Below are 72,089 nucleotides of genomic sequence, written 5' to 3'. Positions count from 1 at the left end.
TTGCTCTCGGGGTCCCCCTACAGTTGCGAAAAAATAATGTCCTTAACTACTGTCGTAAACCCTGTCATCCTACAACAGGGGATGCCATCGCGCATGCATTTGTTGACATGACAACCCTGATAGCCCTGAGCTAGTAATGCGCAGGTCGTCTCATAACCCGCGGACCCCATATGTCTTTTAATGGTCGCGGGTGCGGGGCGGGTTGTAAAAATATATACAGTGGTGCGGGGCGGGCCAAATAACTTCATAAAAGCGGCCCCGCGGGTTGGTGCAGCACTAACAGTTCCCCTGAACACTGCAGGAGGGGTTCACATGCAGGTGTTCTTCTGGGGTCGCGTGTGAAATGTCTTCATTCCAGGTACAGTCAGTGGCATATGTTTCAGCATGTCATATGAATATAATTTCATGGGTTTTATTTTTTTCAGACACCACATAATCACGATGCTCACGTTTACAAGCCAGCGTCATTATAGTACTCTATTGGTTACCGTTTTACAGAATCTATATGATACTTCAATTCAATGTTTGAGTGGTAGGTAAACACCATAACAAGCCTGACAGCATCGGTCGGGCACACCTCCTTCAGCTCACGCCAACGAGCAAACGCTGGTCCAATGTTGATCCTCGTTCTGCCTTTAATCACATCACTTTTTCGTTTCCTCTAATTGCTTTCCTCCAACAAAACCTTTTCTTTCTTATTTGTCTGTGCTGCTTCGGACATGACTATATTATCCAACGAACAAAGTTGGGCTTGCACGTCCGAATTTAAGGAAGTGTGGGTGTTGGTGGAAGTGACCTATATGCCGTAAAGCAGTCGAATTTTGTAGTTCTTTTTGTTCTCGGGTTACTACCCGAAACCCGAAGTTTAAAAGTACGATTAAAAACGATACAGACCCCATCAAGCTATGGCAGACGTGTCATTCAACCTATTGTAAGTCGATGTATCATCACAAGAGTCTTGAAAATATATTATGAAAGTTACCTAGTGCTGATTTAAGATTTTTCTGTGAGGATAAATCCAGAAGATACAACATTATGCACTGTGAAAGTTTGTACGACAGGAGAAATTGTCCCATCATGGGCTGAGTTTGTATTTTAAAGTGTTACCCAGACAGCAAGACAACATTGAATAAACATTGATTTTCCATCTGAATCATCATTATGGTAATGGTGGTGGGTGTTCTCAAATTTGCTTCTGACCATACGAATCTGAACATACCCCATGTCTGACAATATTTATCCCGACTCTGACTGTACTTGACTCTTATTATTTGTTTGTAGATAGTCATGATTATGCAGCAAGAAGCCTGGACCGATATGTTACTAAAGATTGTGACACCACTGACATCCAGTCTGAGGAGCAGAGCCACCATGGCCTAAAAAGAAGGTAATAATGAATGTCCAATTTCTAATTCTCCACGTGTTTATATTTGGCAGATGCCTTTGTCCAAAGAAAACGTATAAGGAGTTTCAACCATTTGCTGTTGACATGTGCAATTTAACAGTTTAACAATTTGTTAACATGTGCAAGTTGACAATTTAATTGCTCTCTTCTTTACTTTTAGACCCAATCCAATTTATCAGTTGGATGAGGAGCCCCGGAATGAGTGCAGATTTGCCCAAGTCCCCAAAGTCTTATTTCCAGGTGTGTGTGTGTGTGTGTGTGTGTGTGTGTGTGTGTGTGTGTGTGTGTGTGTGTGTGTGTGTGTGTGTGTGTGTGTGTGTGTGTGTATGTGTGTGTGTGTGTGTGTGTGTGGACATAAAGTAAGCTTTGGCAGAAAAAAAGAAAATCTAATTTATCATTACACACATCTGCCCCTAACCACCTCCCTCACCACATCTTTTTCTTTTTCTTTAAACAAACCAGCATCATCCCCTCCAAGGATCTATCAGACCCTCCAACACCCTAGTTCCCCCAAAATGTCTTAACCCCAATGTAACAGTATCGTTTCCTGGAGATGAATTGGCCTTCTCTCCAGTGCATCTACTCCAGAGGCCATGTCCTGAAGGTATGTTTTTAAAAAGAAATAATTCATGTCAATTCAAACATTCAAAATTTAAACCAAACCCAGTCAAATGGTTTAATTTCTCTTTTCTTTTTCTTTTCTTTTCTCACACCATGGAGGCCCTGGACCATGCGGAAGAGACGCTGCAGACTAAAATAAACCGTCAGAAAATGGTAGTTCTTTAAAAGTTACATCATTCTTCTGTTAGAAAACTTAATTAATATGCATAACTTGCTTAAACTGCAAGAGATAATTTCTATTGAACCTTAGTCTCAGTCATTCCACATTTTACTCTTCATTAGGCTATGTCAAAAAAACTGCTATTTCAGTACTCCTTTATCAATCCTAGTTATATTCAGACTGAAAAAAATTGTAAACCCTGCCAATTTGTTATATTTTGCCAGACTGCCCGCCTCACAATTATTGAGGGGACTATCCTAGACGCGAGGGTTCGCCAAATGATGGCACAAATGTTGTCAAATGAACTGGCTTCAGGACTGAACTGGGCTGGAAAGAAGCACAAGGAGCCATCCACACATAAACGGCCCTTTAAAGAGATGGCAATCTCCCAGTCTATGTTTGGTAACTCCTGCTTTAAATCATCAGTTTCAATTCTAAGCTGCAAGCCAGAGGGCCTTAATGCACACCCCATCTCACTTCACCCCACACACCACTTAGCATGACGTTAACACAATAATCCAACAGAAACCTCAGCATTCAGTGATTTGTAATAGCCATCTATAATTGTTAACATTTACAACATTAGAAGAAAACTTGTTTTTACATTACTCAGTGTTTTTCTTTCTGAAAAGAATTTGAATATTGAATTCTCAAAGTTTCATTTAGCCCACCTGTGACATCTCTCCTGGTCTGCTAACATCACTAGCTGCATTTATAATTATCCTACTTTATCCTAGCCTATATTAGGGGATTACCCGTAATTCCTCAAATAAAAGCCTGTAGTCAATTAAACGTAGGGCCTCTGATAGTGGCCGGGGGCGTGGTCAGTACGAACAAATAAAGGCCAGTCTCAAATTAAGGCCGGGGGCAATTGTGTGGATAATCTCCTAAATGCCTTTCATTTAATGTGCATTCAAATTCATTGTAATGTTTAGTAGAGTTAGTTGTGCCGTGACGGCTGACCGACATCACGATGGAGTGCAACCATCCTGATACCACGCGCCCCATTCTTGTGAGTGCGACATACACTAATACTGGTCTCTTCTATAGTTAACCTAAAAACTTTGCAGGGATTGCTCTTAAAATGAGAGATGTGACGTCTGTGAAAATACCGTGATCTTCACAATATTAGCCTCTCGTCTTTTTAATGTCTCACTCTGCAGTCACTATTTTATTTTGTAGAAGAAAGCAGCATAGGCTTCAAAATAAACTATGCTATTGAAATATTGTAAAGTGGTATGAACTAGGCTACACAAACAACCATTTAAAAAAACAATATGCAAAATAAAAAATTTAAATCTCCGTAATGGATTGAAAAAAGTGTGCAACCTATTGGAATGAGCAGTGTTGGGAATGTTACTTTAAACGTGCAGTATGCAACTTTTGGCCACTAGGGGTCACTCATTCAAAATAATAACAACTGACGTACTTTGGTGACGTCGGGAAAGTGCGTGGGCTCATGGGAGTTGTTGTCATTATTGCCACTGTCAACCAGCGAATCTGGCATCTCCAGCAGAAAACATGTTCACTGACAAGGTAATTGATTGTTATATTACATCTCTATTATTGTTAAGTTTAGTTACGGCATTTCACTTTATGTAATGTCAATCTAATGAAATAGCAGCAAGCTACCGTTACTTAACAAACTTATCAGTAACGTTAGATAATGTGTGAGACAGAATGTTGTGCGGGCGGTCGCTATGCCAACATACCTATAAGTTGGTAGGCTATGTTGACATATTAACCGTGCATCATAATTTGAGTTACTCAAATTATAGATATATTGACATGGCATCCGCGATTGTCGAACATTCTGTATATCAACTGTTCAATACGGAAATACATTTCAATTTAGTTTATCATTACCAACATAATGCATAGTAAATGAGAGAACCAGCAATACGTTGTTCATTGGAACACGCGCTGTGTCGCTCCCCACGTTCATCAATCATTCTAATAAACATTTATTTTGGAACTCGGAGATATATGAATAAGTAGATCATTATTAAATCAATATTATATGTAGCTAGTATTAACATATGATAAAAGTGACGGTCACCTTATATTAATTGACAAAGATAGTGGCATATTACCTTATGAAGCTAACGTTACTTTCTCCAGCTACATATAAAACCAATAATAGCTAGTCCATCTGCGTTTTACACATGACATCATCGTGTCACCAAATATACGGATAGAAATACTTTTGAATCAGTTTTTAAAAAAATAGCTCTTTCAGTCTCCAAAAACACAGAATCCGCCTGTTTGAAAAGCCGATACAAAATGTATAACATTACGTATTCAGCTAAACGCGTCTCAATGTGGTCAAGATCGCTATGCAATATGCAAACATACAGCATGTTATGATTATTATGTTAGCTGAATGGTTACTTAAATGACCTGTTTATTAAAACACAAGCGAGATCAGCATCTCTCTGCAGTCCGAGCTTGTCACGAAGATTTCGCCATCTTTCAAAGGCTTCTCCAAGGTTTACACGTCTCTTGCTTCTACTGTCCCAAAATCTTCTCGGGTCATTTTTTTCACCCTTACGTTTGCGCTTTGTTGAGCTGACAAAACGTACAGGCAAAGAGTAGTCATGATCCATTATCATACAGACTTTTTTATACGGGGGTTCCCCTTATACTGTCTGTCAGTGTTCCTCTTTGAGTTTGGCGGTTCCGCCCATAGATATCTATGGTTCCGCCGAGTTCCGCAGGAAGCAAGACGCAAACGTGGATATGACGTGAAAGACTGGCGACATAACGGAAATAAAGACACGGTCCGTGTCTTCGAATTAAAATATTAATTTCTCTGGATTTAGAAGTTAATTAGAACTGTCGGGATAATGTAAACACACAACTTTAAAAAATATATAACATAGATATAGTGATCTTTTATATTTTTAATGCTGAAACATTACATATTGTGCCTTTAAAAAAGTAATTAGTTATAGTTACTCACTACTTGTTCCAAAAAGTAACTGAGTTAGAAAACTGAATTACTCCATAATAAAAGTAACTCGTTACCAGGGAAAGTAGCTATTTGCGTTACTGTAAAAGAAAAAAAGAAAAAAGTAGCTATAAGTCATATAATTTTGATTTTCACAAGTCAGTTGAAATGAGTAGAACAGACAAGTGTTTATAACTTTTTTAAATGTTCAAATATGTAAAATAACTTTGATGCCCCCAATATTAAATGTTAAATGAATGAAATGGACACTAAATAGAATAAATTATTATTACACAATATTGTACACTAATCTACACTATTTTAATGTTGCTGTGGGACAATGTGAGAGACACGTGAATCAAATTCAACACATTATTGTAAATATCAGTAATATAGTAGAACAATAAAACTAAATAGATTGTTTAGAACTGTAATATTTATTGCACAGACCCCAACTGGCCATCAAATAAATCTAAAAGTAAATGATGCTCCTTAAAAAAACTCTACCCAAAATAAAAAATAATAAAAAATATATTAGCCCAACTTACATAGCCTAGAGTCTTTGTAGTGCACATTAAAATTCTAAAACTGTCACACAACTGCTAGACATAGCCTGCTTGAAGTATTTTCTTCCTCACAAAAGTAAACAGTTTAAGGGGGGGGTGAAATGCTGTTTCATGCATACTGAGCTTTTTACACTGTTAAAGACTTGGATTCCCATCCTAAACATACCCTGCGTCCCAATTCGCATACTATCCATCCTAAATAGTACTCGAAAATAGAATTAGTATGTCCCAAATCGTAGTATGTTGAAAAGAGTATTCCAAAGATTCCCGGATGGTTTACTATTTCCGGTCCGAATTCACAGTATGGATCGATGTGCACTCTAACGGCTGATATTGCCCACAACCCATTGCGAGTTGGACGAGGATTCGATTAGAACTACAAACGCGGATAAAAAGCGTTATAAACTACAAACATGACGGATGTGCGAGTTCGACGGTTAAGTAGTGAAGTTTAGATAAAGGGGTTTGAGTGACCAACTATCAATATTTAACCTGACAAAAATATATTTATTCAGTGTTGTCCACATTATATTTCACCTGCTGCAGCATTGTGAACTTTTGCAATGACACGTTTGGCCATTAACTTTTAAATGCATCATTATATTTAAACTGCAAACACACGAGGAGAGTCTCTGCATTAAAGATCCACAAATGGCAGATCAACAAGCAGCTACATTTCTCTCCGATAAGGTAGGAGATTAAACTGAATGTGAAGGATTTGAACTGTGACGAATCTGACGACGATTGACAGGGCAGATAAACGGTGACGGGATGCACGTAACTAAGCGACAGAGTCCGTTAAAGATGGCGAAGTAGTATGTCCCGAAGCTTGCATACTTTTCTCCTACACACTCAAAAGTATATACTTTTTCTTCACAAAAAGAGTACATACTTTTAGGACGTAGTATAAGTAGGCGAATTGGGACGCAGCAATAGACAAAGTTTCAAAAACTAATGTTGGACGTTTGATGGAGTATTTCTGTGTTAAAAATACTCCTTCCAGTTTCTCACAAGTTTCGGAGAGTTTTTTTTGAGTATGGCTCGGGTTGACGTTAGTAAGAGCGGAAGGTCCTTGTATGGGCCGTACGGGCTCTTCTCCCGGAAGGATGCGCGCGCTAGAGGATGGATACCCGACCCGAGCCCGACGGGTTCCGACGGTACCCGACGGGTCGGGCCGGGTTCGGACAGATATTTAGATATGACGTTCGGGTTCGGGTCGGGCTCGGTCACGTCAGCGCGATAAGGCATTGAACCTTTTAAATTTAAAACTGCTTATTATGCAAGTAGCCAATGGGCCTGTTTAACTTGATGCAATGGTTTGTTTTTGTGATTAAAATAAATTTAAAATATTACCCTGACATCCGTCTTTGTTTATGTCGCCGTGACAACAACGCTCAACACGTGCGTGCATATTGCCCGCGGCATCCTTGTCATTCCAGTGAGCGCAACTTCAGCGCTGCTGGCAGCAGGACAGCCTTGAAGCCACCCACAGTTGATGCAATCTTTTTCTGCATAAAACCTCGATTAGCCTAAACTTTGATGGATAGATTGTGTAAATAGATCCCATGTGGCAGTTTAGGCACCATACAGTTTGAGAAAATTGGTAAGATGACTTTCATTTCAATAAGCATTTCAATTGTGTTACGTTAATGTTTTGGGGGGGTCGGGCTCGGACAGAAAAATGCGGCCCGATCCGCACTCTAGCGCGCGCGCGTGACTAGAGCGAGAGAGGAAATGCACGCCCATAAACACTCTTTCAAGGTGCAGATCCAGTCATCCGTGAACACTTCTGACGCGCCCTATGGTTGCGCCGCGCTCCACTTTATTCCTATGAGTAACATGGAGCGACTTCAACGCTTCAGCACAGCATTCCGGGAAGGCAGCGCTGCATTTGAACCGATTTGAACGCAGAAATGACGGGAAGCTTCACAACATCGCTGTGGATTTTAGCTGTGCATAGTGCAGAATTTCATTGAAGTTGTAGCCTAATAGATAAAATATTTTTTGTTTGTGTAAAGGTAGTCACTGTACAAGTAAACCTCACTCCTCTGTCCTCAAGAGACGCACTAGCAACTGATGCTAGAGGTTGTAGGCTTTAACCTCCTTGTTAGAGCATCCGACTCTCATGCCGGCAGTCCTGGGTTCGAGTCCCGCTTGGATTGGGTGGTTTGAACAAGAGGGGTTACATTGGTGCTGTGACCTAGCCTGACAAGCCAGACCCACATCAAGATGTTTGGTCTGGAAACTCACCATAGACAGGGCTCAATCCGAGGGGCGGGATAAACGGGTGTCTTTCAAACTCCCTCTGCACGCGATAGGATAGCGGTACACCAACCAGAGCAACGACGGTGAAGGGGAGCTCGCTGACTGATTAAACATTCGCCGTATCCGGTCGGCTAAACTCCGAACACATCTTCCCTTTTTAAGAATGACTTCAGTGCCGCTCTTTGTTCTTTTCTCAGAGGAAAGCTTAACTCCAAGTCTTCCGGAGGCGCGGGCAGAGCTGATTCGAAAGACCGCCGCCGTTCGCCAGTTTCTGTGTTTACTAGAAGACTGTGTTACTGTGTTGCACGCAAACGCAACTCGGCCGTCGTCATTATGGCCCCGCCCGCCGACTCTATAGCCTACCTACACGATGTGATTGGGCCGTCCAGATTCTGAGGAATACAGCTCAGATAGGAATTGAGAGTTGCTAGACCACACTTGCGGGCAAATTAAATTTGCTGCTGCTAGGGTGCGTCTAGATTTCTAGGCTAGCTGTGACCCGGATGGGAGTAAGGTTTAAGGGGGTTAGTGTAACGGTAGTCACTGTGCAGGTAAACCTCTCCTCTGTCCTCAAGAGACGCTCTAGCGACTGACACTAGAGGTTGTAACCTAGGGGGTTGACGTTTTGGTTTTTTCGTGTGCTTACTATAAATAACTTTTGTTTATAAAAATATATTCAATGAACCATCACAAACTATGTATTATTTGAAAGCTAAAACACTCAAGATTCATGTTTTGAACTCGGTTTTGCAATAAACACACCAGAGAGGAAAGGGTTAAATGAAATGCTGAAGCATTAGCAATTTAATCATTAACATAATAAAGACAGTACTCATCTTCCATCTCTTGTCGTTTAGATCAGGGGCCCGTTCTTTGTACGACGCTAAAGCCCCTTTCACACTGCACGTCGGACCCGCAATATTCCCGGAACATTGCCGGTTCGCCTTCTGTGTGAAAGCAACCACGTCCCGGCATTGATTACCGAATTTGACCCGGGTTGGGGACCTAGTAACATTGCGGGATTCGACCCGGGACGAGCGCTGTGTAAACAAAAGCCGAAACTAATGCCGCAATGTGTACGTAGTTATCGTGCGACTGCTAGAGCTTGTTTTTTCAATAATACAACCCTGCAGTGCCAGGAGAGCTAGTCTGTGTTTTAAATGCAGAGAGTGTTCGTATACAAAAGAAACTAAAATTAAACAAGCAGAAATGTGCGCAAACTGGACACAAGTCGAGACCACGGAGCTCCTTACTATCCGCGCTGAAGCTGAGATCGCTCGCCATTATACGTCACATCAGGATGTCACGTGTCAACTCGACCCGGGACCGTTACGGGTTGTGTGTGAAAGCGCACATATTACGGTATTTCGCTGGCAGTGTGAATGGGCCAAATCTAGTGTATTATTATCCGTGTATTTGCCGGAATCGCAGTGTGAAAGGGGCTTAACTCAGTTAGCTGGATTTGATTGTTGATCTCGGATTGTTTGGTTCTTCAGCGCTTATCCTGGACTTGCTGTCATAGCAACAGGTCCATTAGCTTAAACCTATTCAGGACACTATAGACACAGTCACTTGATTGAGAGATTTATTTGTATAATTCGTAAAATTACTTTATAGTTGAATTGGAGGTTGACACACATTGTGCATTTATCTTCTTTGTGCATTAATTTGAGTTATGACGGATATTATGGGAGTGGCTTTAAGCAGCGCAAGAGATGCAGATAATTTGATCTTGACTGTTAAGCAACTTAATCACATAATGTAACAAATCTAGTCACGTAACAAATCTGCTTCAAATTTAATTAAAAATGTAATTACAACGTTGAAATAAAAATCTAAAGGGTGTACAAATTCTATAAAATCATGAATAGCCTATACATAATTGGGAATCATGTTCATCAAAATAGTGCAGATTTAACTTTAACTTTTATTTTGGTTTGGTGGTTTCCTTATAAAGGTCCAGAAAGTTTTTTTTTTTTTTTTTTCACAAGAAAATCACAGTTTTTTTGCCGGGTGGCTTTTTTAAATTATGATGTCATTACGTTGACATCTTGACGCCAGCCAATCGCTGCATTTCAAGTGCAACGCTGCACGCGCAGTGACCTTAAATAAATTAATCCAGATATTTTAATCCAATACGCAAATTCGTTGAAGAACCAAATTAGCCAGAGATTAGTTATCAGGATTGACAGATCTGGGATCTGTCAATTAATCTCGGATGTATTAAGAACGGGCCCCAGATCGGCCTTGAATCAATGTTGGTCGATATATTTATCTTAAGGGGTTAGTTCACCCAAAAATTTAAAATCTGTCATCATTTACTCACCTTCAAGTTGTTCCAAACCTGTGTGTGTGTGTGTGTGTGTGTGTGTGTGTGTGTGTGTGTGTGTGTGTGTGTGTGTGAATTAATATAACAATGTAGTGATGGGGAGTCGACTCCAAAAGAGTCGATTCCTCGACTCTGAATAGCCCCAGAGTCGGGGTCGACTCCAGTACAGGAATCGACTCTTGGTGTCGACTCCGTTGCAGTGTCCGAAATTGCTCGTTTACTGATTGTTTACTGAATCTCTCATCTAAAGTACATGGCAGTTGCGTGCACTAGAAGCAAGGAGTGAATGAAATGAAGCGAGCGGCGGCCCGCAAGGTAATAGAGTGCCGTAATACACCGCGTCAGAGATCTGCCACAGAAACTTTGTCACACACATTTATTTGAGTGCTTACTTTAGAAATAGAAAACAATCACAGCGACTTTAGTTTGTAATTATAGGCTTCCTCCATGCTAGCTTTAGTTTAATTGATTGTATATATTATTGCAATAAATATAGATTTGGTTTCCCATAGTTAACGTCAATAAACTAAACATAAATCATAAAAATTCTGACATCAAGAAGAAACGCATTAATAGTGTGCATTTTTTTATGTATAGGCTAGTATATTTAACTCACCTTTTAAGACAATGATCATGTGCGTTTAGCGCCATCACTCGACAATCACATTTTTTTTCGTGACTTTTCCTATATAAAATTTTTGGCAATACAGAAACATGACAGCCACTAAAGTCATCGCTAAATTGGACTAATTTGGACGGCCACGCTAAAAGTGTGCGGTTTTAATAAGAGGATTTTAGGACTTTGTGTCAGCAGGAAATAATTTAAATATGTAACAACAGCTATTTTTTTCTGATTTATTAACCTGTTTTGATGTGAAGTAAATGGAGTCGAGGAGTCGATTCCATAGACTCCCATAGTGGGAGTCGGGAATCGGAGTCGACTCCAAAAAACCTGGAATCGAACACCCCTATAACAATGATGTAAGGAAAGAATTACAAGAAGTCAGGTGAAGATCTGTGGAGAAAAAAAGTATAATTCTTACTATTAATAATTAGCGTTTACAATTATCAGAATTATAAGCATAAGGTTTATATGGTAAACATGCATTTATAATTATAATTTGAAGGAATTGCAGTTGTATGTCTCTCTGATTGAAATCCTATTTTTCTTTTTTGTGTTTTTTTCTGTGCTGTAAAAAAGGTCTTCAACAGACACCGATGAGGAATGGAATCCAGAGTCCAGTCCTGAGTGACAGAAGAGAACACGGCAGTCATCGTCATCTCCATCTCCATCTAGTTCAGCTAAAAGTGGTAGAGGTAAAGGTAGAGGGAGGGGGAGCCAGTCAGTGCCTGCTGTGTCCCTTAGCAATTCACAGGAAAGATGGCACATGTGGATGATGAAGATATTGGACCTCCACAGCCAATGTTTAGGCCAGCACGTACACCTGGGCCACAGTTGGTGACACCTGCATCGTACACCGCTCTGGGGTGCATTTCCCGTACAACGATGCAACTCGCTGGTTTAACTACCATAGTATGACGCATCTTTAAACAAATCAACTAGCTAGTCACTACTGTTTCCCAAAACCATGGTACCTGTGTCGCAAAACCATGGTTTGAACCACATTGGTTGGAGCTGTCTATGACGTTCTTCTTCTTCTTCGATCTAATGGTGGACTGGTGCTATGAGCACATATCGCCACCTGCTGTAAATTTGGTTATTTTCTCTTTTCGACTGCGCTTTCTTAGTGACGATGTGGAGTAATTACGTTAACAACTCAACATTCATTCTTTGCACAATAAAATATACACATATATAAACACAATGTTGTCTTCTCTGATCCCTAAAATCTATAACTATTAACTTCACAATTTCATATTTATTAATTTCGTATTGAATATTGATAGATCAGCACAATTAAAATGAAAATAAATGATGGGTTTTACTGTTGATCAATGATCACTGTGATTGTTATACTATTGTGTACACCTGTTGCATATTTTGCTTAAGATCATTAGCCTACCTTTTTAAGTCCCCTTGCCATTCAGCGATGTGTTCATATGACCTATATGAAAATGACGCGAAAACCACAATTTTCAAAAAATGAAGTTACAGTTCTTTTGGAGGAGGTGAAGAATAAAAAAATACAGCTATTATCAAAGCTGAAAAATTGTGTAACAACTGCTGATAAAAAAAAATCCTGGTCAGAAATCACCCAAAAAATAAATGCTGCTGGCTATGGTTATGAGCGAACCCCAGAAGAAGTTAGAAAAAAGTGGACGGACTTCGCAAGTGTGACAAAAAGTAGGGCTGCAGCATGTAGAAGGGAAGCAAAAAAGACTGGTGGTGGTATCAACTCCGTTCCTCCTCTGACTGCAGAGGAAGAGAGAGTTTTGGCCATCCTGGGACCTGAGGCCTTGGAAGGGATCCCTGGAGGCATAAATGCATGTGCGTCAACCAGGCCTTTGAATTCATTTGCTATTGCTTCCTTCTTCTGACTTCCCTCAATCTGAGGCCTCCTCATGTGCTGAGCAACGTCGTTCTGGCATTCCAGAAAACCAGCCATTAATCTCCCACCAAAGGAGAAACAGGGGACGTTGTGGCTGCAGTGAGAAGCTGCTTCAGTCAGAGAAGAAGACATTATCTGAACTCCAGGGATTCAGGAAAGAACTGAGGGCCCTGAAGGAGCAGATATGCCAACATCATCAGGAGGTTATAGCCTATAGGAGGGCTAAATTGGAACTCCAAGCCCTCTTTAACCATGTTTCTACCAACTGACAGTAAGTGAAAATTGTGTTATTTACTCAGTATGGAAAGTCAAATCCTGTGTGGCTTACAGCCATGTAATCTTTTTTTCTTTTTTTTTCAGATCCACAGATGTAACCCTCTTTTTTGGGGGCTACATTGTTGGCCATCATTCCTCACTTCTGGCAAATGGGGCCCTGGTGAAGCTGTGTGAGGCGACTGAGAAGTCAATCAGTTTATATAAATGCCCACATAAGGACAAATTTGACCCCTCTTGACTCACTATCTGATGATGCAATTTTAAGAAAATTCAGTCTTCCAAGGACCAAGAACCTTGAATTATTTCCTTGATAGTAAAACCACACCTTCAGAGGGCAACAAGAAGAAACTATGCCTTAAGTCCAGAGGTGCAGTTGTTAGGTACACTGCGTTATTTTGCTGTTGGAAGTTTTATGGAGGTGGTGGCCTGGGACTCAGCAAGACTTCAGTCAGCAAAACTGTGACAACAGTAACACATTTGCTTTTACAGCAGATGAAGAGCATCCTAGTTTTCCCCAAAACTCCCGAGGAAATACAGCTGACCAATCAACAATTCTATGAGCTTGACAACATCCCCAGAGTGATTGGCATCATTGATGGCACCCTAATCCCAGTATTAAGCTCTAAGGTAAATGAGTCCTTGTACATTTGCAGGAAGGGCTATCCAGCCATTAATGTTCAGGTAGTGTGTGATCACCAGGGAATTTTCACTTGACATTCTGGCAAAATGGCCTGGAAGCACACATGACTCTTTTGCATGGGCAAATTAGGCAATTTGCCAGATGGCTGAAGAAGGTGGCTTTGGTGATAGCTGGCTTCTGGGAGACAGTGGATATCCTCTTCGCCCCTACCTCTTGACACCTGTGCAGCATTCAGCCACAATTGCAGAGGAAAGGTTTAATCAGGCCCATGGAAGGACACGCTCTATAGTGGAGAGGACTATAGGACTGTGGAAACAACGTTTTCACTGCATCAGCAAGTCCAGTGGTGGCCTGAAGCTAAACCCTATTAAAAGCTGTTCTGTTATTATGGTTACTGCAATTCTCCACAACATTGCAGTCAGGGAAAATGTCCAGCTTCCTGAGGAGGAAGTTGATGCCGTTGGAGCCGATGGTGAGGAAGATGCTGTTTCTGATGATGATGACGATGATCCTTTGAACCCACATCAAGGCAGAGAACTTTTAATTTAGAATATGTTTGGATGGTAGGCTAATATAGTATTTTACAGTTTGGATACTGTGTTTTCTATTGTTTGTTTAATTTAATCTGACATAACTTGTGTTAATAAATAATGTTGTTTATTTGCCTATGTTTCCCCCCAGCAGACTTGACTTAAATACTTTTGCAAACAATAAATATGTATTTGTTTCTTATAACACCATGAGAATATTATATTCTACTACACAAAACTGCTTATTTATAAAAAAAATCTTCATTCATTGACAAACAATATTGTGGTTTGAGTGTGTAATATTTTAAATAGCCTGTTAACATATGTAAATTAGCCTATAGGCTAATTTAGGATAGAGGCAATAAGCTTTTGCTTCTGCCTATTCCTTTTCAGACTTCATGTTGATTTATGTCATCATTTGTTAAATGTTTAAATGTCAGAATAAAATAAATCTGAATCTGCCTACATTTCCTTAGTACTAAGCACTGCATGTGTTGCGTAATGTGTAATGCTACAGTACAGATACAATTTAATATTTAAGGGTAAACCCCTTTTTGTAAAATATTGTTATTTGACAATTTGTCTTTGGGAATTTAACAAAGCTACTCACTTGCACACTCACCATTTCTTCGCACAAATGAAACCAAGACTGCGTCCCAACCAGCATAAATAATCCTTTCGGAGGGCACTTCGAAGGGAGAATAATTGCGAAGTCACGCTATTATATCGTTTCAAATAATTTGTAATGAAGAAAGCAAATTGTGTAAAACCTAGGCACCTCGACTTTAAGACATCCAAATTACTTAAAGTGTATGGTGAAACCTTCGAAAGAAATATGCTATAGGGTCGATAGCTCTGAATAGAACGCATCCCAGCTGCTGCGAAATCAGTGACGTCGACATGACAAACTAACAAAGAACTATACTTCTAACCACAGGTCAAGAGCTGTCGTTCCAACCACACAAGTTTGCGATGCAGTTTGCGAACGTTCGTTGGAACGATGATTTCGGGAAACACCAAATCTACTATGCTGATAACGACGGAACTTGCGACCATAGTTGGCCAACAATGCTTTTGGGAAAAACACCCCTGCAGTTGTTTCAGCTGTTCTTTTCAATGTCTGTGCTGTAGACCATCGTTCAGCACACAAATGCTTATGGGGCCAGAAATCAGTAGGGCAAGCCATGGAATAACATCTCCGTGGAAAATTTAAAATCTTACCTGGCGCTTGTTGTTTACATGGGTATCATGAAGGTCTCTGCCTTGACTGATTATTGGAGGAGGTCCTAAGTCTACACTGTTCCCCTTCCTGCAGAGATCATGTCTTGTAGGAAGTTCACTACCATCACAAACGCTTTTCATCTCAGCGATTCTCAGAATGATGTAGAAAACAAAAAGAAGAAGGGAACAGCAGCCTATGACCGCTTGGGGAAGATCAAGCCTCTCTATGATGACATTAGTGATGCCTGCAGGACATTTTTTCATCAATCAGAACATTTCCATAGATGAGAGGATGGTGGCATCTAAGGCAAGGTCTGGACTCAAGCAGTACATGAATAACAAACCAACTAAATGGGGCTACAAGCTGTTTGTCTTGGCAGACTCCTTAGCTACACCTGTGAGTTCTTTGTGTACGAGGGTAAATGGATGACATCTCCGAATGGGCTGAGCTATGAGTATGTCAATTCACTTGTAAATGAAAAGATGTTGGGCACTGGTTACAAGCTGTACGTTGACAACTTTTTCACCAGTCCCAAGCTTTTCAGAGACCTTCTCCATGAGAAGATTTGGGCATGTGGCACCATTCGTTCGAACAGGATCGGATTCCAAAAGTCAATTACCAACAGACTACCACGGAATGCTCCACGAGGGTCCATGCGATGGTTCAGAGAGGATAAGCTGCTGTTTGTGGAATGGAAAGATACCCGGGAAGTGCTGATGTCCTCCACATTCCACAAAGCATATGAAGGCAACACAGTGCAAAGGAGGGTGAAGGACAATGATGAGCAGTGGTCTCAAGTACATGTGCCTATTCCTGGTGCTGTACTGGACTACAACATGTTCATGGGTGGAGTGGACCTGTCCGATGCCCACTTTGGATACTACAATGTGCTCCACAAGACACGGAAGTGGTACCGAACCTTCTTTTACCACTTTGTGGATATTGCAGTTGTCAATGCCTTCATTTTGCACCAGGAACGAAATACCACTGACCCAGAGAGCATTCAGGGAAACGCTTGTTCTGGAACTTGCAGGCTTCGACTCAAGAACAGCTGCTCCTCAGGCTTCAAAGGCTGATCACCACAACCCAAAGTACATCACAGAAGACAGCACAGCTGGACGGTGAAATTGCAGGCTCTGCCACAAGAAGACACCGGTCATGTGTGCAACGTGTGATGTGCCTAAACGGGACTGCTACAAAGACTGGCATAAGCAGGGTGGGAAATATTAATCATGTTTATAATGTTCTTATTTCCATGTTCAAAGCATTCAGTTCAAATAGTTGTTCCAGAAATGTTTCCAAGTTTAGGTGGATTTTGTAGTTCCGAGGAGGGAGATGAAGGGAGCAGCTATAGAGCAGCCATCACTGTTATTGGTAACACTTACCAATAAGTTTTCATTCTGTTTCTCCCTGTTATTGTGTTCCATCATATGCACACACATTTTATAGACTTGAAACCCTTAGTTTAAATTTAGTTTATTTGGACTTTGTGTTTGTTCTGCTTGGTTTTGTTCTGCTTATTTGCTCTCTCTCTCTCCCTCCCTCCCAATATTGTAAAAATCAATTTTCGAATTTCTATTCATACAGTGAAACTGTTTCGCTATTATATTATTGTTCAAAATAAAGATAATTTAATAAAATTATCTTTATTTTGAAAAAAATAATTTAATATAAAAAAATTTAAATGTTGTGCTGAAATATGTTTTTCTTATGTAGTTTGATGGGCAGAGCAGTTCTGAGCTGAAATATGTTTTTCTTGTGTAGTTTGATGGGCAGAGCAGTTCTGAATTGATATACATATATGTAGTGTGTAGTTTTTACTTGTAGTTTCATTTGGTTACCAGGGTTCAATTTGGAGTCTCCAAATGGCCTTTTGGAAAGGACGCCTAGACTTGAATAAAAGCTTACAGAAACTACATTTTGGGGAGTATCATCTCAAATTTGAATCAAAACTTGATCAGACATTCAGGTTTATATTTATGGTATTTTCAGGCCCTTAACATCAAATTCTCATCCATTTTACCCTAAATGAATCTCATTCAAAGAAATAATTTGTCACTTTCATGTATATTTTACCTTGTTTTACTCTGTCTAGTTTAAAATAAGACCAGAATTATTAATATAGACCATAGGGTTTAAGAGCTACAAACATTTGAAGTTGGGTATTATCTTATCTTGTAGGTCAAGTAGGTGTTTTTTTATGTTTGTTTTGGCTAGGGATATTTTGCAGTACTCACCTATAGCTAGAAGCCTTAGTCTGTGGCCAAAGCATGGTGAGTGCAGTTGTTGAGCTTCAAGGCCATCACCATATTTGTACCACTGTCTGTTCTCATGCAGGAAATTTGTTCTTCAATTAGGCTCCAAGACTCTATGTATCCTTCAGGTTGTGAGAAATTAGCTCCCCTGTGTGGTCTTCAGGGCAGTATTTGAAGACATGCACTCTTTCATAAAATGGATGGTTAAACCACAAGTCACCCGTTGTTGCCAACAATTCTCAAGCTTTATTTGTGCAGCAAATATACTTCCTATGAACACACACACACTCGGTCATCACTTCCGGTGTGAGAACGCGAGGCGCACCTGTGCTGCTGCTTCACGCTGGTACCTGTTTGTCTGCTTTTTTTGAATATGTTTTTTTGCATCAACCTTTTTGGATTATTTCACTGGACTATTTTACTCCAACTCCTAGACTACTAACATGCTTAAAAAAGTTTTCTAAATAACTGACCTGGCTGTTTTCGTGATCCTGTCACACAGATCGGCTACGAGCCCTCTCCATTTCTATTATATCCCCCACGACATCTGAGTCTCCCCTCTCTCTGTCATTTTGTCATTCACTCTACCAACACCCATGCATTGGGAGTAAAAAAGCTGGAAAATCGACTACTTTGGAAATCATTGTGTTGTGATCCTGACCTCTGATATGGCAGAGGTTCATCTTCAGACCTGCAATGTTCACTGCTGAACACTCGCTCTTTGACTACTAAAGCTTCTGTGTTGCACGACATAATCACTGACACAAACCTGGACATGCTACTTCTGACTGAAACCTGGCAGATGCCTAATGACCTTCTCAACCTGAATCTCTTAACTCCTCCTAGGTACATCTACTTCGCTCAGCCACATCTTCATCGTCGAGGTGGTGGGCTGGCTGTAGTTTGCCGTGAGACTATAAAGATTTCAAAGATAGAGTTGCATGACGTTACAGCATTTGAATATCTTGGTCTGAAAATGTCTGGCAAATTGTCACTGGCTGTAATCTTGATTTACCAACCTCCAAAATGTCATGCTGATTTGTTGTCTGATTTCTTCTCTGAGATCAGTGTGTTACTAACTCTTGTCTGTGGTACTTATTAATCTTTTATTCTGCTTGGTGATTTTAATAGTTTATCACCGAGTGACTATCATCGCCGAAGTTAACATTACTGTTAGCATGACACTGAACTGTGTGTGTGTGTGTGTGTTTGTGCGTGCAAGGGCTAATAACGTCGGCACTTCCATGTCATGCAGGGAGCGGTATATACTCTGCACACACATTTTGATATGCACCTAATAATAGCATTTATTAATTAAAACATTTATCTACATTTATTTAGGGGTGACCCCGAATAGTCGAAGATTCAATGCATCGATATGCGGAGCCTGATTCGACCACCGATCTCACGGTCGAATCTTCGCGGGTGTTATGAAACGAGGATCATACCATTTTGGCAATATGGGGGTGCTCAATATTTTAAAGACGTGTCGCGGCGCTGAGCTGAGCTGAGCATCGGTGTGCAACCCCTTTAAGGGTGCTGAGCTTCGCACTGCGCCTTTAAAATTAGAACACGTTCAATGAGTGTACACACACCGGCGGCAGCATTCAGCGCCTGTCCGCGGTCACTCTGGTTTTGTTATTTAAAATCCTGCTGCACCACAGAGCGCTTTCGTGCAGCTCATCTGTCAGTCAATTCAAAATTGAGCTTGCGTGTATATAATGTGCGCGTCAGGTGGCAGTGTGAGATCCTGAGGCGCGCGTGGCTGAGCTTCGCGTACGTCTTCACCCGCTTTAGGCACAATCGGCTTCAGAACGTGCATGTAAACGCACTCAAAGTTCTCTGAAAAAACTCTCTACCCAGCTAACAGGGAACGTTCTCAGAGCATTGCCTAACGTTCTCTGAAAGTTCTCTCAAAGTTATCAAAAAACGTTGTTGCAGTAACTTTATTAGAACGTTGTGCCAACGTTATTTGCTATTGAGAAACGTTCTCAAAACGTTAGCTATAAAACGGTATTCTTACATTGTTAGTGGAACGTTTTAAAAACGTTACTACATTAAAAAAAGTATTAGTCATTACAAATTAGTCATACAGCTTTTTTCTCAAACTTCAGATACATAATTTGTATGTCCAGAGACAACTTAATGACACTTAAATGCTATTTTCGTGTATATATTTATTTTTTTACAATCAGAAGAAAAATCTAATAAACTAATTATGTATTAAATATAAATGAATATAAATGTTGTGTAAACGTGTAATATAAATGTCAATTATAAAAGTGGTTTTAGCTTTTTTTTAAGAAATAATAAGATGTCAATAAACAAAAGCTTTAACATATTATGAGAAAACGGTTTATGAATGTTTATCCACCACATTACCTCTTAGGCTATTTAAACCTAAATAAGAAAGCCATTGTAAGTTCGTCTGTCAGTTGACAGGCAGTTTTGGTCGCTTTATTAAAAGTTGTTGCTGTGTGCAGTGTGTAAAGGAAAATAAAAATAGTTTTATCTTTCTGCTTACAAGTGTCGTGCCCTTCCCAACCCATTCACACACACATGGATGATTCGACTATCAGTCGACCATAGAGAGATTCGATTGTCTAAATCCTTAGTCGAGGACAGCCCTACATTTATTGCATGCCCTATTGCGGCTTTTATTTATTGCCTGCCCTCTGAGGCATAGGACACGGAGATACAAAAGTGAAATACAAATCAATTATAGTTTATATTTTTATTTTTGGGAGGTTTTCTGTACTGTGGAGTATGGGGATTTTTTTATTATGTATTTTTCCTCTCTTTTGCTCTTAGATCTGTGAAGATTGGGTTGCCACCTGCACTGCAGTAAATATTCCATTCTCCAAAAGTGACCATCCAGGCTTAAGAAAATTCCTCAGAGAAAAAGTTGTTAATGGTGGAGCTATAACTGGATTTCACCAGCTTCAGGAACATTATCTGGGGCAGTGTACCTGAACGAAAAGGAACAACTCAAGACACATTTAGCTAAAAAACCTGAAACTCCAGACATAGAGGGCAGATGTGTACTAAACATTCTAATTGCACCGATGGAGAAGGATGATTCTGGAAGAATATTGGCAGACCTTGCAGACACAGTGTTCCTTGAGGATTGTAACCATTCCACTGTGTCTATGGCTGTTGTCAAGTGTCTACAAGAATACAACATAGACAATGATGATGTTGTGGTGTTCAACACTGGAAAAACGCGGCCTATATGAAAAAGGGCGCATTTGCGCATTCGTCATTCTTTAGCTCCGCCCACACGATACGCCTCCAGGCGCTCGTTTTTTTCCTGAAAGACACGGTACAGCCCATATTTCTTTTACAATTATAATAAAACTAAAGACTTTTCGGAGATATGAAGGATGCAATACTACTCTATAGGTACTCAAGATTGACATGAGATTGACTGAAACTGAGTGTTTCACCCCCCCTTAATAAGGGTGTTGCATGCTAGCAGCTAAGCAAGCATTATAATGTGTGTTACAAATTGAGCACATTTTGTCTCTGAAGTAAAGGCTGGACTACAATAGAGCAGATGGTGAACAGTGTTTTCTGTGGGACATGGTAACTCTCTTTGGGATGCACTTTGGGCTTTTTCACTTTGTAAACCTATAATATGCACAAAAAAGAGATATTATAACACAATAAAGTACAGGGAAAAGCATGATATGAGCACTTTAAGTAAAAATCTATTTACCTTTACCGTTTTAACCAAGAAAAAAAATACAGATGCAACTTTCATCGCAACTTTTAAGAAATGCAGCCGCAACATCAGGGATTTTAGGCCGCAACAATCACAAAAAAGGCCCGCGAAATCCTGGAGGGACTGATAAACATCTTGCTGCTTCTTGATTTAAGGGCTGCTTTGGACACAGTCTGCCATGAATTAATGATCTCTCTAGGCTTTCTGACATTGGCATCACTGGCTCTGCACTTTCTTGAATCATTTCCTACATTAGTGACAGAAAGTATTATATCACTATACAAGGGTTTAGATCTACTACTGCTTCACTTACACAGTGTGTTCCTCAAGGTTCGGTTCTTGGCCCACTATTTTTCATCATCTACATATATCCACACGGTGACATCATACGCAAGCATGGACTTCAGTTCCACTGCTATGCAGATGATATGCAAATCTACCCTCACTACCAGCTCTGATAGGCCATCTCTGCCTGACTCATCACTCACTGCATGTATCAGGGACATCAAGTATTGGATGTCCCAGAATTTCCTTAAATTGAATAATAAAAAAATGAGATATTATTGATTGGTTCTACTGCCACAGTCAAAAGGATGAACCAGTCTTTTGATGTTCATGGAACTCACATTAAGCCTTCGTCATTGATACGTAACCTTGGTGTTTTATTCGATTCTGGCCCTCACATTTCTTTTCTAGTTAAAAACTCTTTTTTCCATCTTCTTAATATTGCTCGTCTCCGATCTTCTCGCATCATAGCTGATACTGAAACCTTAATTCACACATTAATAATCACTTCACGTCTGGACTATTGTAATGCCTTGTTTCTTGGTCTTCCCAAAAAACTTATCGCAAGATTAACATATGTTCAAAACTCAGCAGCAAGAGTTCTCACCTCCACTAGGTGCTCTTGCTTACACTATTCCTCTGCTTTATGAACTTCACTGGCTACCTGTAGCATCACGTATACACTTTAAGGCATTGCTTCTAACGTTCAAAGCATTAAATGGTCTTGCTCCCCAATATCTGAATTACTTTCCCCTTACCACCCAGTCCGGTCCCTTAGATCAGCTGAACTTGGTTTGTTGTCCGTCGCTTGTTTCCGTTTGTCTACTGTTGGTGGAAGATCATTTAGTATAAATGCTCCTCAATTATGGAATTCGCTGCCTCTTATACTACGAAATATCTCATCTGTGGGTGCATTTAAGTCCCGGTTAAAAACATATCTATTCAACAAGCATTTCAGATATTGTAATTAAATGTATTGTGATGCGTATATATAGATGTATATGTAGGTGTCTGAATGTACTGTAATTGTGCAATGTAACGCGACCTTGAGGTATGTAAAGGCGCTATATAAATAAAACTTCTTCTTCTTCAGCAATCCTCTGTCAGCACTCATTATACATAGGGGGAAAAGGCAGTATTAGAAATATATTTGTGGCTTGGCAAATCATACTGTGCGTCTAAAGTGTGGATCAGATTTTTAAATTCCACGTTTTCCAAAGATTTGAATGGCACCATATCCTTAGCGAAGTAAAATGCAATCACCTTAGTCACATCTTTCCATCATTTGCTGCTTTTGTCGTATTTTATCAACTGTTCTGATGTTTCGGTCAGCGATAGCCGTTTATGTTTTTGGACCTTGTGAGATGCAGACACTGTAAGTAGGCTTTTACCAACCTGAGTGAAACGCTCTCAGCATGTTCTTTTGGATACTTCCTTTTACCTCCAGTAGATCTGACTGTTATCCAACTAATTTTACAGATATAATTTTGTGCAAAGCTAATCCACTGCCACACAACTGATGTAAAGTCTTTTTTTTTTTTGGCATCAGCTCCTTTGCCATCTTCTTTCTTTTCTTTATTTATAAAGCATATTTAAAAACAACCATGGGTCGACCAAAGTGTTGTACATAAAATAAATTAAACATTTACAAACAAAAAGAGAAGGTGCTGTTCGAACTGGGAGGTTGTTCCAGAGTGTTAGTCCAGCAATAGAAATTGATTAATTACCACAATGCTTCAGTTTCGGTTTCTAGGAATGGACAGCATTGTTAAATGTCCCGATCTGGCTGGTGGTAAAGATTTGTGTGAATGCACCAACTCAGATAGACTGACTGGTGCAAGTTTATGTAATGATTTGTGAAAAATGAATGAAAAATCAGGGTTAAATCAGGGTTTGTATTCCACTAAATTTTATTGCCAACCACTGCAAAGACATCAAGATGGGGGGTGATGTGCTGAAACTTACACGAGTCAGTCTATTCCTATTGAAGGGGATTCTGGAAATCCACTGCTGCTTCAATATACCTGTATATATTTATATCCTAATTACCTTCATAATCAAAACCTTAATCAATATTTACCTTCCTATATTATTAAAATGATTCTATCCATTTATGATTTTGCTTTTTGTTTCTTGTTTTCTAAAGTGTGTATTTGGTCTCTGAGGAGTGACTGAGGGTCTGGCCTAGAGATGTGTGACATGTCACTAAACACTGGCAACAAGGTCATGTGTTTGGATTTTGGAGGTATCACACACCCCTAACATGTCAGGAGTGCAGGAACAGGGTTTGCTCACTTAGCCCGGCTTCCAGAGATGAAATATGGATTTGTCTTTCATTTAATTTATTATGTTTTATTCCTTTTATCATTTTATGTTTTGTTTATAATTAGTTAAGATGTTCTCAACCTTGGAGGAAACCAGTATTCTTTGGAGTTTGTGTGTGTGTGTACCAGATCTGTGCAGGCCTAATGTTAGAGATGGACATTTCTGCAGAAAACGCCAGACTTGAAGATGCTTTTCGGTGGCCTATGAGGTCACTGTGATGTAATTCTGGTTATGGGGCGACGACTTGTCTACCTAGCTTGACGATATGTGCTCCTATCTGAAAGTTGCTTACATTGCATTTTATCTGAGCAAATCAGAATGTTGTAGATAGACCTTGAAAATGGTATAACTGGTGAGACAATTGTATGTACGATAGAGCGAGGCAACGAGACGTGAGAGAGGGAGCACGGCCTACGAACTCCTTGTGAGACCTGAAGCTGGCTTCTGCTTTTGAAACTGCAAACTATTCTAAGTAAATTTTCTTTTAATTAATTGTTTTGTCTTAATTTCTTCACTGGTCATGGGTCATAAGCTGTTAACCCCTAACACTATAATAGAGCAAATTGCAAAAGTCTAAGTAGGAAGTGATGAATGCATGGATTTCTTTTTCAAAGTTTTTTAAAGATAAAAACAATTTGAACTTAGCTAGGCGACGGAGATGGAAAAACACAAATTATTACCACATTTATCTGCTTATCAAACTAAAGACCAGAATCAAATCGAAGGCCTAAGTTTTTGGGTTAGATAACCACGGTCATAAATACTGCCATTAAACATTTTGCACATACAATCACACTGGTGTGATTAGAACGTTAAGTTTATCACGTGATCAACTGCTAAACTCAAATGTGCTTTTGTGGCAATTTGGCTGGTGCTGAGTCAGAGGCCGGGCTCAGTGCTTGTCATATACAACAACTATTCAGTGTTTTAAACCACATAATGTTTATTTTAGGTGTCAGACATTTAAATATACATAAGTACCAGCAAAACCATCATTTAGAGTTTGTAAAATACACATTCGTTATTTTATATTATTTGAATAATAATTAATTGTTAATAATAATTATATTAATTGTAAATAATAACTGGTTATATTATAATTATATTATATTAACCTTTCTAAATTGGAAAAAGGTTTTTTGTATTTTTAACTATTACTATATAAACAATTATCTCTAATGTTCAAGAATCCTGATGTGCAAGCTAAATCCAGCAGTGTACAATCATCATTAATTGACAACGCTATGAAGTGACACTAAAGGGAGTGAGGATATATCATTTTACTTGAATCAATCCCTTTGCACCTGAAGAAAGGAAGCTAGGAAAGGAAAACAAGGATGCACAAATAAGAATTAAAAACATAAGAACTGTCCATATAAACTTCCCTTGTCCACGAAGTGTAATGCATTTCAAAATGATGGTGGCGTTTCCCCCAAGGTGAAGTGAATAGGGAAGTTTGCAAGTGCGTGTCTAAAAGTGGAGTGGAACGCATCCCTGGTTTTTATATATGGTGGCTGCTGAGGGTTCAATATTTTGGTGATGCTCCTTGTGGCAAGTGAGGGGTATGACCGGGGTTGCTACAAGTATTACGATATTTGTCTGTTTAAAATATGTTTCTTACAGAAAGCAGGCAGATCTATTGTCAAATCAGATCAATTTTTTGTAAATATATACACAAGTGCTACAAAATACAAAAATATTGAGTGCGACATGCAGTGCAATGTTGAATACAATATACACAATACCCAGAATTCTAGGCACAGTATAAAAAGAAAATGCACAACATTTACCATAAAATAATACACAATATGCAAATTGTAGCAGTACATGCAATATTTTAATATGGAATGTTTTAAAATAGAGCCTAGAAAAGGTAGCCCAAGTTGATTGTACATTGATGCCGTCAGTTAACCACATATAATACCTAGGTGAAAGAATAAAAAAAGTTAAATAGCAGAACCATAAAACATGCTCTTTTGGTAAGTGAGGAAGTTCCACTATTATGGATTTTTGAAAATTACCTTTCATGTAGTGTGTAACAGTTCTAAGTGAATGAAAACATAATGCAACATTTTAAATCTGAAAGTACACTGTATATAACGTTATTGTCTCTCAAAAGTAAGAGTTGACTCGAGAGTTAACTCTTTTTTTTTTAACAAATCCCAAGTTATTTCGCTATGACGTCAAAACTTGAACCACCTCAAAAACTGTAGCTGATACCTGTGGATACTGGATAGCATGATGTGGAGAAGACGCTGTGCTCTACAATGCGTTTATTGTGTCTCTGGCTAACCGGCTAACTTACGTTATTACTGTCTTACTGAAATACTACTGTAAATCAGCTGTGGGCTGTATTACCTAAAACTGTGTTTATTATCTCACTACTTTGAGTAATGATAAAGGATGGAGCAAGAATTGTTTTGCAAACTTTAATGTTACATCAGTCATTCATGTTAACACTCGACTAACGTGCTGTTATTGATACAGTTCCTGTATGTGCACAGCAATAAATTAGAAACACATACATAGGTTTGTTGATGGACCACACTTGTTAATGCCAATGGTGAGGAATTAGAGTTGAAACATCTCATGTTGCACCTCAAACTGACTGTTATCACCGAGAAATGGCCTGTTCAAGGTTGAATAACTCAACATGACATCATGACTTTGCATAAACATACACGGCACTTTATAAAGCCAAGTGCTGTGTTATTTGTATGCATTTTGAGCTATCCGTGTGTATATCTACGCTGAAACAAACCATCATCTCCAAGTGTATGTCTACGCCATATGATTCCACCAACCTAATTAATATTTATAGCCTAATTTTATATTTTGGAGCAACTAACTCAACTCCTACCCTAAGCCTACCCACTTTCAACAATACAAAACACCTAACAGGCAAATAACTGTACAGTCACATGTATTTATTGCAAAAACTGAACAAAAAACAGTATGAAAGTATTAACTCATGTTACATTCCAAGTCTTCTGAAGTCATACGATATCTTCTTGTGAAGAACAGAGTTGATCTTAAAAGAGTTGAACTCAAAGTTCAATGCCAAGCGAGATATTTTATTTAACAGAAGTTCCCTTTCAAAGCCTACAGCGAACGGCCGGTTTGGACTACACCCCTGCACTTCCAGGTTTAATGACGCAACTAAAAACGTTTGTTGACGAACCCTCCGCCCACAAGAACACGCATATTCGGGGCCGTTGTCCTTTTGCTCTCGCAGGTCGAGAATATTTTTCGTTCTTCGAAAATGTACTTCGCGTTTTTTGTAGAGTGTGTTTGTCGATATGCCATTGAAACGCTGTTATTTTCATCCCGGAGTCAAATCACCTTTGTTTGGCCTTCCCACGGACGATGTACGTAGAGATCAATGAAACTATGTGCAGCACATTTTGCTGAGGACTGCTTCCTCAAACTCAATCAGTTTAATGCCGGATTCGCAGAAAGATTATTCTTAAAAGATGACGCAGTTACCTCTTTGTCTGGAGAAGGCGTTGTTAATGAGCCACAACCGGTAAGTGTATTTTATTATTTAAGTTGGTCCTTTTAACAGTTTATGTAACTCATGACACAAAGTGCAACGCTGTTTAGCTTTGTTAACTAACGTTAGATGGTAATGGAAACTACTCCAAAAAACTTAGGATATAAAAGTGTAGTAATTCATTCAGACACCATCGATTGTTGGTGTTTGTAATGATCAGTTTAAACTACTGAATAGACAGCTTACCATTCTGAAACATCCAGCAAAAGTCTTTCCTGAGCAGGTTGTAATCGATCCTCTTCGATATTCTCCGGGTCTGATTCCGGCTCAAATTGATAAGGCAATATAGAAATTTTTGCAATAACATTGAGCGCGTTATGGTAAGAGGCGGGACCTTTCCGGGCAAAGTGTGCTAAGCTGCTGTCCAATCACAGCGCGGGAAGCGCTGGCCTAATCAGAACTCGTTACGTATTTCTGAAGGAGGGACTTCATAGAACAAGGAAATCATCAGGCCGTTTTTAGGACAGAGGAATCAGCGGTATACAGATAAGTAAATTGTGTGAAAAATACTGTTTTTTTACACGCGAAACATGAACTCATGTTATATTGCACACTATAAACATAATCAAAGCTTCGAAAACATGCGAAGAATGGGACCTTTAATCTTTGGCGGATTGACTCAACGTTACTGAACCCTTTTGGGGATTTTCTTCACACAAATCAATCGTTTGGCCTCGGAACACTTGGGATATTTGTACTTTCTGAATAAATTGTACCTGCAGTCGTATCTGCCTGTTATATTCTGTTTTTTATAATACACAAATGGGAAGGTTTAGTGAAGAGTTTGAGTAACTCAAAATGTGTCTGAATATGTGTCTGTCTACAAGGTAAATTGATTTATAAACATACTAAAAAAAAATTGTTTTGAAAATGTAAAAATGCAGAATGTTTCTTGTGATGGGTATAGCCTAGTTCAGACTCGTCAGGTCACTGCTCTTTTCACACTGCATGAACCCTCCCGCTGCCCTGTATCTCACTCTTTTATTGGCTGTCGGTCATCTCCGATGTAATTTTCAGTCAGAATGCAGTTCACACAGCAGGAGTTTGAATCGCCAACAGGTCCAGATATTTAGCATGCCAAATATCTCACCGGCGTCGGCGACGCGTCTTTGATCATTCACACTGCGTGATTGTCACTCGTGTGCACGAGCACCGTTTTGCCGATGATCTCGGGCATTTATCGGCGATTTCGCAAAACCTGTCGGCGACTCAAAATCGGGCAGTGTGATTTAGGCTTGAGTTTAGGGGCTGTGTGTGTGTGTGTGAGATGGGTAGGTTTCGGGATAGGGGCAGTGTAGGTGGATAGAAAGAAACGTTGTTGATAAACACGGTAAAAAACGATTATGCGTCTTGATAGCACGGCAAAATTAGATACAAATCGGCGTGTCATACATACGCTATTTCATGAGATCAGTCTGAACTAGTTCTTCCAATCTTTCATCGATTGGTACTCACACTGGGATTGGTATCGTTGAACATTGTGGTGTCATGTGCAATGCGTAATATGAGAAAATGAAAGTGTTTTATGACCTTTGATGCATGAAAACCTGTTGTTGGAGAAATCCAAAACTAAATTAGGAAACTTTAAAAAAATCATAGTGTCACTTTAATAAAATATGGTGTTACAGTACACTTTGATTAGTGTAATTCAATTTCTGAATGACTTGTCATATGCCTTCTTATGTTACTTAGGTGTTTGTAGCTCTTTCCACACTCAGTGCATATGTAAGGGTTCTCTTCGGTGTGAATCCTTGTGTGAGTTTTAAGATGTTCTTTACGAGTAAAACTCTTTTGACACTGGTGACAACTGAAAGGCCTCTCTCCAGTGTGAATTCTTCTGTGTCTTATAAGGTCACCTTTATGTGTGAAACTATTTCCACACTGAGAACATGTGAAAGGACTCTCTCCCGTGTGAATTCCCATGTGATCATTAAGGCTTCTTTTATGTGTGAAACTCATTCCACACTGATGGCACGTGAAAGGCTTCTCTCCGGTGTGAATTCGTACGTGATCCTTAAGGTTTCCTTTTTGTGTGAAACTCTTTCCACAATGCTGGCAGGTAAACGGCTTCTCTCCAGTGTGAATTCTTATGTGAGCCAAAAGGTGACTTTTTTGTGTGAAACTCTTTTCACATTGAGGGCAGGTAAAACTATTTGTAGATCTCTTTTGTGACAAATTCTTTTCCGTCTGTGATCCATTAAACGATTCTTGTCCAGTTTTGAAACTATGAGTTCGTTGATACTGATGTTTATCCTCAACTTCATTCAGATCTTGATTTTCCACTTTTACTTCCATCACCTCTGAAATGAAAATGTAATTGTCAAATATTAAACAAAAGGTAAAAAAAACAATTATACAACAGTTAATTCAGAGCGATTTTAGCTGTCAGCAGAGCTTTTTCTTGATGATGAACTGATCAACAACAAATTTATCTTAGCATTTACCCAATGGCACATGTGAATTTTGTTAGGGTATATTTCGTGCACATGTTATGTGTATGTGGATAATCAACAACAGGTAAACTTTGTTGTGGAAGCTCGGGCTGGGTTGACAAAATACATGTCCAAATTTGTATTGATTTTGATTAAACAATGCAGCTTTTTTTTAAATTCCAAGATCAATTTTTTAGTTAGTGAGACACAATATATCAGCAACACAACATTTTGAACAAAAAGCTGAAAAAAATCCAGTTTTTGTCAAAGACTACATATAGATCAGATTCAGAGCGATGATCAAACACAGATGGCGTAAGATCAGGGCAGAGTTTAGCTCCAACCCTGATCAAACACACCCACTTGTGATTTTTTAATGATTCTGAAGACATTGATTAGCATGTTCAGGTGTGTTTGATTATAGTTGGAGCTAAACTCTGCAGCGCATTCGCCCTCCAGGGCAAGATTAGATTTGAGATCTGATTCTGCGGAAAAAATGGCGTTTTGTGAGTAAAATGTGTTATTTTGGCAAGATTGCCGAATAAAATCCGCATTCCTGGGTGTATATATCACATAATTGAGGTCGCTTCAACCTGCAGATATGGAAAACAACCCGCGGGGAAAAACGCGGACTCGGCAACACAGTGCAGTTGAGTTCTGCTGACATTTGACAACTAACATTATGCGTCGCTTCGTTACTCTGATTGGTTGTAGGTCTATCCAATTGATGTCTTTCCTGGTTTGGTGTAAACAAACCCCATAATTACAGCCCAATGGAGCAGTATCAAACTCATATTCTGACTAGAATTGAGTATGACCATGTCAGGCTAAGCGCTCCCTGGCGTATAACATGGAAAATTCAGTGTTTGGCGGGGAAAGAGTTGGGTTTATTTTCTGTCCAATTTTAGTGTCTTTCCATAAAAATATGGTTATTTTTTACTGGCTTATATTTTTCTAAATTCAGTATCATTAAAATTATTGAATTCCATAAAAGTCTAAAAATAAAGGTAGATTATGTCTAATTTTTTTAAACTTTCTTTATATGTCAATACATAATTAAAATGTAAGTACTCTGAAAAAGAGAGTATAAAAATTGAGTGACTCTAGACTTTTTAATCTGCAATAAACACCGTTCATTATTTTCGTTCGGGACGAAACAAGTGATTGGCTTGGGCGATTGTCACGCTCTCTCGCTATCACGGCTACCACCCCTTTTGCTACAGGATCTGCCCACAAGCACGCACCCCTAGGAAGAGCAAAAGCATTTAAAATTCACAGTGCCGGGTTTTGCAGTCAGTGAAGGCAAACAATGCAAAAAAAGGAAGACAGTACAAGAAAAGGCAATGCACAAAACTTCTTTGGATAAACAAAGAAATCAAACGCGAATAAATATCGGCGAGGCTTTCCAACGATGGCGAGAACTGAGGGACCTAAAGGGGCTGAAAAATGACTCCTTGATTGCTGTATTTCTGCTGGACAGGTAATCTTTCAATTTGATTAAAAAAAAATTGGTTTATGTTTTCATGAAGCATGTATCACTAGCACATGTAGCTGCCTAATATAGCTAACACAATATCACATAGCATAAAGTTACATTGCTATACACTTAGCCATAAGTAGAGATGCTAAATATGCTTAGCTCAAGTTGATCGCTGTCGGGTTGAATATTTGAAAAAATTTAGATAACAAAATGCATGTGTAAAAGCTAGTACACCGCATCCAGGAACTTTTTTTAGAACTAAGTTAGCTTTAGCTACTACTAGTCAACAATGCTTTCATCATGGAAACTCTTACATGCAAAACACAGTATATGGTATGAATCTTACACGAAATTCATCTTCATCACAGTATAACTGATGTTATTGTAGTATCAATGCTACCCGTTTTTAGCTTTGCCATATAAATATAAATAGCTTGTTACAGAATCAGACAAAAACACATTTTAAACTTTACCATTATCAGTATTCTAGCTTGATAGTGAGCACTAAAAGACATCTTATTTGTTTATATTCATAGTGATAAAGTATTTTTTTTTTAATTACATGTGATTCTGACATGATGTCACTACATGCACTCCGCTCGTCTCAGTAAATAATGCGTCTTCCAGCTGAGCACCCGGTGAGGCGCGTTCATGTATTTTGGGGTTGTGGCTTTGGAAAGAGCCCAGAAGGGAGAAGGTGGAGTGAATAGAAATAATGAGCTGTCTTTAAAACAGTCATGAGAGGTCTACATACACTCAATTTTTATATTTTCTTTTTCAGAGTACTTACATTTTAATTATGTATTGATATATAAAGAAAGTTTAAACAAATTTGGAAGAAAGTTTTTTAACCAATTCTTACCTACCCTACCTTTAAAGAAACTTTGAATACTTGATTGATGAATACTTAATTGAAAAATGTATTTAGCTGAATCATAAAAAAATGAATATGAAACTTCAGAGATGTAGTGCTTCATAACATGTAAATCGGAATTTATTCATTGGTTTATAAAGGTAACTTCTGGGGAAAGTTATTTAATCATTATAGGTTTTCACTGAGTTCCCTGTTTGCATTTACTGTGTTTTGATGCACAGCGTTTTCTCTGAAAGTGCCCTTTATATATATTTTTATTTCTATATACATTTATGTCTTTATAAATACAAATAAGGGTATTTATCAATAGGGTCTATCAATACAGGCAGCAGGGGCGTAGCACCAAATTTTGGGCCCTGGTAGGGCTGGACAATAATTCAATATCAATATATATCGCGATATAATTTTTTTCAATAACGGTGATATGATTTTTAAACACATTTCCGATATTTCGATATGACTGACGTTCAGGGCGCATGCCATCAGAAAGAGCAGAACACGATTGGCTTCTTGCGTGATGACGTACACCACGGACACGCAGCCAGCCAGTGCTCAGCAGTAGTAGGCTGATAGATCCAACGCGGCACGTTTTAGCTACAAAGAGTTTCCCTGACCGCAACACAAATGTGACTGAACGAGCTTCCACAAGTAAGGAGAAATAAATAGTTGATAAGAGAAGAAAGACTAACTTTCTTTAGTGGCGTGGAAGTGGTTCGTCTATCTACAGCACTATTCGCACGGGATTAGTATTATCTAGGGACCTCTGTGATTGAGAAATGACTCCTCCACATCTGAGTTTTGCGTGGCGCATTCGCACGGGATAAGCAAAGCCTGTGATTTTACTCGAATTTACTGACTTCTCCCGGATATGATGTTCGTTATAGATAGCTGTATGAAATCATAAACAGGCATCGATATCGTTTTGATTATTTTACAGTAGCCTAATAAATAAATATAATTTCGTTCAGTTAGCGAACAGACGCCATGAACTGAGCTCAGACCAGCGGCAGGAATCAGATTTCATTTATCACGAGTAGGAAGCTGACAATATAGCCTACGGCGGAAGATTCAGTTTCAAAACTAAATGTAAAAGCGCCTATTTAAACAAGATTGTCATTGTACTATACTATACTGTTCTGTTATGTTTTTCATTCAGAACAGTATTGATGTTAATGTTAAACACACCATTCAATCAGATTACTCTCAAATTGATACTCATTCTAAAGTGAAAGTATAATCCGTGTGGGCGCGGCTGCACGGGAATTAACGGTGCGCATTATGAATGCAGACTTTATTCTTCGTGAAAGATAAAGATAGAAATGCTCACAGGGAGAAAAAAAGCTTGCAAAAAGTATATACAATCCGCCTAATCCTGGCCAAATCACAGAGATGTCGATTCGCACGGGACTAATGTTATCACAGGACCTCGGTGTTCGGCAAAATATATAGGCTAATTTGCGGGGGAATTTTTACTTTACAAATTACAGACATGGCCGATTCGCACGGGATTAAGATCACAGACATTCTCTGCAATTATTACAAATCACCAGAGGTCCCCAGATAATACGAATCCCGTGCGAATGGGGCTGATATTAAACTTGTGCCGGAGAGGTGCCGACTAGGGGTGTAACAATACATCGACATAGATGCATCAATCTAATGTCTAATAATACGATGCCAAGCGTTAAAAATAATCCATGTACATATTTGGGTAAGAGGCAAGTGGCACATTTGTTTTAATACTTTCCACATTTGCACACAATGTCATGTATTAACACCAATGCGTTCATTCTCGTTTAAATTACCTTTCAAAGCTTGTGAAAGACGGTCAGACATGGCTTCACGAAAATGTATCATTTTCTCCTGTTTAAAGCCTTGCAAAAAGCAGCGTGCACTCATCTCAAACAGAGCACAAATAGGCCACTGAATTGAGTCTTATTTTATTAATTTTTTTGTGCATCAGTAGATAAAGGTATAGTTTTGCATAAAAGGAGAATATAGCGCTATGAATCGTTCTTCAGTGAAATTTAAAACTTAAAAGAAAATGCTCAATAAACTGCGTCTGCGAAGTGAGAGTCTTGTTTATTTGATGGTGATTTCTTGTTCGTATAAAGGCTAAATACAAATAAAAGGTGAACATTAATTTATTTGTACCGTTTTTATTTCTAAAATTTTATATAGTTTTATAGGAGGAGGTTTCATAGACTTGGCAAATTAATTTGTCAGAAGTTTGTAGGTACAGAAATCCTTTGTGGCAGTTCTTGGTAGTTTTTCTAAAGCTTTTATATAGTTCATATCGATATCGAAATTATATCGTATCGACCAAAATTAAGAAATATATCGTGATATAAATTTTGGCCATATCGTCCAGCCCTAGGCCCTGGGTACAAACCATCTTGCTGGGCCCCCGTACCATGTATGTGTATGTATAGAAAACTGACTTCTAAGGCCCCCCCCTGCCTCGGGCCCTGGTTACTCAGTACCCTTTATCCCCCCCAGTCCCACGCCCCTGACAGGCAGCCTTGAAAAGGTCTGTAAACATAAGTCAAAAACTTTCTAGAACAAACTTCACCAGGAAATAATGCATAACCAGGAGACACAAAGCAATTCCAGCAGATTTTAACAATTGAGGCATGAAGCTTTATTACTTTTTTGTTCAACAAAATTATTTAATGAAGCATCACAAATGGACACCAACCTCTTTGTTCCTCAGTATCTTCATTTTTTATTTTACATGGTTGTGGATCGCTCATGTCTTCATTCTCTTCTCTAATAAACTCCATATTTTCAGTATTACTCCATGAAGAATTTGATGTTTCGACAGAAGTTATTCCTGGCCTTTCTACCTGTTGGACGATGGGAATATTTGTGAGTTCCTTCATAAAGCAGAAGCAGTATTAGATGCAGTGGCTGCGCTCAAAACTAAATGCATACAAATAAAAACTCATCAGTCTCATCCCTGGTTGAATGATGAGGTCTGGTGCTGTAGACAGACAAGCTTGCAGACAGGCGGAAAGAATATGGAAAAAGGGTAAACTTCAAATCTCTAATTATATCTTTATTACGTTTCAGAGAATTGTAAAATTGGCTAAATCGGAATATTCCGTAGAATTTATAGAGAACATTTTGAATAATCCAAAAACAATATTTTTGATATAATTAATATTGTAGTAAATACTAAAGCTATTTATATCTAAGATTATATCTAAGGCAATTCGATTTTTCTAGACTGGGCAACTCCAGCCCATTCTGGAATTAGTCAGTCAACTATTTTTCAAACTGAACTCTGCTGCTAGTCTTTTAATGGGTATAAAAAAAAACATGACCACATTACTCCTACCCTGAATTCCCTGCATTGGCTTCCAGTCTATAGAATTGTTTTTATTGGTGTTATTGGCCTACCTCTCAGATCTCTAAAAGTGCCCCTATTATGTTTTTTCAAATATTCCCTTACATGCAGTGTGTAATATTGCTATCTGTGAATGTAAACGTTCTGCAAATGTGTAAAGTCGAAAGTGCAAAATAAATAAAGTTATTGTGTCCCAAAATATCTTTTTTTACTTTAATTTAATTTTTTGGCGTGACTCTTCTAACGTTTACTTGACACGGCCACAAACGTTATTTTACCGATGACAGCTTCTCAAATCTCGGAATTCATTGCGGGTTTCACAAATGCTTGCTCTTGAAAGATGGGTCATTACTACACTTGTTTGGACCAGCTTGCTCCTCAGAAACCCAATCACACTCTTGCAATGGAGGTTCTGGTTAGTTCTTCCAATGTTTCGTCATCTATTCTGACTTGTTTTTTTGACCTTTGATGCATTTAAGCCTGTTGTTGGAGACTCCAAAACTATATTAGGTAACTTTAAAATAGTAGGCAATTTAATGGAACATCAAACTGGACGAACCTTGAAATCAGCGACTGAGAATTTACTTAAAATTCCTAGGACACATCGGAGTCAAAAAGCAGATTCCGCCTTTGCTGTTAGCAGTGCCTGGGCGTTGGAACAGTTTGCCCAAACACATTAGAGATGCTGCTACTGCACATGATTTTAAAGTACAACACAAAACACATGTTTTCAATAGTTTTCAATCAGTGACCATTTTACTGTGTTGCTTGTGTGACATTCTGTATTGTGTGACATTGTAAAACTCATTGGTCAACTTGTCGTGTATGTGTAAACTGTACTGTAAAATGTATTTGACTGTATTATGTTATAATATTTTTTATTTAATGTTCATGTGTTATAGTACACAGTATTGACAGCTATTTGATCTGTCTTCAATCATTAAATTCAAAACAAACATTTAAACGTGCAGTATGCAACTTTTGGCCACTAGGGGTCACTCATTCAAAATAATAACAACAGACGTACTTTAATGACGTCGGGAAAGTGCGTGTGCTCATGGGAGTTGTTGTCATTATTGCCACTGTCAACCAGCGAATCTGGCATCTCTAGCAGAAAACATGTTCACTGACAAGGTAATTGTTATATTACATCTCTATTATTGTTAAGTTTAGTTACGGCTTTTCACGTTATGTAATGCCAATCTAATGAAATAGCAGCGAGCTACCGTTACTTAACAAACTTATCAGTAACGTTAGATAATGTGTGAGTCAGAATGTTGTGCGGGCGGTCGCTATGTCAACACACCTATAAGTTGGTAGGCTATGTTGACATATTAACCGTGCATCATAATTTGAGTTACTCAAATTATAGATATGTTGACATGGCATCCGCGATTGTCGAACATTCTGTATATCAACTGTTCAATAAGGAAATACATTTCAATTTAGTTTATCATTACCAACATAAAACAGTAAATGAGAGAACCAGCACTAGCAATACGTTGTTCATTGGAACACGCGGTGTGTCGCTCCCCACATTCATCAATCTAATAAACATTTATTTTGGAACTCAGAGATATATGAATAAGTAGATCATTATTAAATCGATATTATATGTAGCTAGTATTAATATGATAAAAGTGACGGTCACCTTATATTAATTGACCAAGATAGTGGCATATTACCTTATGAAGCTAACGTTACTTTCTCCAGCTACATATAAAACCAATAATAGCTCGTCCATCTGCGTTTTACACATGACATCATCGTGTCACCAAATATACGGATAGAAATACTTTTGAATCAGTTTTTAAAAAAATAGCTCTTTCAGTCTCCAAAAACACAGAATCCGCCTGTTTGAAAAGCCGATACAAAATGTATAACGTTACGCATTCAGCTAAACGCGTCTCAATGTGGTCAAGATCGCTATGCAATATGCAAACATACAGCATGTTATGATTATATGATTATTATGTTAGCTGAATGGTTACTTAAATTACCTGTTTATTAAAACGAAAGCGAGATCAGCATATCTCTCTGCAGTCCGAGCTTGTCACGAAGATTTCGCCATCTTTCAAAGGCTTCTCCAAGGTTTACACGTCTCTTGCTTCTTCTACTGTCCCAAAATCTTCTCGGGTCATTTTTTTTCACTCGTACGTTTGCGCTTTGTTGAGCTGGCAAAGAGTAGTCATGATCCATTATCATACAGACTTTTTTATACGGGTGTTCCCCTTATACTGTCAGTGATCCTCTTTGAGTTTGGCGGTTCCGCCGAGTTCCGCAGGAAGCAAGACGCAAACGTGGATATGACGTGAAAGACTGGCGACATAACGGAAATAAAGACACGGTCCGTGTCTTCGAATTAAAATATTAATTTCTCTGGATTTAGAAGTTAATTGGAACTGTCGGGATAATGTAAACACACAACTTTAAAAAATATATAACATAGATATAGTGATCTTTTATATTTTTAATGCTGAAACATTACATATTGTGCCTTTAATGCAAAGCCTCTAAATAAAAACCTATAAAACATTTAACAACAGAACAAGTATGAAGGAGAATAGGTAATATTTCTGACATGTGGTAAAATAATTTATATATTAAGTGTTTATCTGCTAAAAAAAAATATTGAATCTCATTTTATTATTAAAGCTTTCTTTATAGAATTTTTTTTTCCTGTGGTCAGTTCAATTACTTTTCAGTGTTACAAATGGGCTTTGAAGTGAAGTTAATGTATGCGCTGTGTTTTTCATTAAAGAATATAAATTATGAGCGCTCATATTTTTTTGTTAAAGTAAATATATTATTAATATTAATTTGGTTTTCTGTTAAGACTGGGGTCTTTCGTCATAAATGACGTATGTTTTTTTTTTTTTTTTTTAGTTAACTTAAGCCATACGTTATTAAATAAATGTTATATCACTTCTAATATAGAGAAATTCACGTTTCAAGTTTGCATTAAATGTTTACTTTGAATTCCATATAATTACTGTGCACAATATTAAATATGACATGCGGTCATCATAGTTTGATTTGTTAAACAAAATTGAAAGAAAACACAAGTCAACAATATATAGTGTTTTTGGGATATTTTAATCAAAATATCTTGCCTATCATATATTGTGCCTTTAATATAGCATACACATACCTCATTTGGCTGAAACAGCACTGGCACAGCTGATGATTTAAGAAGTCGTCTTGGCTTTCCCTTTTCTGGTTCGTAATCGTCGGAGGTAAAATGTTCGCTGCACAGCCTGGATTTCTCGATTTTTTCCTTTGTTGTATTGACATTCCAGCGAATAGCGAGCAGCCACCGCTTCAGTCGCTCAGGATCATTCACAGGGAATCGGTGAAACGTTAATATTCCATCTCCCGTTGATGACAGCTCACGTAATCTTAAGACTTTATGTTTTCTGAAGCAACCTGGATAAACGCACGAACTCACCATTTTAAGACCAATACAATTATCAAGCTTAGCTAAAACAACTCGCTTCGTGTCGCCGTTTTCACCGGAGCTTACGCTACGCCTAACGTTACGTCCTACGTTTTTGGGGCTTGAAAATCTAGGGTGAGTAGGGTCCCATTCACTCCCATTATAAAGCTGGGAAGAGCCAGGCTATATTTTAATATAACTCTGATTGTGTTTGGCTAAAATAATTCATTACACCAAGGATGGCTTGAGTGAGAGTAAATTATGGGATACTTATCTTTTTGGGGTGAACTAACCATTTAGATACTGAATTAAAAAAAAAAAAACACAAACACAAACCTCTCCTCAGCCGAGTAGACAGACACTAGTCTGGTGCAGCATTATAACACCACAACACAAATCAAAATAAAAGTCTCCTTTAAATGCGTCAAAGGATATTTTTAATTTGGTGAAATGCATATTTATTATTTATATTAAATTAAACTGACATAAATTTCACTGGTGGGCCATACATATTCACGGCATAAAGCAGAAACACAATTTGCATAATAATACTACATCATAAGGACGTAAATGAACAAATTATTAATGTCAATACCACAAAACGCATTTTTATTTATACTTAAATAGTGTAATGACATTCTGTGTGGCCCCTCATTTGGGTGGGGTGTATTTTCACCTCAATGACGACATGTATTTAAATATAAATTTCAGCAAATAAAATGATCTTGTGACAAAAATTACATTTTTGAATGTACAATATGGAAACAGCGCATGAAGGAGACTTTTATTTTGATATGTTTTGTGTCGTCATAATTCTGCACCAGACTAGTGTGTTTGCTGAGATTCTGCCATAGACCGTAAAACATATTCTGCTGAGAGATTTGTGGTTTGAACCGTTCGATTTTGGGGTGTTTAACGATTCCGAACTGTTTTTCTCTACGAAGTATCGTAATAACGCAATTTAGCAATAACGATACATGATTGGTGCAACATTGAGTGTATAAATTACGTTTAAAGCGCATCCACACGAGTTGCAGTTTCTTCAGTAAATAATTCTCATAATTTTAAAAATGACAGCGTGAAAACCAGTTCAGGCGAAACAACTGAAGAGCTGCGTGACATGGAGTTTATTAAAGAAGAAAGTGAAGATATAAGAATTTCAGAACCGTGCGGAGTGAAAGATGAAGATGCTGAGGTCCAAATAGGTTGGTTTCCAACGTTTTAAGATGTTAATCAAACTGAAACGGTTAATGCAGGACTGAATGTAATTGATAAATAAGCATTTATCGAGTTAATAATTTATCATCACTGCTATACCCCCCCCCCCCCCAAAAAAAAAGCATGAAGTATATATAATTTAAATGTACGTTTTATTGATATTGACAACCAAGTTCTCACGGTGCAGGCATGTCTGTCATCATGGCGATAATGAAAATATTTGAATTAAAACAAAAATATATGACAAGTTGTAACATTACAACTTGTATCTGTAGAAAAGGACGCGACCAAACTTGAACTAGTTATATGCTAGCGACAAAGTGTTATTAAATGCTTTGGAAAAGAAAAAATTGGCATTTAATAAACCTTTTTTTTTTTTTTTTAAATGAAGATAGCGTTTGGAGTGAGTGCATGCAAAATAATTAGTTCCCCGAGTCAACAAATAAAGTAGATAATTTATAGTTATGTCTTGAACTTATCTGTATAGCTAAAAATGAATAGTATTGTGAATTGTTTCCACTGTCTTAAAGGAAGAAGAAAAAAATGGGAAACCGTCAACAATTTTATCTGCCGTGGATTAAAGAAAACAGCCTAACTATGAAACTGAATAGGCTACGTTTAGGCCTAAACATTAGCCTGTAATATTATTATTTTAATTTATATGTTGATTATTAAAAGTGAGCAGCATGAGTAAGATATAAGAATCGCAATATGTTTGAGACCTGGGGAGTCACATGATTTTGATCACTTCGAGTTTTATTTTCTAGAAAGTCTTTCTTAAATTATTTAGTTTTGTATAAATTGTATTTTTATTTTGATCGATATTTCATCAATGAATTGCCTACATATTAAATAAGAAGCAAAGCAAGATCGTCTGGAATGGATTGACCTGCGTAACTTGCCTGTTTCCTCTGCCTTTGAGTAAGGCTAAATCTATAGTGTCTTTCTGTTTTAATACATTTCTTGAATATATGTCTTAATTACAGTAGGCTAATATATAGTTATAATATTTGTGGCTGCACCGAGGTCCATCATTACTAGGTTAAAGTTACGCCACTGTCCTTATTAGGAGAAAATATATGTCCTTTAACTACATTATATCTTATTACGACACAATTGAGTGGAAAATATAATATATAGGCCCTAAGTTGCAACAATGCGTCACCGCACCAGGTGACCTGTAAATACGGAAAAAACGTTTCCATTGCAGTTTTGCAAAAACGTCCTTTTTCGAATTGCCTGAAAAACCACCTCATGAGAGCGTAAAAACGTTTTTGCAATATATGGGAGTTTTTGCGAAATTGCCGCGTTTCCATTGGGCGTGTTTTCAATTCGCAATTACAATTTGAAGGGTAATGGAAACGCGGCTATTCACACCTGCGTTTGCACTGCTGCTGATCCATAGAGAGCAGCTGTCATGTATAAAGCAGCTTCACAAACAACAGTTTTTTTTCAACCACACATTATCTATGTGTTACAAACATTAAAATAACGGGGAATAAAATAATTTTGGTTTAAATACGGTATTGATCGAAATAGGAGTAAATCATCTTAAAATAGTATGTTGACACTTGTAGGTTATGTATTGTATTGATCATCGTTACGCTAGAAGGTGGCGACAAGTGAGTGATTAATGCTGCCTTCATGTTCTATCAGAATTATCATAAATATGAGTTTCCGAGGTAAAAATTGCACATGAATGCCCTCTGATGTTGTGTTTACCACTGAGAAGTTCGGAAATAATTTTGATACCCAAGATGGGCATGGCATAACCATTAAAAATGGCAGATGGGAGATGAATTTCTGCTGTGGCAGGTGTTTTATTAGTTTCTTTTCCGCAAACAATTTCATTGTCTTGTCTTGTCTTGTTGATAAACATATTTAAATAAATTAATAATCATTTCAAGCATATTGTGTATTTAAAGTGCATCGAAAATCACATGTAGTCATCATTCCAGAATAGTGAGCAAGCTATCTAGATAGTGTGGTAAAAGTAGCTTTACAATAGGATCATGTATGGCTGAAAACTATTACCATTTTATTCTTTAAGCAGCCTTATCTTGTCTACATTATCCCTTTATTGTGAATGTGATTATAAACAATATGCTTTCGTGTTGTGCTGCTATGTTTGCCAGCGAGTCTAGGATTTTCTGGGACCGGGAAATGAAATGCTTATAGTGCATTTTCCCAAGACGCACAAAAGTATGAACCTTGCGTCCTCCATTTTTTCCGACAACAAAGCACCTGAACACAACATGCTCGAAATCACGACTTCTGAAGTGGGAAGTAGGAAACTTCCGATAGCAAGTAAAGGCAGCATAAAAAAATATTTATTCACAACCGTCTATGCATCCAATAGTGAAACAAGTCGCAATAAATGAGACGTTGACTCAATTCAAATTATTTCTTCTTTTGTTTAAATTAATATATCTTTCAAATAGACTTAAGCAATGGCCTTTTTTCCAGAATCATGGAAATCACAATCTCCATTAAACCGTGATTCTCAATTTATCCAGAATCATTCAGCTCTAGTCCAGACAAAAGATGACCAATGATGGTGATTTCTGTCATAGCTCCTAAACGGCGGTCTTACATCTTACAGTGAGAGAGTTTCAAAAACTGCCATCATCACGGTCTTGAGACCAAAGATAGCCTGCGATAATTTTCAGACAGTTTTCGATGTTTAATGATCTCAAAGTGTGTTTGCTGCTATGACCTGCATCTACTGACTAGCAAATAAAAATACAACATGAAATACAGTGACGTATTGATCAGGACATGACACTGAAATTTTTAACTACTTGCCTCAAGCGCCATTTGTAAAGTTGGCATTCCAAGGTGGCCTCTTTTTCACCATTATTTTCTTCTGAAATTTTGCCATTCTATACTAAATTGTGTTGTAGCCTAGGATTCAATAGGTGTCATCATCATACAGGCTACATACATGGCATACCCAAGTTTATTAGGTCCATGTTACACATTTGTGTGATTTGTAACGATTTGTAGCAGGCATTACTCCCTTCCTGTAACAACAAACGCGGCAACTAAAGCACAAAGGATTCACAACATTATCTAACATTCAGATTATAAAGTGATTACAGACATCCTGAAATTTTCAAAACTGACGTGATTTTAATAAGCATACTGCTGAACAAAATATGATGTGAAAAAATAACTACTAGATTATCAATAATATCATCAATGTTTGTGAAAAAGACATCTAAAAGGAATATGACTTTCTGAAATAACCCAGTCATAGTATATAATGTCGGGCATTGCCATTTGAACTGATACTGAATAGTGAGTGAACAGTGGTAAACTGAATCACTGTGCTAGCAGGTTAATAAACTCAACCAAACACTTCCTATATGAGATTAATCAGCTATATAAAACATAAAAATCGTATTACAACTTACATCTGCACAAAAGGATGATTATGCCCACATGAACTTGACTGTGTTGTTCTTGTCTGAATGTGTAACTCTTGTTTTCAGTGCCGGCCCAAGCCTTTTAGGGCCCAAAGCAGTCTTTTATTTGGAGGCCCCTCTGTGCCGCCAATAGGATTGACTATTTTAAATGCGTGATTATTCGCACACCATTAATCTAACACACCCATTATCAATTTTAGTTGTAGCTGTGTTGCTTGCATCATACCAATGTCTGCCTGGCATTTTTTTTTAACCTTCCCTGGTTTTTAATTGTAACAGTAGCAAACACACAAGACTGGTTAGGTGTGCTTTATAAAGTATAATTTTATAAAAACTTTTTTAAAGTATAATATCTAGCTTCCAGCGAACCACCTTCTGTATTACAACTGTCTGAAAAAAGGCAGCTAGCATGTCATGCAAGCATGTTTAAGGTGCCATTTAAATATTTATATGTGAATAAAAATGTATATCTAGTTTACCATGGGTGTGAATACATGATCATAACATAACTACAGCAACTATTTATATTTGAATTACATCAGAGTAATCATTTTTTCAGAATTAGGGACACATTTACTAAACTGCAAATTACCCAACAAGCAATTTTGTGGTAGAAAGACATCTAATAGCCATCCAAACACAGCTTTAACATCTAGGCTAAAACAAGGCTACATTTGGACTGTCAGTGCAAATTGAATAGAAACCATAGCCTAAGAATAGACCAGTCATATAGAACCATAACATGTCAAAAAAATTCAACCAAACATCTTGTAATCACTAGCTGCATTTACCCTTATAATCCGATTGTAATCGGAATGAAAAAAGTCACATGTAACCATATCAATTTGAATTAATGGGCCAGATCTGATTGAACTTTCATTCGGATTGCACGGAGTGATTTATTCCTTTTGCCATCGAATCGAGAGGACATAAACACTTGACCGGAAACCGAAACGTGCAGTGACGTAAAAATGTTCTTCCAGTTGAATAAAGTGTCATAAATTAGTGTCCTGTCATTCTGAAATTCTCATTCCACTCATCTTCTGTGAAGTGAAGCAGGAAAATGTCCCACCAGTTTGTGGTATTTGTTCAAGTGCATTTTTTGGAAACAGACTCAGAATCCATTGCTTTTATTGTTTTTGGTTGTTTTGTTCATTTATTGTGGACAGGGTGGGAAATTAACTTTTTTGCCCACTAGCCACAGTGGCTGGTGGATGTCCAATTTTACCAGCCACTTATATTTTTTACCAGCCACATTTTACAGAATTCAAATTTAAAAGAAAGTGCATTAGTATAGTATGGGGTTAATTTGGGTTGATTGGGACATTTTTCCCCAGTCATTTCAATGGCCGAAACGGTCAGAATCATGAAATGAGTTACTAGACAAAGGTGCATTATTGTTACTAGCAACATCATTCTTTGACAAAAGCTTTCCAATCCGTTACAATGAATGTTTTAAGTAGTAACCAGTAAAAATATGTTTTACAATTCACCCGCCACTGTGGTTGGTATACACAACAAAGTCACCCGCCACTTTGAAAAATGCTAATTTGCTAATTTCCCACCCTGATTGTGGATATTTAAAATGTTTTCATTTTCAGTGTTAAATAGTCTTTAGAAATAAAAGTTTATTGATCTTTGAAAAGTTGTACCTGCATTATTATGCCATTATCATTATTTTAGATGAAAATGGTCTCAGAACGACAATATTATTGTTTATCGCAATAATTTCTTGGCCAATTTATCGTCCAGCAAAATTTGTTATCGCGACAGGCCTATTTACACAGGGTTTGCGCTGATGCAAGCTGTTGGTAAATCTTGCCCCTAGTCTTTAGTTATTTGATATCTGCAACTTTGTGCAGTTATCACTTCTATTTCTTATTTCACATTTCTTTCTTGAATTGATTTCTGATCATGTATTATGTTCATTTTAGACCTCAAGCTGCTGAAAGAGGAAAATCAAGAACTGAATGAAGTGGAGGAAAAACACCATGATTACTCAAGTGAAGAAAAATATTTTAGTGGAACAGAGACTGAAAAGAGTTCCTCTCATAAAATAGCTCAGAAAACGGTATCGAAAAGTTGTTTCACCTGCTGTCAATGTGGAAAGAGTTTCATGCGTGAAGGACACCTTCATAGCCACTTAAGAATTCACAGCGGAGAGAACCCTTTCACTTGCCAACAGTGTGGGAAGTGTTTCAATCAAAAAGGAAACCTTAAAAGCCACATGAGAATTCACACTGGCGAGAGTCCCTTCACCTGCCAACACTGTGGAAAAAAGTTCACTCAAAAAGGAAACCTTCAAAGCCATATGAGAATTCACAATGGCGAGTGCCCTTTCTACTGCAAACTTTGTGGGAAGAGCTTCGCACAAAAAGGAAACATTAGGCACCACATGAGAATTCACACTGGAGAGAAGCCTTTCAAATGTAATCAGTGTGGAAAGAGTTTCACACAAAAAGTAACCCTCAGTGGCCACATGAAAATACACACAAGGGTGAACTGTTTCATATGCCATCAGTGTGGAATGAGTTTCACAGACATGGAACATCTTAACAGACACGTGATAACTCACACCGGTGAAAAGCCTTTCAAATGCCCTCAGTGTGGAATGAGCTTCCGGTTAAATAAAAACCTTAAGAGTCACATGAAAATCCACACTGGAGAGAAGCCTTACATGTGCCAATTCTGTGAAAAGACTTACGCACACAAAGTAAACCTTGAGGTTCACGTGAGGCTTCACACTGGAGAGCGGCCCTTTATTTGCCCTCAGTGTGGAAAAGGTTTCACACATAAAGGAAATCTTAAGGGTCACATAAGACTTCACACCGGAGAGAGACCGTACACATGTCCTCAGTGTGGAATGAGTTTTACTTATCAAAGAGACCTAAAAAGTCATTTGCGGATTCATTCCGATGAGAAACTGCAATGTTCTGAGTGTAGAAAGACGTTCAAAGAGAGGATCAACTTCATAAATCATCTTCGCATTCACTCTGGAGGAAGCCTGTTTAATTGTGATCAATGTAGTAAAAAATTCCTTTTGCCATCTCACTTAGAGATACACCGAAAAAGTCATGCTGATGAGAGACCCTATTTGTGTTCTTTGTGTGGAAAGGGTTTTAAATGGCTTGGCAATTTAAAATCGCACCAGAAAATGCATAGCGGTGTGTATACCTGTTCCAGAGCAAGCTACTTTAAACGTCACCAACAAATCCTTCCTGGAGAAAAAACAGACAAGGTTCCACATAGTGGAAAGCTTTTCACAGCTCCAGAGACTTTAACAAAAGTACAAGTAGGGGTGCATGCTGGAGAGAAATTGTACAACTGCTCTTCATGTGGGATGAATTTTAGCACATCCATTTATTTTTTGGCTCATAAAAAGAAGCACTGTCAGAAGTAGACTTAAAGAGCAAAGCTCATTTTCAGGTAAATGGTGCGAATTGAGATCAAATTGGTTGATGAAGTTTTCTATAGGAAGCTTATAAGAGGTAAAAATGTTTGTCCAATAAACTGGCTAAGCAATGCCACAATATTTGAAGGGATGATTTTTGTTTATGTTGGATTGTTCACTAGCATTAGTATGAAATTAAGCAGGACAAATTATGTAGCACATCTCATACACAATGGTAATCGTACATAGGTAAGAATGGGTATTGTTAAGATTTTAACGGTATTACTACGTTATCCGATACTGCTTATCGATCCGGTATTTCAACAGTATTCTTATCGTTTCTTTTTGTTATACTTTTTTATAATAAACAGAAAAATTGAGAGCATTATTAACATCGCTTTATAATCTGAAAATGTAAAATATCTATAGTAAAATAAACAGCAGTGTTTGAACAAAACAAATATAAAACATTTATTTTGTGTGTTTTATATGCATACGATAAGAACAAAGTACAAAACAAATGGTCAAATAAATACAATAAAACAGAAACAAATGAAATTCAGTGCTTTAATCTCAGGAAGGTCTAACATTACTGTTCAGGTAATGTCCTGCAAAAGACATCTAATAAAGTAATCAAATATAAAATAACACTGTATAGTTTTCACTGTACAAATTAATAGATTCATGCTTTTTACAGCTGCAAGTATCTTTCTTTTCAACTTTTGTTGTTTGAGTCACTTTAATGGCACGATCATCAGGGTTTATAAGACGATGCCTCTTTAAGACCGAATGCAGATCTTATAATATGCATAATATTTTCTCCCAACTATTAACGCCCATTTAAGAAATAAACTGTGTTTAAGTAAATAATATCCAAGTGGTAATTTTGACATAGGCTATTTGTTGTGTGTATTTGATGGTTTAGACACGCGCACAAAGCCTAAAGTACTATAATGTACAAGTTGTGGTCAGTTTCAAAGCCCATACGCATAAGCCGCCTTGTAGTTGGAAACTCTTGCATGGAATATTGTGATTTTAATAGCTTTATCTATTTATTAAAAAACAGGATTAGGCCTTAGTTCAATTAGGACATTTAAAGCTGCAGTCTGGAACTTATTTTGGTTATAAATTATCCAAAATAAATTTTGAGCAAGTACACAACAATCCATTATTCTAAACTATCTCCTTATCTTAGCCCTATTCACAACGGTAAGTTTGTAATAATGTGTTATAACTGTAATGGTATGGTGGATTTCAGTGGGAAATTCGAGCATGTCTTTGCGTCACGTCTGTATACATAAAAAAAATAGTACTAGTAGTAATAACGCACATGAGTAGCATGTTTTTCAGCAGATCATTTATAGACTTTTCTTACAGCAGCTGGAGTAATTAAACTAATCATTTTGATGGTGGATTGTAATCCAGAAAGGCCCAAATGACAATGATCAATGGGTGCGTTTACATGCATCTTATTGAAATAATCCTTTTTCCCCGTTTACATGCAAACCAGTAGTTTCCATGTGGATGTCAGAAAAACGTGTAAACTGACAATGCAAGTAAACCGCGTTTACATGACTTTATTAATAAACCGGGTTATTTCCTTGTAGTGACGTCAAAAATAATAATGTCCGTATATCTGAATCTCAAATGTTGCGTCAGTTGTGATGTTAAATAAAGCGTGTGCCGTGTCAGCGGGAGATTTACGGTTCATATTATCCCTCATGCAGTTACAGATGCAGTGTTTTGACTGAACCTCTTCTACTTCTGCTGCATGAGAAGAAAACACATCTTTACAATTTTCTGGGACTTAAAAGAGTGCGTTTGTGATATATGTCCTTATTTCATGCGAAACGCTAGCTTGCTCTGTCTGGATGCGTTTAAATCTTCTCTAAGTTTGTGTTTGTGTCACTTATCACACATGCGCACTTCAATAAGCCGACAGAAATCAAGTTAATGTGTTTGCATGGAGCGAGAAATCGAGGTAAAAGGCAAAAAACTACCTGTCCCGACCAGTTTATGCTTATGCCGTTTATGACCTTACTCCGATAAAAGAAAACGGGTTACTGCATTTACATGACCATGTTCTGGCTTATTAGGCATAATCGGCTTAAGAATGTGCATGTAAATGCACCCAATGAACTCTGTCAAAACCAAAACATTAGACTGTAAAGAAATGTAAATCTACAGGTAATGCTAATAAACACTAAATGCATGTAGTCACGCAATACTAATGCTGTTAACATTAACATTCATTTGAGAACAAAGTATAACAATAATAATAAGTTGCAGTTTGATCTTATATGAGCAATTGATAGATTTAGGGTGCTTTCACACCTACCTTCTTTGGTTCGGATTTTCTGACTTTTCAGTTTGGTCCGAACCAAAATTACAGGTGAGAAACCTCCCTCGGACCAAACAGACGAAATTTGGTTCGACGAAAAGAGGTAGTCTCGGTCCGGATCAAACTGAACAAAGGTTAGGTTCGTTTCTTGTGAGAAAGCATTTTCTGTATAGTTCGAACTTTCAGACCATTTACAGGAAGTTCTGGTGGTAGGATTAGTAAAAAAGACACAGATTAACTCATAGCACATGCAGTGATGGACCGTGCAGCATTTTCTCATGTCTGTGAGACAAGTAGCCTATATGCTGAGTTTCAGTTTATTTATGAGACCGCTCTCATGTGCACCGCAAATGATTGCGAAATGTGAAATGATTGGGTGCTATATAATTTATTAAAGCTTATTTATTAAATTCAGGCAAATGATGAAACATTTATTAAAATTAAGATACAATTTATACAAAGCTTTCTACAAAACAAAATTTAATGAAGTGGTCAAAATCATTTCTGACCCGATGTCTTTAATACTGCACATCTGTGCACGTTTCATAATCAATATAGCCTAGATGAAATTTAAAAATAACATTTAAACATAACTATAAAACAAAATACATTGTTTGGCTAAAAAAGTCCTTTCCTGTCGGCACCGATAAAATATTTGCACAACGAGGACGTTCATTTCGTGAATTTGCCTCGAGTATAATTGGTGCTGCAGATAGTAATGCCATAATATTAACAGGTATGCATCTGTTCGTTCATTCATTCTTGTCAAAGTTACATGCTGAATTGCCAACACACTGACGTCAGACGCATGTCTGCTAACAAACCAATCAATGTTAAGATGCAGCCCACATAGATTATGATGACAGAATGCCAGTGCGTCATGTAAAGTTATTTAGTGTGCTTGCATAACTGCAATGTGAAAGCAAACCAAAACGAACCAAATAAATACAATGTATCAAAACACAAACTTTGGTTCGGATCTTGGTGCAGACTTTCAGGTGTGAAAACGCCCTTAATCTCCGTTGGTAGCGCAATCGTTGCAATTTGTTGTTCCCAAAAGTGGCAGACATATTTCTTGTTCCGATGACATTTTCTGGTGAAATTGTTTATTTAACTTATACTTATATGTAGAATCTGTGATTCTGAAGTACAGTGTCCACGCCGGTGTGGTGATGAATTAGAGCTGCACAAACTCCTCAAAACATTAGATTCATCTGCACTGAGGAGCTGCGCCGATGCACAACTCGAATACAGACTTTAGCCCTATTCGGACTGGATTAGATTAACATGGGGACGTGGGAGTAAAGTAATTATTACCAGAGGTTCTCAATGATTTTAGTCCCGTCCGAATGTGCCATCTCAGTAGTCATTACGGACAATGTCAGTAAAGATTACCAAGACTTTTACCTTCTGTAAAAAGGTCCGGATAAATGACCTGGGGTAATACTAATCCCATTCGAATAGACCCGCTGTAAAAATGTGAGGTAAAATTCCATCATTTCCTTTTTAAACGTTTTTTTTTTTAAACGCACTTTGCGAGTTTTGAGGCGCTTGAAGCATTCGGTTTGCATTGTAGGTGGAGGGACAACTCTGTGGCAAACCTCCAGTATTTTCCGCATATCATTTCAAACAAAAAGAAGATCAAAAGCACTTATTAGAGGCACAACACTTATTTTAGCTCTAGGAAAGTGTCTATTACCAACACAATCCAATCAGAATCGTTAGACTGGATCTAACTGTTTATTAAAACAAGCATTATATTGTAGACAGAGTTCAGACTGGCGCTCGTGTGTTTGCTCACGTGATAACAGCAACGTCATACGCACATGATGACACAGAGGTTACAGTGGTGTGTAAAGCGAGGTACTCCTCCCACTTCTGCTAGTTTTATTGAGATGTCTTAATCCCGTGCAAATTGACCATTAATATTACAGACGTCCTGAGGTAAAATGACTTTACCCCGACGTCCCCATGTTAATCTAATCCCGTCCGAATAGGGTTTATGACTCCGTAAATAACTGCAATTGAAGGTTTCAAAGGCAAACTTGGAGGCAAAACTTACAGACTGGAGCTTTAAGTAGTTATACACATGCTTTAGAAAAAAACATTACTGGTGTGTGCATCTTAAGACAAAACAATGGCATATTTTAAGATATGTCATTGCACGTTTTTTTTTCTTTAGTTAAAACAGCTCAAACATGGATTTTAGTCCTGGACTAGCTTAAGCCTCGTCTGTGAAACCGGGGGTTAATGTCTTAAATTGGCAAGTTACTAAACCTAACAACAACAAAAAAATGACTAAACCTAATTTTATTACATTGATATGTATGCTTTAATTTCTACAAGCTTAGTAGAAATGAATTTTACTAATATAGAATTCACCTTTTTTTAATAATTGCCTGAACTAACTTTTTCATGTAGAAATTACTTTTTTTTTGTAGTATTTACATTTACCATAGAATCATTTTGAATGCTTTCCCATGATTCATTTTAGGTTTCATACAACCTTTTTGAGATTGAAATTCAAGCACTTTTAAAGGATTTGCAAGTGCTACACTTTTTCCATCCTTTCAAAACTCTAAATATTGTCCAGTTTAAATGTTATTTTTATTGTAATGACCCAAACAAAATTGTTCATCTATTAAAGATTGTCCCCTTTTGTAAAACAAGTTTCAAGATGTAGTTAAACTAACGTGGCAAATTATTTTATTTAAAAATAATAAGATATTAACTCACTAGCCTGACTTCATCATACTCAGATTCTAGTCAGAATGAGTCTGATACTGCTCCATTGAGCTGTGATTATGGGACGTGTTTTAACCAAACCAGGAAAGAAAATGCCTCTGCACTCAATTGGATCAACCTACAACCAATCAGAGCAATGGAGAAAGTGACGAGCCTGCACGCACACTTGGAAGAAGTAGAAGAAGAAAATGAGTGTAAACTATCTCTACTACTGATCTACATAGAGATTAGTGGTGTAAACGATATTTGCTGGTAAAAAGAATTCAAGGATACATGGTAGGGTCTCCCGAGGCAAACAGGTCCTTGGTGATGGGCCAGATTAAGAGCAGTTCAAAAAGGCCATAATGAAAAATTTAAAAACTAGGGCCGAGACATCGCCCGGCATGGTGCAGCCGGGGCCCCACCCTGGAGCCAGGCCTGGGGTTTGGGGCTTGTATGCAAGCGCCTGGTTGCCAGGCCTGCCCCTAGGGGCCGGACTCAGGCCGAGTGAGTGACATGGGGCCACCGTCCCATTGGCTCATCACCTGCAAAATGGGTCATAAGGGACCATGGATTGAACGGCAGTCAAGGGGCCCCGGCGACCCGATCTCTGGACATGGAAACTGGCTCTAGGGACATAGAACGTACTGACTAGAGATAGTCAGGCTCAGCTCCACGCACAGCTTGGGCTCTACACTTCTTGAGAGAGGCTGAACTCGCTACCATTCTGGAGTTGCCCATGGTGAAAGGCGGTGGGCTGGTGTGGATTTGCTTGTACGTAGTCCCCTAGCTCAACCGCCATGTCTTGGAATTCACCCCAGTGAACGAGAGGGTTGCTACCATGCGCCTTCGGGTCGGGAACAAGTCTGCAGAAGACCTGGCCCTCTTGGAGTCTCTGGGAGCGGTGCTGGAAAGTGTTCAGACTGGAGACTGTCATTCTGCTGGGGGATGCCCAGGTGGCACCAGTGACACCTGGAGGGGCCAGGGGATTGGGAAGAATGCCCCCACTGATCTGAACCCGAACGGTATTCTGTAATGGGATTTCTGTGCTAGTCACGGCTTGTCCATAACAGACATCATGTTCAGGCATAAGGGTGTCCATCAGTGCACGTGGCAGCAGGTTTAAAGCAACATGACATCATGACTTTCTACAGGCAAGTGGCGTGTTATCTGTACGCATTTTGAGCTATCCGCGTGTATGTCTAAGCCTAAACGAATCATCATCTCCGCGTGTATGTCTACGCCGTGTGATTCCGCCAACCTGATCTGACAGAATTAATATTTATAGCCTAATTTTATATTTTGGAGCAACTCACTCCACTCCTACACTAAACCTACCCACTCTCAACAATATAAAACATGTAACAGGCAAAAATGTACAGTCACATGTACTTATTGCAAAAATGAACCAAAAAAACAGTATAAAAGTATTAACTCATGTTGCATTCCAAGTCTTCTGAAGTCATACGATATCTTCATGTGAAGAACAGAGTTGATATTAATGTTTTAGTCGTTGAAATGATGATCGCGCCCCTTTGTGAACAGAACACACGTTAATATTTCTGATTCAAATGATACACGAGACGACAATGATGAGATTGACGCAATCGGTCACGAGACACGAGAGCCAATGGCATTTTACAATCAAAGCGGACGTAATGACGCAATTGGTCACGAGACACACGACAGCCAATGTTGTCAAAGCTGACCTGACGTTTCTTACGGCGGCAATATTTGACATTTATTATTAATCTTTGGCGGATGGACACAACGTTCTGACCGCTTTTGGGGATTTTCTTCACACAAATCAATCGTTTGGCCTCGGAACACTTGGAGTATTTGTACCTTCTGAATAAATTGTGCCTGCAGTCGTATCTGCCTGTTATCCTGTTTTTTGTAATACACAAATGGGAAGGTTTAGGGAAGAGTTTTGAGTTACGCGTTCAAAATGTGTCTGAATATGTGTGTGTCCACAAGGTAAATGGATTTATAAACATACTAAATTATGTTTTTTTTTTTTTTGAAAATGTAAAAATGCAGAATGTTTCTTGTGATGGGTAGGTTTCTCTTGTGTAAGCTAATATTTCTTGAAACGAGGAAGAAGAAAAAATATCAGATTGGGAAAGCTCTGGCTTGGTGTGGACGGGGCCTCAGTCTGGACATAAAGCATCCTTCAGTTTGCAGTTTACATACATGTACCCTTCTTATTACATCACATCTCATTCATTTCTTTCTCAAACACGTTCATAACATCACTATTCCCTGATTTTTACTCAAGAACCTTCTTGTTAAACCCATTTTCACATAATTTCCACATGCTCAAGAACCTTTTTGACAAACTTGCTATTTCCATCAAACCCTGTTTTTACTCATTTAACTCAAATGAACATATAAAATAACAATAACCAAAGATAAGACAAAGGTCAACTAAAAGAGTTTAAAAAATATAAAAAAAAGATGATGCACAGATAAGATAAGCTATGGGCAAGGGGTATGCACACATATCTCTCTCTCTCAGACATATTGTTGATATTCATTGCTTGAAGTTTGAAGGACGATTAGCTGTGGGTATACCATTGTTCTGCTAGCATGTTTTACAAAATAACAAGGTGATTCAACAAAACCTTTATTTTGTCAAAAACACCATGATCAAAATTAGAGAACAATCACCAATGCAGCACAAAAAAAAAATACAACTAAAATGTGATGCTTACAGCAGTCAAAAATTAGTAGGAAGTATAGAGGCCCTTACTTTGAATGAGCTCAGCACATCTGCGGCCACAGGACATCACTAGATACACTGCTCCGGTGTGATCTTGGTCCACTTTTCTACACTGCTCCGGTGTGATCTTGGTCCACTTTTCTACACTGCTCCGGTGTGATCTTGGTCCACTTTTCTTCCAGTCTCTTCCACAGTTCGGTAACTACTGTTGCCAATGATTTTACATAGATTTTCAATGGGGTTTAGATCAGAATCTGGGCTGGCCATTTCATTATTTCAATGTTCACACTTTCAAGAAACTGCTTTACCCGTTTTGCTTGCTGATTGGGAGATGCTTGCAGCGAAGGAACCACATGTTGCCGAAGGAGGTTCTAATAAACAGGTTCTCCCATGTAGTTGTATAATAGGCCCAACTCCTGCTGCAGAAACATCCCCAAAACAATGCCACTTCCTCCTCCATCTTTCACTGACTACTTTGGGTTCAATCTTTCCCCAGTTTGATGCCAAACATAATATTTCCCATCAGACATAAATAAATGAAACTTGCATTCATCACTAAAATGAACTTTGGACCAGTTCTCCTCTCTTCACACAGCATGCTCCACAGCAAAGGTTAGTCTAGCCTTTTGATTCATTCTGCTGATGAGAGGCTTGGTCACTGCAGAGTGAGCTTTCAGTCTGAATTCTGTATTCTGTAAGACACTGTATGGCAAAAAAGATCCTCACTGTGTTACTCGCGAGTAATTCCAGCTGCAGTGTTGAACCGAATCCACATTGAAAGTCTCCGCATTGTCCTGTCCTCTCATGCATTGGTCTTATGTACCTTTTGAGGTACTTGAATGAATTAGTGTCTTTGTAAAGCTTCAATATTCTAGAAATTACAAATTTGGAAGGACCAACCTCTTTTGCAATAGCTGAAAGGGTCATCCCTTTGGCCTTCATCTGGACAATCTGCTGTCGTAGGGTTGCAGTAACCTTAGAGTGGCTTGCCATCTTGCAAAGTCAGTGAAAATTGGAAAGTTTGCTTCAAATTAAATAGGGTTTGCCAGATTATTATGGAAATTAGCACCATGTGCCAGATTAACACCCAAAGCTTAAAGGTATCTGAAAGTGTTGTCTAATTTTGACCAGCGTTATTTTTTTTTTATTACAGCGTCTTATTTAAGTTGTATATACTGTACTTCAGGATATATTTAACTTGTGAAATAGGCTTAAAGAACTGCCCTTCTGCTACTGTTAGGATCATTTCAATATATAAGTATATTTATATAGATACTAGGTGACCCCTAATAGTCGAAGATTCGATGCATCGATATGCAGGACCGGATTCGACCACTGATCTCATGGTCGAATCTTCGCGGTTGTTATGAAACGAGGATCATACCATTTTGGCAATATGGGGGTGCTCAATATTAGTGTTATAAAGACGTGTCGCGGCGCTGAGTGATCGCCCCTTTAAGGGGACTGATTTTCGCACCTGACGCGCCTTTAAAATTCGAACACATATACACCGACGGCGGCATTCAACGCCTGTCCGCGGCGATTAAATGTATAATTCCCTCAAATCGTGAATGTACTGATTTCACCCTGTGCTACAAGATACACTCACCGTGCAGCTCTTCTGTCAGAAGTCGATTCAAAATTGAGCTTGCGCGTATATAATGTTCACGTCTGCCTGAAGTGAGATATTAGGGACTTTAAGCAACAGCCACTGATGGAACAGTAACAGCGACCGGAAGTAAACGTTTAACTGCCGTAGCCAAAGAACGCAAAAATCACTAAGCAACAATAAAGAGACGGTGTAATGGTTAATTTAATGGTTCATTTAACATAATTTGACCAAATATAAAGAAACATGTAATTTAAAAAGCAAGGAAATGGTTGCTTTTGGCATTAAATTATAAACAGATAGAATTAAAATGCCACATAACTATATTTACTTATCTAATCTGTCACGTATTAATGACTACGGCAAATCAGCTGTTCTCCTGTAGTAGACGGTTACAGTAGAACGTCACGAAGTAGCAGTTAAAGTCGCGCATGCGCAATAGAACGCCGTTGCTGTTCCATCAGTGGCTGTTGCTTAATGTCCCTAACGTTACCTGAGACACGGCGCTGAGCTTCAGTCCGGTGTGAGACCCCCTTCAGGCACAATCGGCTTAAGAACGTGCATATAAACGCACTCAAAGTGTTCTTTTCCTCTCTAGGTAGGTATTTTTTTAGGTGTATTTATCAAAATGTTCTTTTAAATATTTGTGTGATGTTCTCTGTTTCGATCGCGGCTTTTAAATGTTATGAGAGAACGGTTAATTCACGAATGTGTAGTGTATAGTTTTGATCACTTTATTTAAAGTGGTGGCTGTGTGCCGTGTGTAAAGTAAAATAAAAATAGTCTTAGCCTCCTGCTGACTAGTGTCCTGCCTTTCCCAACCCGTTTATACTGGGGGTTTTTTTTCAGTCTATGGTTTACACACACAGATGATTCGACTTTTGGTCCACCATAGAGAGATTCGAAAATTCTGATTTGAATGTGTAAATCCTTAGTCGGGGACACCCCTAATACATACATACATTTTGTGATGTACAGTGACACAGTTTTCATTCAGTAAATGCACAGCTAAACAGATGTGTTTTGAGTCTGGATTTGAATGTGGCTACTATTGGAGCACATCTTATCTGTTCAGGAAGCTGATATCAACTGTGGCTGGCATAATAGCTAAAAGCTAAGTGATCTGTTGGGTTTTATTTAATCAGCATATCTGCAATGTACTGAGGTCACAGGTCATTGAGAGATTTATAAACAAGTAATAGTACTTTAAAATGTATGTAACTGGAAGCCAGTGTAAAGCCCTGAGGACTGGTGTGATATGGTCATATTTTCTGGATCTGCTCAGAATCTTGGCAGCAGCGTTCTGTATGAGATGCAGCTGTCTAGTGGTCTTTTTGGGAAGGCCGAAAGAGAAGACCATTACAATAGTCCACCCTACTGGTTATGAAAGCATGAACAAGTTTTTCTAAGTCTTGCCTGGAGACAAAGCATCTGATTCTTGCAATATTTTTCAGATGATGGTATGCTGATTCAGTTATTGCTTTGACATGACTACTGAAACTCAGGTCTGACTCCAAAACCACTGACTTGATTTTTTGTTATCAGACCTTTTAGCCTCAAGATATGCATTCACCTTGAGAATCTTTGTTTCCAAATGTAGTGATTTCAGTTTTGTCTTTGTTTAACTGAATATAGTTTAGCACATCAAGTCACTAAGACCAAATCACAAACAATCCTAATGGCTTTTGCTGCAATCCACCCAGAGACACTACACCACGCTGAGGCAATATTGATAATTAATGTATCTTTAATAAAAAAATAATTAATTAATGTTAGATTACCTGTGGTAATTGTCTTTACGAGTTCACACTTACAAATGATTGAAAGCATCTCCATATGTAGTGCATGACATGAAAAAAGTCATCCCTAGCCTATATACTGCACCATTAACTTTGACCCATGAGGGGATATAAACCTCACTGGAATCAGGAAAATCTTCTAAGCTTCCAGTAATATCTTGAACTCCCTTGACTGGCCTGAACCAATCTCAGTATCCTTCTTGAGCAACTTGCCTGTTAACAGCTGAAATCACAGCATCAATTGATGCCTATGCCATGGTCTTTGTGAAATTTTTACAAGTGAAAAAACCTATGTTTAGCTTCAAATCGCATGGTCCAGAAGTTGACGAGAGGGTCTATCTTTCTAAAAGCAGATGGATAGGACCCATCTCCGTTTTAAGCCATTTTTTATAGGATCGTTAGTCTGTAAATCCTGACTATAATTCAGTGTATTGCAACGCAAATTTGGATCCTCTGCTGCCTGGCTTTGGAGAACTTGTTTGTTTATTTTGCACAAATGACAGTCACCATTTGCTGCAAAACTCTCTGAAAAACCAAGAAGAGAATTCAGGGCCAGATACATTTGTGCAACACCAACCTTTATTGTACCATTTGATCACTGTCAAAATCAGTCTCAATTTGAATTCCATTTTGTTCTAAATCCCTCAAATCTTCAACTATGCATTCAATAACTGTATCCATGCTATATGTCTTGATACCTTCTGACTTTTACAAAGCTAACAGAAAGCATGCTGATGATAAAGACTGCTGCTCAGGTGGTAAACATTGAATTTGGAAATAAATTAGCCCCAGTTTGTGTATTGAAGTTCAGGAGCCGATGGGATTTTGAATTTCACAATCGTCATTATACAGGGACAGCAGAATCGAGATAACTTTCGAAAACAGGTGCCTTGTTTTGTACTGCTCACCATCAATGTTATCAAGCATCTTTATTTTGCTTCTGAGAAAGGCTTTTTCCATAGTAACTGGACTTTCTGGTATTTTTTTAAGGACAGGCTGCAAAGAAACATATTGAAAGGTGTCCCGGACTGCTGTCTGTCTCATATGAACATATGAAATGCCAAGGAAATGCTTAGTCTCTAGCTTAATGAAAAACCCTTTTTGAGAAAAATACTTAATCTGTTTAAAGTCTGAATCCAAATCCAACAATGGTTCAGTAGCTCTCTCAAAGTGATTCTTAAAAGCACTGACATCAGGGTGATCTGAGTGACCAAGTCAATGCAAAAGAGGCATCGTCTTGGTCTGCAAGTTTCCTACAATATCAGTGATCAAAGATGTTTGTTTCACCATGTAATTGATTGCAGAATAGGTCTTATTTGATTGGGATTTAAGCTTTGTAAGGAAGCATTCCACTCTGTATGTTATATTTTCCTCTACAAAATCATCACAATCCTCTATTTCCTTATCACCCCCAGAGTCATCAAGTGTTGTCGATATAGTCATGTTTTCTGTTGGTGACTGTGTTGGAATAGGCGAACTGAGTCGAAAGTTGCAACGTTTCATTTTAAGACACGAGCAGATTATGTCAAATACTCCTCGCTGCAGACTGTAGCGCGGTGACGTCACGAATATTGCGTCACGAATGTGTTAGCGCGCATGCGCAAAGTGACGTTTCGTCGGTATTTAATACGCATGCGCGCCGATGATGTCACTTTTGTGTATTCGCGCATGCGCGTACATTCATTTTCAACTTCAATCACCTGAGGATGATGTTAGCGTTCGCTCGAAAGGTATGGATTCCATGGCAGTAAGTCAATAAGCAGTGTATTTATGTTGTTTTTAACAATTGTGTGTTTGTGTTAACAGCTTTTAATTGTTAGGGATGCTATATAGAGCGTCATAAATGTTTAATTTATTAATGTTTAACATGTGTGCCTCTAAACAAATTAATGCTTTGAAGATGTCTTAAAATAGAGCAGAAAGACTTAAATTAAGGAAGTCATGTAATTGATTGTTGCATGCATTGCAAAAATAAAATAAAATAAAAATCCTAATTTTTGTCTTGTTTTTCCAAATAGATATTTAAACATCTTTAAACAGAGATGCATTTACATGGAATGCAAATGTAAATTGGAGTCTCAAAAGAATTAATAAAATTATGGGAATTTATGTTGAAAACAAATCAAATATCTGTCTGTCTGTCTGCATGTCATGCCAATCTGTAATGTGTCTGTCTGTTTGTCTGCATGTCTGTCTGTAATGTGTCTGTCTGCATGTCATGCCAGTCTGTAATGTGTCTGTCTGCCTGCATGTCATGCCAGTCTGTAATGTGTCTGTCTGCCTGCATGTCATGCCAGTCTGTAATGTGTCTGTCTGCCTGCATGTCATGCCAGTCTGTAATGTGTCTGTCTGTCTGCATGTCATGCCAGTCTGTAATGTGTCTGTCTGTCTGCATGTCATGCCAGTCTGTAATGTGTCTGTCTGCCTGCATGTCATGCCAGTCTGTAATGTGTCTGTCTGTCTGCATGTCATGCCAGTCTGTAATGTGTCTGTCTGTTTGTCTGCATGTCTGTCTGTAATGTGTCTGTCTGTATGTCATGCCAGTCTGTAATGTGTCTGTCTGTAATGTATGTCTGTCTGCATGTCATGCCAGTCTGTAATGTGTATGTCTGTCTGCATGTCATGCCAGTCTGTAATGTGTATGTCTGTCTGCATGTCATGCCAGTCTGTAATGTGTCTGTCTGCCTGCATGTCATGCCAGTCTGTAATGTGTCTGTCTGTCTGCATGTCATGCCAGTCTGTAATGTGTCTGTCTGTAATGTATGTCTGTCTCCATGTCATGCCAGTCTGTAATGTGTCTATCTGTAATGTCTGTCTGTCTGCATGTCATGCCAGTCTGTAATGTGTATGTCTGTCTCCATGTCATGCCAGTCTGTAATGTGTCTGTCTGTAATGTATGTCTGTCTCCATGTCATGCCAGTCTGTAATGTGTCTATCTGTAATGTCTGTCTGTCTGCATGTCATGCCAGTCTGTAATGTGTATGTCTGTCTCCATGTCATGCCAGTCTGTAATGTGTCTATCTGTAATGTCTGTCTGTCTGCATGTCATGCCAGTCTGTAATGTGTCTGTCTGCATGTCATGCCAGTCTGTAATGTGTCAGTCTGTAATGTCTGTCTATATATATATATATTGTTTGTCTGTTATGTCTGTCTGTGTCTATCTATTTATCATGTTTTTGTTTCTGATAGACTGTAAACTCTCAGTTTATAAACTACTTTGAACTAATGAATCTTCAAACTTCATAGCTATTGAAACTATTTCAAAATTTCAGGCTAGGCTTTCTCAATCTAAAGTTTGTCTTGAGATTTTTTTTATCTTGTTTTTATTCTTAATGAAGTAAGTCTCTTAGGTACTTTACAGACAAAGCCAATAACACTCAAGCATATCTTTATCTAACTTCTTCCAATAATGCATTTTAAAATATTGTCCTGGTATAATCCTGTACCATGTTAATGCCTTTCTTCAAAATTATTCAACTTTGTTTGTGCTATATTTTATCTAAATTAGGTGTCTAGAACTGGTGTGCATTTTCCACAGAACACAAACAAGAGTTTGGGGTGCCCTGCTCATTGACACTGTGCTTGCACTGCACTCTCCAAGGACTCCGGGTCTGCACCTGATGGCGGATGGCGAGTCCTGAGGTGATTTCATCCAGATAACGAGGATGGGGCTATTGCTCGGGTTGAATGTTTTTTTTAAATGATGGAGGGAAATTTCAGGCTGAGTAGATTTGAATGGATTGTTTTGTGTGTATGCGATATAAAAAATGATAATGTTTGTACTTTGTATATGTGTGTATGATAATCTGTATGTGTACTTGTATATGTGTGTATGATAATCTGTATGTGTACATAATTCTGTAATTATAATGATAAAAGCGATGTCTGCTTTGCTTTGAAATAAAAGAAAGTTGTCACTCTTATGAGTTATAATTTGGGATATAGACATAGACACTGAAAATGTACTGTATGTAGTCAGTTTAACATCAAACTACTTTATTGGCATAAATGTTTTACATGCCGTATTGTCAGAGAAACTGTCCAAAAAAATATAATACACAAAAATAAAGAAGAACAATGTAGGCTACAACTTAATGTGAAAATAATACATTTATACCATCTGCCATTATTTTATACAATTAATGATCTATGTACATAATAATATTAAGGGTGGTTATTTATTTATTTAGTGATATTATTTTATTTATGGTCTTAGCGTAATTAGTTTATACGTTTGTAATGCATGGGGCATGTAATTCTTGCAAGTTTCTTTGTGTGTTTGCTGTATTGAATTGGGAATTCAAATTAATTCAGATGGCATGGTCAAAACCAAGGATATGTGTACTCCGTTTTGCTGTTTTTTTATTATTACTTTAGCGTTTTTAACATTTTATCAACCTATTATGTCAAGTTTTCTCATGCATTTTAAAGACGTGGGACGTCAAACAAGAAATCAAAACACGTGACATCACCGCATAACGCAAATAGTACACGCATGCGCTGTCACCACGTTATGGCGCATGCGTTTTAAAGATATGCGATACGTAATATACGTGACGTATATTCGTGACGTCAGCGCGCTACAGTCTGCAGCGAGGGGTATCTCGATTATGTGGAAAAACAATGCATTTTTAAAATAATTTTTTAAGCGAATTTCAAAGAACATACATTTAAAAAATAATCCACTATCCTAAACCACATTCTACACCAAATTGCACAACATGAACAGCGTCACTGAAGTAGATGGAAAGCATGATTGCATCATTGTGTACTACTTCTGACTGAGGTATTGTTAAAAATACTATGTGCAGACATGTTGTGAGGTTAATATTTGGATTCAGATTTACAGCCTTTGTTGTGAATCATTTTTTAATTTAAACTGGTCTTTGGTATGATGAAAAATTGTTCACAAACAATTCCGCAGTGAAAAGAAGTGAACACACCATGTCTTCCCCACGTCAGCTGGAACTTCATTAAGTGCAACCACACATTCCTAATATTAGGATCCGAAGGAAGCTTATGCAGCGACTGTGTTCTTCCACAACCAGGAATAGCGCAATATCTTGCTATATTCTTCGGCATGTTTATTGTTGTTGACTGTTGGAAATCTGTATGAAAAAACCAAACTGAAAATGTTTACATTTTACATTTGCACTAACAGGTGTGTCTCACAGACGTGGAATCTTTATCTGATGGAGAAAATGAGGAATGTAATGAACACTCATTACTATAGGATGGATTAGACAGATACTGAGAAATCTGCTGCAAAACTGTTATTGCATGGATGTGACAGCAATTCTGGGGATTCAAGAACACATTTATTGGATGGCAGACTTTCACAGTCAAGCACCTCAGGTGACGAGGACACTGATGATCAAAGTGTGCAGCAAACAAACAGTCCACAGCATTCTCATGAGCTCTGTGATATACAAAGAGGCTATGGATTAATTGACTTGACTGATCTGATTCCTCCACGACACATCAACATAGTTGAAACCCTTGGAGATAATAAGGTAGACACAGTTGAGTGGAATAAAGGTGGTGATCTTGGACCACGAGATGAGATGGACCACAAATGAATTGTGACGACATGGAATCCAAAGAAGAACATCATACTGGTAATGTGGTCCTAATGGACCAAATGTCTTAATGCCCCCAACTTTGTGCTTCTCACTCGTCACTAGGCAATTGTTACATTATCAACAGTGACCCTTTTATGTTTTTGTAACAATGTGTGTTCTGCATGTTTATTGATCATCCATTTAAACGTTGGAAGGTACAGCAGCAGCATAATTATTATACAATCAGTTAGAAAGCAAGGGTTTGAATGCTTACTTGACCTTTTAGATTAATATGACAGATTTAGTCCAAATTACAATATTGGCACCGGCTCTTCTTGGATTCCCATCCTAAACATAGACAAAGTTTCAAAAACTAATGTTGGATGTTTGATGGAGTATTTCTGTGTCAAAAATACCGTGTATGGGCCGTACGGGCTCTTCTCTTGGAAGGGTGCGTGCGCGCGTGACTAGAGCGAGAGAAAATGCACGCCCAAAAACACTGCTCTCAAGGTCAAGACCCACTCATCCGTGAACACTTCTGACACGCCCTATGGTCGCGCTCCACTTTATTCCTATGGGTGACATCAAGCAACTTCCACGCTTCAGCACAGCATTCCGGGAAGGCTGCGCTGCATTTGAACCTATTTGAACACAGAGATGACGGGAAGCTTCACAACATCGCTTCAGTCGTGTCGCAAAAGTGGATTTCCACCGTCACTGCTGTCACAGGACTTCACAAAATCAACAGTTACCAAAGAAGTGTGTTTTCGACGGAGCGGTCCCAACAAAAAAGGTTCACGGTCCTGCTTTGGAAGCAGGCGGTGAGTAAAACTGCTTCAAATGTCTATGTTGTTGGCTATCATCGCGCAAGTAAACATCAGTAAACAACACGATCGTGTATAACGTTAGTTAATTTATCAATGGAGCATGCAATCTATGTTTTGTGTTTAAATACATTTGTTTAACTGACCAATATGTTAGTTTGTTTATTGTAAAACCACCCAAACATAAACCTAGCATTCTCACAAAGCGTGCTTCGTCATTCAAATGCACTAACGTTACTCCATTGTTGTTCTATGTATAACGTTACACTAGTCTGACGTGCAAAACAGTTTTTCTTGCTACTGCTAAGGTTTAGTCGCATACAATAGTCCATAAACTGAATCATGTCCTCATAAACCACGAGTAAACCCACACAAATGTTGACAGGCCACTAAATACAGTACATACCACAGAGACGGATGTCCTGCTGTTGTTGCTTCTCCTGTTCAATTTATTTCAGCCTCCGGATCTGATTCTGGATCATATATGTATTAGTTGAATCTGATGCCATGGTTTATTTAGGGTAGCGTTTTCTTCTCCACACTTGAGGACGTCACCGCTTTGTGTGCGCTCGTCATTCTTTAGCTCCGCCCACTTGATGCGCCTCCAGGCGCTCGTTTTTTCCCCCGGAAAGATTTGGTACAGCCTATATTTCTTTTATAAATATAACAAAACTAAAGACTTTTCGGCGATATGAAGGATGCAATACTACTCTATAGGTACTCAAGATTGACATGAGATTGACTGAAAGTGAGTGTTTCACCCCCCCTTTTAACTAGGGCTGCACGATAACGGTTAAACTGATAATCACGATTATTATGTCAAAAAGGGTAATGTAGTTATGGCCATTTTACATGTTCTTTACCAACCTACACTACACTAGTGATGTCCAGTTTGAGAATGAATTATTGTTTTTAACTGGTTCTTTTTAGTGAACCAGTCGAACCAGTTCACCAAAATGGACTGAATCGTTCTAAATGGTTCACATCTCAAATCAGCGCTGATATCCCACAATTACTATAGTTACTAACTTTATGACATGAGTGACAGTCCCTACTACTAGAAATAAAATAATATCTTGAAGTATATGTTGTAACTCCAACAGTTCACTGAACTGAGACATGTTTTGCTAAGAGAACTGAGGAGAACTCACAAGCAGCTGATACTGAGCATGCACGTGTAAACGAACGTAGAGCGGTTCTCGGATCACCAGTACAGAATCGAGAACCGTTTCTATCGGACATGTTAGATTCTGAGAACCGATGAGCTGAAATACTGAGCATGCGTGATAGCGTCATCTTGAACCAAACAGTTTCTCTCGGACAGCTGATGCTGTTTCTCTCGGATAACTGATGCTGATAAAATGAGCATGGGTGAACTGAAGATTTGTGTAAGTTTATGTTAAGTCAATGTAAATGTATTTAATCTGTGTAAAACTTGAGTGCTTTTGGAAAACATAAATAAAAAAACGTATCCAAGATGATGATGATTATGACAATAATAATTATTACTATACTAGGTTTTGATTACAAATACTTTATATGAATGTGTTAGAATGTATTTTCATCCGCCGGGATGATAGAAATGACGTCATTACGTAAGGACGTACAAGAACCAGCGACTGTCGACAGACCTTTCAGACATGTCTTCACTAGCCGAACCTGACTCAGATGCACTGCTCAAATCTTCTGCACTCCACTCACTTTCATTGAGGTTATCTGTATCACAATCACTAGACAATTCACTGGGGTTGCTCCCATTTTTGGTGATTGAAGGACCACCATATCTTGTGTGATCGGTGTGTAAGAATGGATTTCACCTGAGAACAAACTAAAGGGATTAAAGCTGCAATAAAGACAATAAAACTTCACTATCTGAATGCAAGAGTAAACAAGACTGCACCTGGCCCAATCCTATTTCCTCACCCCTGCCGAGATATGACCCTCTCATCCTCTGGGTCACATGCAAATATCACAGATACTGCCACAAGCTGTTTCTGTATGGTCAATACAAATACTTTTGGTGTGATTGGTAAACAGGTTTCATTCTCACATCAGGGGAACTGGTGACATTCCAGCTCTAGTAAAACAGGTCGTAAAAGAAGGACAACCGGGTTTGTTCCTCTGGTGTAGGAGTTGCTCATAAAGATCTTTTGATAAACATTTGCTGTCAGGCCTCAAGGATAGGTGGGACCATTTGGGTCTGAGAAAAGAACCAAGATCTGCATAAATATTTGGGTGCTAAATGTTTATTGTTCTTTGATCTGGGGGAGTATTTAAGGGAAAGGAGCAAACCACTCGGGGAAGCATCTGTAATCAGAACTTCCCACACTGTTCCCGTGTGATTCTAGAAGCCAGGTAAAATGATGACTCTTTGAAACTATGTTTATACTATTTTATACTTGAGTAACATTGCATGCTGATCAGTTGTGTATCATTGTCTTTTAATTTGACTATATTTTGATGATTTTGCCTGGCTAAATAAACATTAACTTTGATTAATCTTGTATTATTCTAAGGCCGCTTCCCATAGTACGATCAAACGGAGTCTGGTATTTCCGCAAACGTTGTCTCGGGATAGATCAAACAGCATGACTCAATGACTGGAGCATGGAGCACAGCATTAGGGATAAACTGATTTCTGACTGTCACTGTATTAGCAAGTTGCAGTTCCTGTGATTATTATTCCCATTACGCTTTAAGATGAGTAAGCAGGCGCAACCACTTAAAGGTAAAATATTCACTCTGCAATCCTCTGACTAATATCAGAACCGGCTCGTCTGTGTTTGAGAATGTAATTCGCGAAACATATCTCTAAGAGATATCGGGTCCCTTGATGAACGAAGATAGTGAGAAGTAGAGATACTCAGAGAGATCAAAGATCTAAATTAAATCACAACTAATCATACGATCAGCTGTAATTTATAAACGTAACAAACTCAAGGAAACTACATACAATTAGAGTCAGATTAAATTAAAACATGGAGTCAGATTTAAAATTGGATCTTCACACTTTAATAAATTACAGTGTCCTTTATAGAAGCGCCCGAAAAGACGAACACGCAGTATTCCTTCGACCAGCTGTTGGATTCCTACGTTGGGCCAAACAGGTGGAGTTTACAGGTGGAAGCATGAATCTCTGTAACTTGCTTTGTCCTTGAATAGAATGTGCTCCAACAGGCTGAGATGGCTTTGGGCCCTGGCCTTGTAAGATCCAAGCAGCTATCCTGCTGCTCCTTGATTCTATTTTAGAACTAAACAGAGATCGTTGTCCTTCATCCTTTGTCTTACTCGTTTCTTCCTGAGACACTGTGGAGAAAATTGTGGACTCAACTTCTGGCTTTTCCAAAGGGAGGAAGTTTACAGGGAGGAGGAAGTTACGGTGAACCACCTTACTTTTCCTTGTGGCTGGGTCTTCAACCCTATAGATGTGTATAGTTGGGTCTTTCCATGTCACCACATGAACCACAGAGTCCCACACATCCGCTAGCTTTCTTTTTCCCTTTTCTTTCTTATTCACCAGAAGGACACGATCTCCAACTTCCAAGGCAATACCTTTGGATCTCTTGTTGTACCCCTTAGCTTGTCTTCTCTGGGCTCCAGTGGTGTTTCCTTGAGCAATACAAAACACATGGTTTTGGAGAACTGTATTCTATAATCTGTATTCACATTAGATTTTTAAAGCAACATAATTTGTCTGCAAATAAGACAAACCACAGATTCAGATTGCTCTGCAAATACTTAAAGCGAAAACAATGATATTAAAAAATGTCTCTGGCTCTGGGCATTCTAAAATGCTTAACGTGAAAAATACTTAACGTGGCAAATGCTGCCTTCACGTGCTATTGGAATTATCATAGATACCAAATTTGAATGCGATGAGCAAGCGAAAATCAAGACTTTAAAAGTGGGAATTATCAAATTACCAATAGCATGTGAAGGCAGCATTAATGGACTAAGACTGATATTAAAAGATCAAACTCCGTAAAAATCATAATAAACCATAGGCTACTGTGCAGTAAAGCAGTTGAGCCCAGAAAATGAACACAACGTTTAATTACACGTTCAGTGTTTCCTCCCATAGAAGACCATTATAAAGAAAAAGCTTAACGTCACTTAATGTAGCCTAGCCTCTTAAGTGATTTTAAAAGATAAAATTCTACACAAACCAATTTTTCTATATAGTATGCTTTATTAGTATTTAATTTTTACTACGTTTTGTCTTTTAATGTCACTGTACATTAAGCCACGTTAAGCATTTTCTTTATGGGAGGAAAATGCTTAGGCTAATTAAAAGCTTAATTCATATTCAGGGCTCATCTGCTTTTCTGTACATAGTATGCTTTATTAGTATGGTGTTCACTAAGTTTATTTTATTAATAACATTGTCTCAGTTAATTAAGTCACGTTAAGCTTTTTCACATTTTCATGTTAAGCGTTTTAAAACGTCCCAGCTATAAATATGATTAAAGTGTGATATTTAAATTACACAAATCAATGAAAGCACACAACTCTGACTGTGAACGCACAAGCGCATGCATCATCACACGCATTACAGCTTGTTCTGAAGTTTGTTGCACTTAGCGTTGAGAACATTTTGATGGTGTGTTTCGAAGAGATTATCAAGTATATATATATATATATATATATATATATATATATATATATATATATATATATATATATATATATATAAAGTCTCATTAAAGGGGTGGTAAAACATGATTCCACTTTTCCAAAACTTTAGCTAGTTTGTAATGTTGCTGTTTGAGCATAATCAATATCTTCAAAGTTACAACGTTCAAAGTTTTAAAGCAAATGGAGATATTTGCTTTTAAAGAAATCAATTTCTAAGGGCTACAGCAAAAGGTCGGTAGGGAACTACAGCCTTTTCCTCCAGAATTGCTGACATCAGCGGGTTCAATATTTACATAAACCCCTCCTTTGTGAATATAAAATAAGGGGGGTGAGGCCATTTTGCAATGACGACGAAACCCTGTTATTTTCATCCGGATAGTGGACCCACTTTGTTCAGCCTTCCTAGGGACGGGGGAGTTAGGGTTCAATGGTTAAAATTTTAATCTCGCTTTCTGTGCTGCACATTTTCACAGAGGAAAGCTCACAATCGTTGCAAGTTCAATGCAGGATTCGCACAACGAATGTCCTGAAAGATGGAGCCGTTCCAAATTTGAAAACAGAAGCTGTTTACAGGCCATAACCTGTAAGTATCATTTATTTTTCACCGATCTGCTTTCCTTTAAAATGTAAATCTGCTTTAGCGCGTTGACTGGCGCTGTCTCAACTAACACAACCATTTTTGATCCTGTTCCCTCACGTAATGCCCCATAACATGGTGAAGTGGATGATCTTGTGTTGTAAATCCAGCAGGCTCGACTGCCTGTCAGTATTAAAAACATGTAATGGCGGCGCCCCGCCCACAGCCCGTGATAACTAACAGATCAACAAACACGTGAACTTGGCGGTTAGCAAATTAGAACACAGATGGGCCAGCTAATCAATCTGGACCATTCCATATTTTTGAGGGACTGGCTTCGTAGAACCCGGAAACCACTGTTTTTACAAGGATACAGAGCAGTGTAGAATAAAGGTAAAATAAATGAAAAATAATGATTTTTTTTTCAAAGCATGAACACATGTTACAGTGCACCCCACAAACACAATCAGTCCCACGAAAGAATGTGTTTTACCACCCCTTTAAATGTTTCGCACACATCACAATGACGGTGATCCATGTGCAAAGCTGCAAACTCCATCGCGTTCATGTGTTTGGAGTTGCTTGTTTCTCCACAGCTGACGCGCCGAACTGCCGCAAATGAAACTTAAATGTTCAGTGTCGCATCCTGAAGCTCAACACAGTTGTCTCCATTTAAAAATAGCGAGACTAAATGATATTAGCAGTGCTGATGCCACTCTCTCTCTCTCGCATTGCGGTCTTCGATCTCGACATGAGCTGAAAATGAAAGTTAAAGAATGACACAAATTGACATGATTTCTCTCAATCACCCGCAATGTTTGGGATGTTTACCCTCCTGAACTGCGGATTTAAACATTTCTGCAACATCCATCTAGGCAGCGTCAAGGCAGATGATTTTGCATCGAGGATTTTTTGAAATCGAGTAACTCGAGTTACTCGATAAATCGTTTCAGCCCTACTTGGCCTGCCCGATTGGTGGATATAACCGCAAACCACATACACACATGCACAAGCCTCACTCCATAGTCAGACAGATCAGGTGTAATATGCTCTCTCCTTTTTAATTTCATTAGAACTCTAGCAGCTGCAATTTGTATCAGTTGTAGTTTCGCTATAGAGCCCTTAGGTAAGCCAGTATAGTTTTACAATAATCAAGATGAAAGAAGATAACATTATGGATGAGTTTTTTAGCATCAACCAGGGTTAAAAAAGGACGAATCTTAGCAATATTTCTTAGATGATAAAAGCATGTTTTTGTCGCTTGATTAATATGTCCAAAGTGACACCAAGGTTTTTTACTTTCTTTTTAATTTGTTGGGCTATCCTCTCCCGCTCTTGTTTTGGGCCAATAATAAGAATTGCATCTTTTTCTTCATTTAGTTTTAAAAAATTGTGTTCATCCACTTTACAATGCTGATCAGACAGTCAGACACAGCCTCTCTAATACAACAGTGTCTCTGAACTCAACTGAAATATATAACTTTATATCATCAGCATAAAAATCAATAATTCTGAATTATGCTATACCCAAAGGGTGCTCAGTTGGGGACACTAAAATGATGATCAAAGTTATTCAACTAATTATACAAATAAAATGTATGAATTAGTTTTAAATTAGTTCTCTAAACTATAATACAGATCTGCCAACATTGTCGCTATATGATAAATTAAAATAAGCTGATGACATCAGTTTTCTCCAGTACGACTGTACAGCCAAATCTAATTTTGTTGCAGTGTTGTCCTGTTTGACACTGTGAAGCTGCTTTGACACAATCGTGATTGTAAAAGCGCTATATAAATAAAGTTGATTGATTGAATCTAAATAACGTTGACTAGGCCCTACTCAATAATAGCACATGTTTTAATAAAATTATTTTTATATCTCCAGCAAGTTGGTTTCTGATACAGTAATTTCAGGGTGGACCGTGACTTTTGAAACTTGTTTTGGATCAGGGACTGATTTTGTTGGGGTCTCGTTCCTTCTCTTGTTGAGGATGAGGAGGATAGGGGAACTGAACAGGAACCACCCCCGGAGAAACGGTGGGCAATGGCAAACGCAACAGCATCTGGCAA

At 38.3% G+C, this 72,089-nt stretch overlaps 2 protein-coding genes across 3 annotated transcripts; one reads left to right on the top strand and one right to left on the bottom strand.

Moving 5' to 3' along the window:
* Positions 1–25,244: 25,244 nt before the first annotated feature.
* Positions 25,245–39,564, bottom strand: LOC137088849 (gastrula zinc finger protein XlCGF52.1-like). Its single transcript, XM_067452199.1, has 3 exons — positions 38,903–39,564; positions 35,101–35,248; positions 25,245–29,916 (listed from the first exon to the last, which is right to left on the bottom strand). Exons 1-3 carry the CDS (start codon positions 39,200–39,202, stop codon positions 29,255–29,257), a joined length of 1,110 nt encoding a protein of 369 aa, XP_067308300.1. The 5' UTR covers positions 39,203–39,564; the 3' UTR covers positions 25,245–29,254.
* Positions 39,565–40,016: 452 nt separating this feature from the next.
* On the top strand, positions 40,017–47,801 carry LOC137089637 (zinc finger protein 226-like). 2 transcript variants are annotated; one of them, XM_067453207.1, is made up of 2 exons: positions 40,017–40,392; positions 45,768–47,796. In XM_067453207.1, the coding sequence occupies exons 1-2, from the start codon at positions 40,308–40,310 to the stop codon at positions 47,231–47,233; spliced, it is 1,551 nt and encodes a 516-aa protein (XP_067309308.1). In that variant the 5' UTR covers positions 40,017–40,307; the 3' UTR covers positions 47,234–47,796. The 2 variants fall into 2 exon arrangements, with proteins under 2 accessions (XP_067309308.1, XP_067309309.1); XM_067453208.1 differs by lacking the exon at positions 40,017–40,392 and adding an exon at positions 41,193–41,326 and having other exon boundaries at positions 45,768–47,801.
* The last annotated feature ends 24,288 nt before the right edge of the window (positions 47,802–72,089 follow it).

The sequence above is a fragment of the Pseudorasbora parva genome, chromosome 9 (genome assembly GCF_024679245.1).
Source record: "Pseudorasbora parva isolate DD20220531a chromosome 9, ASM2467924v1, whole genome shotgun sequence".
Classification (NCBI taxonomy): Eukaryota; Metazoa; Chordata; class Actinopteri; order Cypriniformes; family Gobionidae; genus Pseudorasbora; species Pseudorasbora parva.
Note: the sequence above shows the minus strand (reverse complement) of the source record. Positions and strands in the feature narration are given on the sequence as shown.

What these genes read in the sequence shown, in the direction of transcription:
- LOC137088849 (XM_067452199.1), bottom strand. Translation starts at nt 39,202, where the DNA reads ATGGTGAGTTCGTGCGTTTATCCAGGTTGCTTCAGAAAACATAAAGTC. An exon ending in TGCTGTTTCAGCCAAATGAG is followed by an intron (nt 35,249 to 38,902) that starts GTATGTGTATGC and finishes ATCGTCCAACAG; the next exon opens with GTAGAAAGGCCAGGAATAAC. An exon ending in AGATACTGAGGAACAAAGAG is followed by an intron (nt 29,917 to 35,100) that starts GTTGGTGTCCAT and finishes TTTTCATTTCAG; the next exon opens with AGGTGATGGAAGTAAAAGTG.
- LOC137089637 (XM_067453207.1), top strand. Translation starts at nt 40,308, where the DNA reads ATGGAGTTTATTAAAGAAGAAAGTGAAGATATAAGAATTTCAGAACCG. An exon ending in AGATGCTGAGGTCCAAATAG is followed by an intron (nt 40,393 to 45,767) that starts GTTGGTTTCCAA and finishes TGTTCATTTTAG; the next exon opens with ACCTCAAGCTGCTGAAAGAG.